Consider the following 72089-nt stretch of genomic DNA (forward strand, 5'->3'; position numbering starts at 1 on the left):
GGAAATCCATGTATGAGAAAGTTCTTACTTTAATTTTGAGACAAAGCTGGTTATGAATGAGTAAATCAATCACCACATGGTAAAGTGGATGGAAGAAAAATGATGTAATACCAGATGGAAATCATCAGAATCAGGATTAATTGAGGACTAGGACAGAGACACTTACATAAGCCACATTAGGAGCTTTAAGAGAGATGGGTCCTTCAGTGAGTCACGCTGGTTCCTGTTGGTGGGACAAGAGTGTGTTACGCAGCTAATGCTCTAAGGGGCCATTCCTCCTCCTGGAGGGCGAGTCAGTCTTATACTAGCATCAAAGGCAAAAGTGAAAGATATCAGCCCTTTTTAAAATGATTTCTTGATTTGATTTCTCTTGTGAACTAGGTCCAACAAAACAAAAAGCAAGTTCCTCTCCCCTTCCCCCACAACATCTTCACAGCAGCGGGGCTAATATTTTGCCTGATTAGCCCAAGACTGGGCATAATATTTTAAAACCATATGAATGGATTATCAGAAAAAGTATCAAGAAAGAAATAAAGAAGAAGCTAAATTAGCATCTTGGCCTCTGGGAGCCTTTGATTAACATGCTTGTGTCCATGGTTAAAGCAATTATTCTGCCACGTCTCCTTGGCCTTCAGGGCTTGGTGCGCATGGTAAAAGGCAAGGCAGAACACCAGCATTTCCTGGCAAGAAATGGGGCAGACAAGGGTTTGAAAGTAGAAAGAGAGAAGAAATCTAATCCCTCAAGCAGAGCTTGAACTTGTGAAGAGTGAAAGGGATGCTGGGGAAAAGAGCAGCTTGTCCCTCTCCATCTCCAGAGAGCCTGAGCACTGGCTGGGGGTCTGAACAGGCACTCGGAGGCTTCTCCCCCCAGCACTCTCAGGTCACTTATGTAACTCGAGAGTTTTCAGATTCCAAAGTGCCTGATTTCTATATTGTTGCCAGCATGACTCAAGCTCTTCACTGACTTTAATGGGCATTTTAAGCACCTTAATTTATTTCCAACCATCAAAATTGTTTTCAAACCTCTTGTGTTGCTCAGAGATTACTCCCCCACTTCAAATTTGCTTCAGACTGAAGGACAGAGAAGTAACATTGGTTGACTTGAGTCTGATGCTCCGAGGGAGTGAGTCTGTGATGTGGTTGTGAAGCATCTGTTTGCGGCTGTGATGGGAATACTTTGGTTTATTTGTCTGGAAGTTGGAAAGGCAGAGAGGGCTCAAACAAAGGTTTGTGGTCAAACTTAGCAAATTATTCTGAAATCAAGTAAATGGAGCCTTGTACTTGCAAATTGGACCCCATGCACACAGTTCAGTTTTAATGGGGTGATTTTTTCAGCTGATTCTGCTGTGCTCTGTAAGTTAACTCTAATTTCTATACTTAGGTTTCTCATTTTTTTTTTTTTGCCTACATTTCTTGACTGCTTCATCTCTTTATTCACTCACTTATCCACCCATCCACCCATCCATCCATCGATCATCCATCCATCTAGTTACTTAGTGAATTTATTGAGCTCCTATTTTGAACCAGGCATTGCCTAAGTGCTGGGTGTATTGGGTATGCTGGCATGGAGCTGGCAGATTCTTGCAGCCATCTCCAGTTTGTGCTTCCTCTCTCCTTTTCTTTCACGTACCTGCCCCTTTCTTGGCTTACTTCTGTACCGTTCCCGGTAAGACTTGGTTCCTAGTATCAGGTTAACAATCCCTTTCTAGTTCCCACAATCACCTTGACATTTATAACTGCTACATCCCAATCCACCAAGAGCCATTTTTTTTAAAGAGTGGTGACAGGATAGAGCTCACTAGTGGAGACAGGTGTGGGGACATTGGGGAAGTAGCAGGTGACAGAACATAGTTTCATATTGGAGATGGGTACTAGGAGTCCTGAAGATGATTGATGATTTATCTTCATAAGATCTCATGGACTATCACCAGCTGGAAAGAGCCTAACAGGTTATCTCATCCAGTTTCCGGGGAGTCAGAAATCTTCTCTACTACATCTGTATCAGATCAAGATCCAGCCTCCTTTTTAATGTTTCCAGAGACAGAAAGTCATTCAACAACACACTTATGGGTTCCTCTAACTATGATCAAGTGCTCCCATGTATTCTCACTGATATCTGTTTTTTTTATAACCTCAACACATTGGTCCTTGTTTTAGCTCCCTATGGAAACAGGGAGAATGTCCAATTTCTTTTCCATGTATTAATGTGGATATTTTCATTTGTAAAAAACCCCAACCAAAACTTAACTAGCCTAAGAAAACAATTGAATGAGAAGGATGCAGAGTTTTCCTATGGAACCCAAGGACAGAAATGCACAAATGCATCAGGCTTCAGGAATGATCTGGAGTAAGAGACTCAAGAACATCACGGTCCATGTCTCTCATATGTGCTTTAACCTGTGCTGCTCTCTTTCTCTGTCCCATAATTTCTGGGGAGTACAGTGACTGCTCTAGTTGGATCGAGTCCCACCCCTGAACAAATATCTGTTTGCTGGTTGTGTCATGTAGGAATATGGCCATTCCTGCTGCAACCATATGGAAAAAGGGGAGAAAGGGGGCCAATTTCTAGAAAGACAGCATGGGATAGGTAATTCTGTGTATTCTACAAACACCATATAAATAGCCTAATGCAGAAATATTAGCAAATATTTCTCCTAAGTCTTATCACCAGGCTATAGACCTCTAGTTTCTCCATCCTTTTCTCAGATGACTCAGTTTCTATGAAGACACTTTCTTATTTATTTAATTTTCTTTACTCTTAGAAATTTTATCCTGAAAATGTGGCTTTTAGAACTAATTACAAGAGATCAATACAGAGCCAAGGAGCTCATCAAAAGTGGAGTCCTCCTGGGAGATCCCTTCTTAGAACTTACCATTTCACCTGACATGGAAGTTTCCATTATTGGTAAGAGTTCTGAGTCCAAAGAAAAATTTTTTGTATAGAGAATTCAAGATGAAAGACTGAATAATGACATTGGCCAAGGACAATCTGAATCCAAAGCAAAGTGAAATCCTATTAATAATATATCTGGAAAAGTTTGCCCTGGGTACATTGGTCTATTACTTATATTGCAAGCTTTTAGAAACAAATTGTATCCTTTAGTAGTTAAAATTCATGAGCTACAAATGGCAAATGCATACAGCAAATATTTTATATTTATATACTATTTATTTCATATGTAGTAATATTTAAATGGTACTTTAAAAATTAGGTTTTGTGATCAGCTTAAGTTTCATTATTTCCTTAAATAACAAAATCATCTTCATCATTACATTATTTAATTTAGTTTCATAAATTATTGATTAAGAACCAACTGAAGGCAAGTAGAAAAGATATTGTGCTAGCCTCTGGGGTTGTGGAAGTGAATATGGGCTACTCCAAAAATCAGAAAACAACAAATACAAATAAAGGGCAATATGGAGGCATGGTGAGCTGTTTTGGGGTTAGATAGACTTTCTCTTCAATCCAGTCTCTGCCAATTATCTTCTATGTTATCTTAATAGGCTAAATATACTCTTTAAGTCTTACTTTTTTTCCTTTCTCGATTAGGAAGAATAATATTTACCTGACAGGTTTATCTGAGAATTCAATATCATAAAGGTATACAAAATACTTTCATTTTTTTAAAATCCCACAAACGTTTAGAAGCTTTTAATGTGTCAGAGGATTCAGAGAAAGGAGCCCTCAGTCATCATGCAATGTCATAATGTTGCAACAAAAGACTAGATTTAAGAGTATTGACTTTTTTTTTTAAATAGAAGCCATTGACAAGTTTCAAGCAATATCCTACACTTTCAAATGTCCATTTTTTTGAGAAATAACTGGCCATAATATAATAAATGGATTCAAGGAGACAGGCCCCAGGACCAGAGACTAGTTTGTAGCTATTGCAGAAGTCATAGGCAAGGGGGGAGGAACAAAGACAGTGAAGCAGGAGTAAAGAGGAGGGTCTAGGTTAAGGGTTTATTAAGCAGGTGACTTCTTGCTGGACTGCATGTAGAAAAGGGGGAAGGAAGAGAGGTGACCAGCATGACTCTGAGACTTAGGAGTCAAGGGACACAAGAAAGTAAGTAGGTTTTGGGTCAAGGATAATGCATTATTTTTCTGGACATGCTGAATTTTAGGTGCCCATAGGCATCTAGGTGGAGATTTTCAAATACTTACTTGGATCTTGAAGAGAAGAGCTAAAAAGAGAAGGCTAAGCCAGAGACACGGCTTTAGGCTACGTGAATTGAGTAAGCGATCCTCTCCATTGCAGTGCATCAGGATCCACTCCCAGGGGCTGCAGTGAGTAGAAGGCAGGCAGATGGAACACTGGACACCTGTAACCAGGACCATGAGGTGGCAGGTACTGCCTTTTACTAGTATGGATATAACCAGAAGTTTTCTTATTTACCAGAAAACCCCTCAACCAACCATTGCTATCTAGGACTGAACAATTGGCAGCAGATTGTGCTGAGGTGATAGACATGGAGACCAATTAGCCAAAAAGTGGTCACATTGGGTCCGATTGATATCAGCAGTTGGGGAAAATGTCTCTGCTCCAAAAAATGTCAGAGAGACACCACAACATGAACAAAATTGTGGTTTAAAAATTTATTGTTGAGAGACATAGAAATTTCATTAAAAAAATTCCAGGAAAGCAAAAGCTTCTGGGAATGGGTGAGTCACAGGAAGGAATACTTCATCTTCTGGCCAAAGGTTGACTAATGATGAAAGTCATCTTTGCCTCCTCTCTACTGGTCTCTCACATCCAGTCAGCTGCCAAGTGTTAGTATTTGACCTCATAGATGATTTTCATCTCTCTCTCTTCCTCTTAATTCCTTGCTCTGGCATGAATTATCTTAATTTGGGCTTTCACACTAGCTTCCTTTCTCCCTGCCAAACCATTCTGCACAGCGTGCCACATTTATCTTCTTAAATCACTGGATGCGGTCCAGGTTGGCATTTGAGTTCCTCAACAGTACCCCCCTAATGTGGCTTTCCTACTTTGTCCATTCAACAAACATTACAAGTACAATTGAGAAGCTAGGACTTTTCTAAACACATCTTTATTCTTTTCTTTCTGCAGTTTTGCTCTGTTTCTTCTGACATGTCCTTTCTCCATATTCTGCCTTATCCACCCACCTCCCCCACTGAGCTCTTAACTATCTTCAACAACCAGCTTAAATACCTTTTTTCATAGAATGCATAACCATATCACATTAGTTGAAAAATCATCTTTTTAAAATAAACGAATGTTACCCAAATCTATACATATAAAAGCCAAGCGACCAGAACGACCAAACGACAGAATGACTGGAATGATGGAACAACTGGAACGACCGGTCGCTATGACTGTGGTGGCCAACTGGCCTGATTGGGGCCCCGATCAGCACCCCACAATCTCCCACCGCCCTGTCCCCCTGCCGGCCCCATCCTTAATCACCCCTATCCCATCAGGGTGGGCCGGCTAGACCCCACCCATGCACGAATTTGTGCACTGGGCCTCTAGTACATTTAATAAAAAAATTATTTTATGGTTCACAAGGCTTTGTCTCTTATCTTTTTTAAATTGTTGACTCTATTACAAATGTCCCCCTTCCGCCTTCCCCATTTCCCTCCCTCCATCCTGCCCTCACCCCTCCTAGGCCTTCATTGCACTATTGTCTATATCCATGGGCTATGCATATATGCATATATATTTTTTTCCGGTCTCCCCATCTTGCCCCACTCTGAGATCTGTCAGTCTGTTCCATTTATCCATGCATCTGGTCCACCCTTTTAAAAAGAAACCAATTCCACCCCAATACATTTAATAAAAAATTTAAAAAAGAGGCATAAAAGAAAATTAATGCATAATAAATATGTATTTTAATATATAAAAAATAAAGAAACATTATTATACAGACTTTACCATATGCTATCTTTAGTGATTTATGTAAAGTATTTTCTCTACTCAAATATAAGTTCTTTTAGAATGGGCAAATGTTATTTTGTTTTATTTTTGTATCCTTTATAGTGCCTTCCACACAGTAGGCACTTATTAAATGACTGTTGAGTAAATAACTGAGGCTATAGGTCATGAACCTTCCTTGCTTTAAATTTACCCATTTTAGCTTTCCTCAGAGCCATTCCATCTTCTCCCAGAAACAGTTATAGTTTGGCCAGGGGATTATTCTGACAAATGTTCTGTTACAGATGAGTCTGAACCGTTGTTTAAGTAACTTATTGAGAGGTTATTAAGCCTGAGACACTGTGACAAGCTCTGAGGTCACAGACCTCAACAAGAAGTGGTGGTCCTAGCCTCTGAGCGGTTCTGGATTAAAAGTGCTATGATTAAGGCAGGTTTGGAATGCTACGGGAATCCTGAGGAGGGAGCGCTGATCCTGCCTGGGGAGGGTGGGAAAGCATCAGTACATCACTTTGCATAACATTTCATTCATTTGTCCACGCAGCTGTTCCCTTGCCATTCGGTCAACAGAATGTATTGAGTATCCAACCCCATGTTTGCACACTCTGCCAGTAGCTGAAATACATTACTTTTACACAGTTAATAAACATTTCCACGTGATTCAAGAATCCGGAGCTTATTGTGTCAGGCATTATTTTAAGCACTTTATAGACAATATCTCATGTAATCCTCATGACAATTTTATGGAATTAGTAGTATTTTGTGTCCATTTAACAGGTTGAAAATACCATCCTCAGCTCAAGGTGCATAAGTTAAGCTTGCAACTGAGGTACATGACCTTGACAGGAATCAAACCTGGAATCCTTTCAGTCCACAGGCTGACACTATATCCATTGAGCCAAACCGGCTATGGTAGTTAATTGCTTATACTGGCAGGACTGGAACTTAACTGTTATTCTGATTCCATAACTCATTTTCTTGCCCCTCATATTACATATTCAAAATAATTTTGGAAGCCGATAAATTTGGAAAAAATTATGGAAAAATCATACCGATCGTTTGAATTTAAATGTTTTAAATTTGATTAAAGCAAGCCTAAATAGATAGCTACTCTTTTTAAAAAAAAATAAAAAATAGCTTCAATGTAGTAAAAAAAAAAAAAAAAAGCATTTCAGGTACTATTTAAAATACAAAACAATCAGTAAACTAAACCCTCTCTACAGAATTGTAGGTTTGTGCCAATAAGATTTGTATAAACATGGGAGGAGAGAAGCATCTTCTATTGTCAATCTGGAAAGGGTCACCATTTATTGTATGTAAATAGCCCTCCTCCCGAGGTGAGCTTTTGGTGGGAAGGAGGCCTTCAGTTACTAACACCAAGTCTCTCTGATTTGAGTTCCTGACCTCAGAATCCCTCTTTTGTCCTCTGAGGATCAATTTCCCAAACAGGGGCTTGGTTCTCAACACTGTGGATTTTTGAAAATTTGATTGTACTATTTTATCAGATGTGGGTTCATCAGGTCATGCCATTTGTTACTCTGTTGTTCTTCAAGGTTTTGATTTTTATCAGTTCCCTCTGGGGAGATCCAGAGCTTGAATTTTCTGTATCTCTTAAATCACAATGTAAACGTGTTTATTTACACCAAGAAAGAGAGCTATAAGTGGTCCAAAATATCCATATTGGCTTTCATTGTTTTGTCTTCATAAGAGGTAAGCTCGCTTTACAAATAAACTTAGAAATCAGCAAGTTAATTTGGTAAGTTACTGAACCGTGTATGGTAAAAAGAACTATATATTTAGATAAGTTTAGAAAGTCAGTCTGCAAGGTGTATACCAAATTGTTAACAGTGGTTACAGCTGCAGGCAGGGTTATAAGTAAGAGGACTTCCACTCTCCCTATGTTGGATTTTTTAAAAGATCCGATATCATCGTAAAACAGAAACAAAAACTATTTCAATACAGATCCTTCCATTTTGAAAAAAAAAAATCCCTGTTGAGTTTAATCAGAACAAAGGGAGCTAGATGATCTTAAGCGAGTGTCATCCCACACTGGCCTATTGGTTCGGCACCTTCCAAATGAACCAGGTTAATTGTTTTATGCAGCCAGAATACTATTTCCTTGGTTATATTTGGTGATTCTTTGATATATGGATGCACACCAACTCTCCTTTTTGAATACTCTTTATTGGTTACCAAAAGTTTAATTCTTAAGAGCATTAATTGGCTATCTTAAAAAAGACAAGAGATAGCAAGTGTTGGCGAGGATGTGGAGCAAAGGGAACCCTTGTGCACTGTTCGAGGGAATGTAACTTGGTGTGGCCACTATGGAAAACGGTAGGGAGTTTCATCAAAAAATTAAAACTACAACTGTTATATGATCTGGTAATCCCACTTCTGGGCATATATCTAAAGGAAATAAAACAGGATATTGAAGATATATCTATACTCCCATACTAATTGCAGCATTATTCACAATAGCCAAGATGTAATAACAACCTCAGTGTTTGTTAACACAGACCTTGAGGGCATTGTGCTAAGTGAAATAAACCAGACAGAGAAAGACAAATCCTGCATGATATCACTTACATGTAGAACTTGAAAAAAAATAAAACTCATAGAAATAGAGTAGAAAATTGGTTGCCAGGGACTGGGGATGGGGATTGGGGTAGGGAAAATAGGGAAATGTTGGTAAAAGGGTACATACTTTCAGGTATAAGATGAATAAGATCTGAAGATCTAATGTATAACATGGTGACTATAGTTGATAACACTTTATTGGATAATTGAAATTTGCTAAGACAGTAGAATGTAAATGTTCTTACAAAAAATATGAGATGATGGCTGTGTTAATTAACTAGGTGGGGGAAATCCTTTCACAACATGTACATAATCAAATCATAATGTATGCTTTAAATATCTTATAATTTTATGTCAGTTGTACCCTAATAAACTTAAAAAATAAAAAATAATCAGCTAAACCTTAAGTTTTATTATACGGGTCTTTGGGGGTGCTTGGGTTTCACGGGAAGGGAAGATATCGTTGACGATAGCTGTGGCAAAGAAAAGCATCAGAAAGTGTCCCATGCCCATCCATTCCTAAATATATCATATCGTCTGACCCCGGAATTAAAAAAGAATTCAACATTTAAAATGCAAATATAATCAGAAATGCAAAGAATATAACCGGATTAAAAACGCACGGGAATGCAAATATAAATTATGCAATTTATCTTTTGGACCTTTCTTGCCTGCAGAGACTTGTGCTGCCATACTTTCATCTTGTTGAGTTTGCAGATGAAAAGATAATCCCTGATACCGGGTAAATTATATTGTGGAAACCTCTTCTAAAGCTTCACAGGGGGACAAAAATATAGCTGGGCCTCTTACACCATCCACCGGTATTAAAGGAAATGGGGGAAAACCCCACAGTTTTACCGACCCAGGTCTTTCAGCTGATGGAGTTAGCAATGGACCCCTCCACACATTTCTCTTTGGATTGCTCACTGAACCATTTTAAAGACGGGCAGCAGTTGTCCTTCAGAAGTATGCCATCAGCTGTCTCCTTCTTCAGAGCAATCGCTCTCTCTCACCAGCTCCCCACTGCCTGCGACCGGAAAGTCTAAGATATTAAGGTCTGAAAACTGAGGTTTTGAATGGAGAGAAAATCACCTCAATTTTAACTCGAGTGGAGGACTTTGGCTTTTTAACGTTTTTCTCTAAGCATCTGTGCGAGAAACGTGGTTAAATTTGAGGTTACTTTTGCTTTAGTTCTTTCAGTAAATGAAATAAGAAGACTAAGCTTAAAATGCTGTAAGGTTGATATGAATATGAATGCATATTTTGGAAGTGTAATCATTTTTTATTGGATGTCTTGTACCACCAACACGAAAATAATGATACCATATTATGCATTTGTGTTGATTGCTGTGTTTGGGAATTAAGTCACTAAGTTTCATTTTACCATCCTTTGTGGAAAGCCGACTCAAATCCCGCTCTCATTTAAGGGGCCTTCTCCTCCTCCAATCACTCTCGTCCTCAGTGAACTCCCTAAACTGGGATGTTATTTTTATCCTTCCCACAAAATCTGTCATGTATTTTCCCAGATCACACAATTCCGGGGCGCGGCCCCATGTTTACCCTCGTCCCAGCGCCCAGCACAGTCTTGCAGGCTCCTTGAAGGAACGAGTGTGTTGATTTGCATTTCATCGGAGTGCGTATGTGAGTGTTTCTGTCTTCCTAGGACTATGAGGTCCTAGCTGTCAAGGGTTATGTTGTGTTCTTGCTTAATTCCCAGAGCACCTCACAGAGTGCAGGCTGGGCACACAGGGGCATCGAGGTGATATTTGTTGACAAGATTCTCCCAAGTTCAGTTATGTTTGAGTCAGAACTGAAACCACCTCTAAAGATGTCAGGTTTAGTGCCTTACAATGATACAGCAAGAATACCTTTAGCTGAGGACTGTATGGTATTCATACTTATTTGTCGAGCGCCTCACATGGTACCCTGCACCCAGGAGGTAAATTGAGGCTATGGACTGAACTCTTAATTTTAAGTATTATTTAGTACTGCCCAGTTATGTTGACAAAGTCTCCACATGCTTTCAACCCAAATGAAATATCACACAGTTAATGTACAAAGAAAAACTGGAATAATTGAGTAGTTGAGTAAAAATAACAATCCATGCTCAAAAGATATCCTATTTGAACCCTGGGCTCTTTAAGGCCTTTTCAATACACCGAGGGCGTCACTGGGGAGATACCCAACAGATTATGGAATCTGAAGTCCGATGACCTTGCTTCTAGCCCTCGCTTCTCCATGCGTGTGTCCATTTCCATTCATTTAATTTCTCTTTGCCTCAAATTCCAAAAATCTGATTTGGTAATAATAGCAGTATTGGCCTCACAGGACTGTTGTGAGGATTCCAAAAGATAATCATGCAAGGAAAATACTTAGCCCAGTACTAGGTAGAGGGAGTGACTAATAAAGGAAGTTGTTCTATCGTTGTTATTGTTATTTGTTGAGCAGCTGTGGTTGGTATGCTAGGAGCTGTGGGGAAGCTGCAGGGAACAAGGCGTGGCTTCAGGAGTTCATTGATACTCCTACCAGTCACTTAAAAAAAAATGACCATTTAGTGAGCACTTACGCAATTAGACACTATGTAAAATATTGAATCCATTATCTCAGTACTTAGAACAACCCTGTTATAAGTGTGGAAATTGAGTCTTAGGAAGGCCAAGTAGGTACTTGGTGAGTCAAGAGTCAAACATAGCTCTCCCGGTTGGATCCTGCAATTTCTGCTGTCTCCAGGGAAACATGTCCAAAAGTGATGTAAGGAGGGAACAACAACCGTATTGTTCCGGAAGTAGGGCTCTTCTGGAAGGGGGATCTTTTCAGGGTAGGGGTGACTGTGGAAAACTCCAGGAGGAAAGTGACATTGGAGGACCGAACTTTAAGAGAGAGACGTAGGGGAGTTTTAGTTTGAGCTATATGAGCTCGCCATTCTTGTAGGTCAAAGAAGTCAAAAGTCATTAATTTCATATCGTTCAACCTAGAGTAATTTCTGGCCGTGGTAATGACCTGGGCAAAGTTTTCAAAATGGGGAGTTTCAAGCTTCTCCCAGGCTCCCTGTTTCCAAATGAGGGGTCTTGGATGTTAGAGAGAAAGGACAGAATCAATTTGTGAACAGATTAGGGTGCAGGGATTCTGGGAAAAGCAGAAGTTATCTTTAATGGGAGGAAGTTCAGGAATAAATTACTAATGCTATGGCTGTTAACGTGTAGGAATTTTAAATAGTTTTTTTTAACATCTTTTTATTTTTAGGCAATATATATATATATATATATATATATATATGATATAAACAAATGATCTAATTAAAGTTGAAAGGAACACTAAGTGGAATGAAGATGATCCCATAGAGTTATTTACATTTTCTGTGAAACATTAGAGGAGTTATTTGAAAGCATAGCATCTCTTTATTCAAGAAGGGACATATATCAGACACAAATAACATTGAAAACATCCTTCTGCTTCAAATTCACCATGAATGGCGTGTCCTTGACACAAAAGCCTAAGCATTTTACTCTATGTTATAAGGATGCTTTTGCAGTTTTCTGATTGAAAAATAGAGACCAAAGTGGACATGTAAGGGCTATAAATATCTTTGTTTCTGCAATGATCGTATACGCTCTGCTGCCTGGAGCGATGACTTACCTGGAAAGCTCACACAGCTGCACTGCGCTTTGTCCTAACAGATGTGGCCTCCAGCGCAGGGACAGTTCTTCAGAAGGAAGCGAGGGTGGCCTTGTTCACAGGGTCCCAAGGGCAGGGCTCTCTCCACTGCACCCATGCGGTCTCCCGGGCTCCCTTCAGCCTTCCCAGAGAAGCTGTGTTTCATTCCTAGAGACTTCTGGAGATGAGGCCGGGACACTGGTATCTATGGATATTGTTATGTACTTGGCAATAAACCAGGCCCTTTACATACTTTATTTCATTGACCCTCTCAACGACCTTATGATCATTCTTATTACTATTGTTATATTATCATTGTTATTGTTTCTACAGATGTAAAAACTGAGCTGAGGGGAAAGAAAGAGGCCTAAAGTCACACCGTTTACCCTGAGCCCTGGTGTCCCTACCTCCACAGCTCATTGTCTCTGCTTCTCACATCACCCTGTAGTGAGACACCTGCCTCGCCTTGATTCACCCATGGGGATATTTCCGTTTGTTTGTTTGTATTTGTTAACCCTTCACCCAAGGATATTTTCTCATTGATTTTTAGAGAGAGTGGAAAGGAAGGGGAGAGAGAGACACATCGATTGATTGCCTCCTGCATGCGCAACCGACCGGGGTCGGGGATTGAGCCTGCAACTCGTACCTGTTCTTGACCGGAATTGAACCTGACACCCTTCAGTCCTTGGGCTGACGCTCTATCCACGGAGCCAAACTGGCTAGGGCACCCATTGTGATAGTTGACGTTTTGCTACCAGCATCATCCCCATAGATCAGCGGTTCTCACCTGGGGGTGCTTTTGCCATCAGAGGACACTGGCAATGCCTGGAGGCCTTTTTGGTGTCACAGTGGGGGTAGGTGCTCTGGCATCTAAGGAGTTGACACCAGGAACACTGCTGTGCACCCCCCACAAGGGATAGTGCAGCTCACACAGTCAGGAGGGCCGAGGTCGAGGAGGCCCGTCCCCAACCCTATGTGCTTCCCTTCACTCATCCCCATGTTTCCTTGTTCTGGAAACTTTTGTCTAGCTTCTGACTAAACATTGTTATTTCTAGACAATTAGAAAAACTGAATAATGAATGTGATCTCTCCATGATCAAACTTTCCTTGGTATCTATTTGTAGAGGTGATTAGCTAGACACTGCACAGTGTGTTCAATCTTGTTCTGTTGGGAGTGTCTCGCCTCTCGGGCAGTCCTCTTTCCTAAGCCAGAAGAGAAACCAGCAGGAATGTAACACTGCCAAACGTGTGTGCATCATTCTCAGAGGTTAATGGGGCAGGGAACCATTTCTCAGGTGAGGAAACGGGGGCCACGGGGAAGGCAGTGCCGTCTCCCTTTGGGGGAGCTGAAGAAAGTCATCACCTCCTCCCTGCTGAAGGCAGCATGGCCTTGTGGAGGATGCTGGACTGCAGGGCCGGGCCGACAGCAGGAAAGATTTGCTCTGTGTGCTGTACAAGGCACACACTAAACAGATACCTACGTAGCTATTTCTTTCACAGTTGTTTTTGGTTTAACTGAGGAATAATCCTGCAAATGATCTACACTTCTCCTTGTACTTTGCTTTGCCCATGTAAACACAGCTACAAGCAACAGAATCCTTAATTGTTATACATTCTTTAAACAAAAACTCATTATTTATTCGCTACTCCTTGCAAAACAGCGTTAGTTGGGACGTGCCATCATAGTCCTTCTAAGAAGAAAATCTCTATACATTTTCACAAAGCCCAAGGCAAATTAGTCTGTGGAAAGGCAAGCTACGCAAAAGGAATTCTTAGCTGGCAAATTTTCTCAATGTGGCTTTAATGTCAACCCAGTCCCGGGCCTTACCTGGTTGCATTACCTATGTGTTGCCACAAGAGGGCGTGTGAGGAACACGATCCTCCTTGGAACTGAGGTTCTAGAAACCATGTCCTTTATTTGCAGAGCAGCAGGCGTTTCCTGTGTTCCGAGCAGATGAAAAAGACCCTTTTAGACAATCACTTACACATCTTCCTAACACGCTGTCTACACAGAAGAAGGAGAAAGGGGGAGGTTCTGTGACATTTTCTTTCCTGGGTTTCCAGACCATGTCGGGAGAGGTTCAGCCAAACCAGCGCCCGCGGGCATTGTGCCCGGTTTGACTTAGCTGACCTCTCCCTGTGCCGAAATGGCCAAAGCTACTGCGGGACTTGGAGTTGGAGTAGAATCAATCACTCCAAGCTTGAGGCATTTTTCCCCACAGTAAGTCATTCCTCTCAAAAAGGAACTTGATGATTTAGTTTGCCTTTGGCATATTCAAAAGAAGAGGAATCATCATTCTCCTTTTTTTTTTATTTTTCCAAAATAGATGAGCAGAGGAAGTCAGAGCCTTAGGTTCCCTCCCCCCTCCCCCACGCTGTTTATGTGTTACTGTCACAGGTGGGGTCCCCCAGAATGAGGAGCGCTCAGATGCTTCCACGGATCCCAGCAAATCAGGGTGCTCTGGGGAAGAGGACACGGATCATATATGGGGGCCCGGTTCGGCATGGGCTCTCACACTTGTTCTCGCACAGACTTCAGGGCCCACTATGAGATTCTGATTAGGAGGTCTGAGATGGGCATGGGAATCTACATTTCTAGCAAGTTCTTAGGTGAGGTCCAGCTATTTGTAAAGGCCAGTAAACAGTTACACAGGTCATTGAGGTTTTGTAGTGTATTCCACATCATAAAAGGCTGGTGCCTTGCTGAAGCGGGTGTAGTTGAGAGAGAGCATGTTATGTACATTGATGTGCGTGAATTAATAATTTTATAAAAACTCATCATAGAAACTCAGTATTTAAAGAGCTCCCATAATGGATAACTTTTAAAAAAATATATTTTTATTGATTTCAGAGAGAGGAAGGGAAAGGGAGAGAGAGATAGAAACATCAGTTGGCTGCCTTCAGCACACCCTCTGCTGGGGATTGAGCCCACAACCAGGGCATGTGCTCTGACTGGGAATCGAATCATGGCCTCCTGGTTCATAGGTCGATGCTCAACCACTGAGCAACACTGGCTGGGCAATGGATAACTTTTAAAGTGATTACATATCCCTTAATTTATTTGCTAGGCAAATCTGTTTTGTTTTTTTTTCTTCTTCTTCTTCATATACAGAGTGTGACCAAAGTAGGTTTACAGTTGTGGGTAAGTGAAACAGAGTTTATTCTTGTATTATTTATTAATTACTAGAAGCCCGATGCATGAAGATTCGTGCAAGAATGGGCCTTCCTTTCCCTGGCTGCCAGCACTGCCTTTCTGCTCCGGCCCTGGAGCCGCCTCTTTCCGCTCTGGCCCTGTCTTCCCATGCTGCCCAGAGGCCCTGAGTGGCTGGGGCTGTGTGGAACACCTGCATCGTCCCCATGGCGATGATGCAAGCATCCTGCCCTGCCCCCGGCTGCTTGGCACCTGTGTATGCAAATTAACCCACCATCTTTGTTGGGTTAATTTGCATACACACTCCTGATTGGCTGGTGGGCGTCGCAAAGTTACGGCCAATTTTCATCTTTCTCTTTTATTAGTGTAGATTGTATTTTCCACACCAACAATTGTAAACCTACTTTTGCCCCACCCTGTATTTATACACACATGAGCACTCTTGTGGATCCATTTGACTAAGTTTAATGGGAAGCTTTCCCAGAGAATAACTGGTAGTTACTAAAAGTAGCATGAAATAAGAAAATGAGGTGATTTCTTTTTTAATCTCAAGAAGAAAAATATAGGGGCCTGTTGGATTCACTTTCTGGAAGGTAAAAAAACAACAACCTGATTTTGTTTTTGAGAGGTTAAATATTTTTAAAATGTTCTAATTACCATAATCTTTATACCTAAGCTGACAATTTTGTAAGTAACCAGAAAAATAGACTAGCTCCACAGTGACCAAAATCTAAAATGTGTGGAATTATACAACTGAAGCTGAAATTTCCTCACAGGCCTCACTAGTGAGAACAGATCCTGGGAGCATACTGTGGCATGCTGCCATGGGAATGGGGAGTGGCAGTCTTCTCCCATGGATGGGATTGATGTCTCTGGTCTAGAAGTTTCTGTTTTTAGGGCCCACAGTGCTCAGCTGCACAAGAAATATAGTTTTTTTATAACCTCGGTTCATCTTTGAGCCAAACTAATCTCTTCCCACTATTGTGACTTACTTGTTTCAGGATTTGAGGACCACAAAGCCCAGTAAGTTCTTCCTCTTCGGAACCTGCCACCCAAGGACTTTTCTGATGCTCAAACAATTCGCTGCTATTTACAACATCAGAAGTGTCCTCCAAATAATGTCCCCCTCTTAACTTCAATAGTGCCATTTTTATTTTTCATCTGACTCGATAGTTAACAGAGACAGGAGAAAGAGAAAGAAAACCTCCTTTATTGTAGATTCTTTCATTTTTCTGTTTTGCAGGGGTTATTTACTAAAATATGGTCTTCGATATGTTCTTACATTTATATTTTCACATTTTTTTTTTACAACTGAAATGTCTCCACTTATTCTCTTGAAAGCTGTTCAATAATTCCATAGAAAACATTATTGAAAAGTATTTTAATTCTTTGACAGATTTCTTCTGTCGTTAAATGTACTCTACTTACTTTGGTTTATAAACTCTTGATAGAATATACATGCTTCTCAAAAAAAAAAAAGGTATGCTCAGCATTAAAAACATGTAGTGGAGCATCGAGGGGGTTTGTTTTCCACGGATTTGAGTGGACAATGACTCGGTCATATCCCCAAGTCGTAGGTCTTATGTATGTTAGTAAGGGTACATTTAGTGTCAGTAAGGGAACTCACACTGGCTTACCAATGAGGAAGCTTCTTATCCTCTGTAATCGGAAGCTCAGGGACAGGGCAGGATCCAGGGAAGAAGAGAGGCTGCTGTCCAACCTGTGAGCATCTCTGGGTTCTGCCTTCCTCTCTGTATTGGCTGCACGCTGAGGCAATGCCCAGGGGACAAAGAAAGGGCTGTCTCTCCCTGTGCTTCCATTTGGGACCAAGAGACACTTCCCCCAGACCCATCAAACAGCTTTCCTTCACTGGGATTCACTAGGCTGAGGTCACATGCCCATCCCTAAACCAGCCATTGGCAAGGGACTCTGAATGCCATGGCTGAGGTAGGCTAATTATTTAAGGGGCTTTGACCCTGTCTCCAGGTTCCTCATTTCACCTGCCCCCAGTCAGGCTAATCATTTGGGGTGGCCACATTTACCACGATGATACATCAAAACTGCAGAGTAACAACATGGTATTCCCAGGCGACTATTCATTTCACGCTCTAATGTCAGATACATTAAAGATTCAATGGCATTCGTGAGCAGCCTACACGGGTACCAAGCAAAGTTCACCCGGGAGGAGGGGAGGTGAAGCTTCTTTGGTACATTATCAACTCCTAGGGTTACTCTATCAGACGCACTTAATAATGCATGCCCATTGTCTAGAGAGGAAAGCGCTCCGGCGATGATTGCAACCCTCCTTTGCATTTAATTCAGTATGAGTCAGAGCATCTCATTAAGCAGTCTCTGGATTACTGATATGAAACTTTATTAGCAATGAACTACTGTAAGGTAATTATTTGTAAGAGGGTTTCTCCACATAAGTCCCTAAAACATTGAGCAGATTTTATTTCTCATGAAACCGGTTCCTCCCCCATCTTTCTCATAACCTACTTACTTATTTGCCTGAGCCACAAACACGGACATTATCCTTGATTTGTCCCTATTTTTTATCCTGCAGTTCTAATTCATCATTGAGATCAAATGTTCTACTCCAATGAACCAGAATTCCTCCACTTCCCTCCAACTGCAGTCTACCTCCCTACTGTTCACTCTTGGATGGGCTGCCTGATGTCTTGCCTCTTTCTCAGGGTTCCATCTATATTCCTGCTCAACTCTCCAACCCATTCCTTTTTAAAAAAATATTTTTATTGATTTCAGAGAGGAAGGGAGAGGGAGAGAGAGATAGAAACATCAATGATGAGAGAGAATCATTGATCGGCTGCCTCCTGCATGCCCCCTACTGGGGGTTGAGCCCACAACCCTGGGCATGTGCCCTTGACCAGAATCGAACCTGGGATCCTTCAGTCTGCAGGCCAACAGCTCTATCCACTGAGCCAAACCAGCTAGGGCCTCCAACCCATTCTTAAAATAGCGTCCAGCACAACCTTATAAAATCTAAATTGCACATCACTTCTTAAAATATTTTAATGGCTTCCTGTTGCATTAAGAATGACATCCATACTCTTGGCCATGACTTAGAGTGGCCTGCGAGTTGTTGCCCTGTCTGCCACTGCAGTCTCATCTGGTTCCATCCTGCCTGGGCTCCAGCCACACTGGGTGACACCTGCTACTTGAACACAGTTAAACTGGTCCCAGCATGAGGTCTTCACTCACTCTGTTCCCTCTGCTCTGACCATCCTTTCCTCTGCTCTTTCTTTGTATGGCAGGCTCCTGGGCTGGTTCCACCCTAGACCTGACTTTTTCATGGCGGCTTTCTCTGCCCACCCTAGTTATACACGTCCCTTCCCTTGGAGGAGCAGGGAGGTTGTCATTTTAACCTGTTCATTGCCCTCATAAGGCTCTTCTCAGTTTCCAATATGTGCTTCTTGGTTTGTTTTCCTATTTCTTACCTGTATTCCTCATCAGACCTGAGACTCCTTGAGGAAGGGTCTAGGTTGATTCCATTCAGCCCTGTGCACCATTCCTAAGAACAGGCCTGGCTCCCAGGAGGTTCTCTACAGACAGGAGTGAAATGAACAGATTCCCCATATCATGGTGATTCCTTTGAGTACAGGCAATGTGCCTGTACTCCTACCACCTAGCTGAGTACCCACCACATAATATGCCCGAGTACATGTTTATTATTGAATGACTGGGTATCTTTTATTAGAGCAACAAACCTTAGCCATTGACTGTAGGATCAGGAAATGAGAGAATGGAGTTCTCATTATTTGGAGACATTCTACTGCATCATTAGCAGGGTCTGTGATATTTTCAGGTAAGTTTAGTATCATTCTTACAAAAACAGTACATCATTATTTCTTTAATGAGACAAGATAACACTTGAAGAGCCAGGAAGTCAGAAGAAAATAATCACAGCAAAGGGAGTGGGAGAATCATCTCCTCCAAACTTAACTTGATCACATAAAACATCCTAACCTCCTGGGAGGTTGAAAACAGCCAAAGGTAAACCTCTTCGGTGACGTGTAATCAAAGATAGGCCTTGTCTCTGTGAGGGTCCCACGTTAGACCATCCCATGGCTGGTGAAACCTTGTTATCCATACTGATAAATGCTAGCACTTATGTAGACTTACTATCTGGCAAGCACTCTTCTAGTGCATTAACCCAAGACTTCTACAGTCTGGCCAGATAGGTTCTATTCTTATGCTTATCTTTCTGAATCGGAGAGAGGTTTACCAGAGAGCACACAGCTAGCAAGTGGCAGAGCTGGATTTCAAACACAGGCCTGTCATTTACACAAAGCGAAAGGCTCCCTTAGAGTCACCGCAACCAAGACACCGAAGATGAATGTGAATTTGAATTATGAATGTTAATGATCACTGCCTTTCATGCTGGTCATTGGGTCTCACAGAAAGTATTTTTTAGGCCAGCACAATATAATGCATAAATATATGAGTGTACAAAATGTAAAATAAAATGATTATTCGTATTATAAACATTATTGTGTTGGTCCTTAGAATAGAATACTAGTGGTGCTATTTGATAGCTGGTTACTGTTTGATTAATAAAGCGGGGAGAGGGGAGGGGAAAGTTTCCTTTAGGGAAGCTGGCCCAGGCTGAGGATGCCTGGGTCTACGGTGCCTCTCCTAGCTCAGACTCTTTAGCAAACTAAGGGCACTGGGTCAGATTACATCTAAGTCTAGCCAACGTGAGCCTTGAATGATTTTATACAAAGTTACCAATGTGGTGACAGAAAAATTTTAGCTCTAGGTTTGTAGGAAGCCATTTTAATTCTATCAGTTCTAACACCATAATATTTCTGGCTGAAACAATTACCTTTAGTCTATTTTAATTTAATTTAATAATTTAATTTTTTATTTATTTTATTTTTTATTGTTTAAAATATTACATATACTAGTATATATATATATATATATATATATATATATATATCTCCTTTTTTACCCCCATTGACCTTCCCCTAGCCTCCCCTACCCGCTGTCGCATGCCCTCATCCCACCCCCCCAGTGTCTTGTGTCCATTGGTGTGCTTATATGCATGCATACAAGTCCTTTGGTTGATCTATTTCCCTCCATCCCCAATCCTCCCCAGCCTTCCCGGTGTAATTTGACAGTCTGTTCGGTGCTTTACTGCCTCTGTATCTACCTGCCTTTAGTCTTAACTTCCATAAAATTCATTCATTATGCTGCTACCAGAGATATTTTTTTTTTTTTTGGAAATAAAATCCCTGGCTGCATCATTCCTCTGTGCAGGAATCCGCAGTAGCCGCCCTCTCACAAATGCAAGATGCCCATGATCAGAGTGGGTCCTGTGTTCCACTTCGAACTCTGTGCCCTTCTGCACCAAACCATGTACAGTTGTTGGAACATTGTGAGCTATTTCACGTTTCCATGCACTTGCTCTGACTGTTCCCTCGGCCTGGAAAGCTACCCCTCTCTCTGTCCCTGTTGGATGGTGGACACTTCCAAGACTTAGGAAAATGTCAGCTTCTCTGCATGAGCCTTTCCTTTCTGGTTCACCCTCACGCTGCCCCATGTAGAACTCACTGCTCCTTCTGTGGTGGCTCCGTGCCCCAGACCAAGAGATGCTTTAACACTTACTGTCTACCCACTCTCCCTGACATCATTGACAGTAAAGAATGTTACATCCCTCTTTGCATCTCTTGTGTTTAGCACAGTGCTTGAGATATAGCTTATAAATATGAACAGAAGAATACAAAGGTGACGAGAATGAATGAGAAAGCATCAGTTGTCTCAAAAGCACACCTTGCTTTTAAATTATCAGGTTTTCGGCTGAATGCATTCAGAGATGGGGATGGACAAGAAAAAGAATGTGTGTGAAGAGTGGAATACATTTTGTAGGGAGATGGTCTTTAATTCCATTGGCATATTGTTTTCAGCTGCTGCTGCTCCTATTATTTCTTCTGGCTCTTGTAAATAACAAATTTAGAATTTTCTGGTATCTGATATGGTATCAATGCACCAAAATGTCTTTTGAAATATGCTTATTTCATTTGGACAGAAAAACCAGAAATGCTGGATAGCAGTGCCTATGCTGCATTGGGAAATCATTTGAGAGAATAATGGCTCAGAATTCAATACTTATTTTAGGCTGCCTTTTCAAATTCAAGGGACCAGACACTTATATGATTTTGTAATATCACAGCAAATGGACCAAAACACAGATTCCTATGTGTGAAAGATTTTATACACATGCTTACATTTTTGATTAATTTATTCATGATCCTGCTAACATTCATTGAACACCTTCTTCTGCTGAGCACTACACTAGATGCTTTGCAATAAAAAAGGTGGATTGGAGGACAGCACTGTGATTTTTTCTGGACAAAGTCCCTGATGCTTGGAGACGTTTACATTTAATGTGGGCACACGATTCCCCAACCCGGGCTGTCCAGGAGCCCCGTCTTCTGCTGGATGTCTTGCCCTCTCCATCATATTTACACAAGACCTCTGTTCGTTTCCCAGATACGTCATACGTATATGCTCCCACCTTTGGGCCTCCAAATAGGTCTTTTCTCTGCTTGAATCCCTCTTATCCCTCTTCTCAGAGAACTCCCCTGACCTTTCAGGACGTAGCTTGTGTCAGTTCCTCTGGGAAGAGTTTTCTGATCGCGAGACCAGGTCAGCTCCCAGGTTGTAGCCGTGCTTCGTAGGCCTTACTGCCACCACAGTGAGTTACCAGTGCATGCAGCTATTTCCTATCTGGTCTTCCCTTTGGAATGTAAAGTATATGAGGGGACCATCTGTGTGTCTCTTCCCCTCATGTACCTCTAGAGTCCAGCACTGTGCTGGTGATATGCCATGGCCTTTAAAAAACATTTGCTGAATGAATAAGTGAAATAATAATGGCAAATTTGCTAGAACGGACTACTTCCTCCTTCCCATTTTGCAGCTCATACCCCACTCTTCCTTATTCACACAGAAATTCTTGGTGATGTAATGACACTCACTGAGACTTAGGGAGCATTTCCTTTTCTGGAAGAGCTTTGTTACCATGTGAGCTTCGTGCATAGGCCCTGTGGCTGCTGGTGACACTCAGGCCCCCTCCGCCTGTGCTGGGTCCTTCTCGGGTAAAAGGAATGGAAAGAAGGGATTAACTAACTGATCACCCTTCCCCATCCAACATAATCTTGGAGAAATAGCAAAAAAATCGGCTTTGGGCATAAAGATAACAATCTCTTTTCCGGCATGGAAGACAGAATCAAGTTGCTCATTTATGGGTAAAATAAGGCTTTCAAAATAGCCAATCTAGCAAAGGCAGTGAGAACCAGGAGCAGAGATGAAAACATGTAACAATTCATTTTAGAGAAATGTCCTATAAACTGATCACGTAGTTGGAGCTTTAAAAGGCCCCAGATACAATCATGTTCTGTAGAGGCCCCGAAATTGACTCCGGCGCTGAAGAGATCCTAAGCAATATTACCCAGGGAGGAAGAGGAATGGGGCATCCATCACAGTGTCATGTTCTGCCTTGTCGCAAATTACAAAGTCTGATGCGGTCCAGAGTTGAGGAGCGGTGTCCTTATTTTGTGTCTGACTATCCTACACGGGTTATCAGGGTCTCCTGGGCAAACCCTCCTTGGTCTTGGTTTTAAAGAGCCCCATCTGTTTTGATTATCTCAGCATCCCTTCCTCCTGGCCACAGAGATAAATGGCCTGTGAGATCTCTCTCTTCTTGGATGCTTCCCCTTACATTCTATGAGGGTGGCTCTAAATAGGGGGCTGCCCTAAAATGCCTGCAATTCTCTTCTTAGAAGGTGTTTGGTGAGTCCCACCAAGCACATGAGCAGAGCAGAGCCTCTCCTTCCTCCATGGAGATGTGCAAACGCAGTAGGACATATTTCAGCGGAAGCCTTTTCTGTTTACATGACTTTCGGAAATCTTATTATAATAAACACCAGGGACACTGTATTTTGTGATTCTAATAAAAATCAGAATTGCACCCATTCTTGTGAGCTGTTTCCTTGCATTCCCTAAAGACTCCAAGGGTCCATGTTTTTTTTAGGTCGGGATTTCCCACGCCTTTGCAAACTAAGGCCTTTCGGTGTATCGCTACTGACAGCATCAGTGTCAGCTAGGGAAACGGGAAATTGCTGGCCACCACCCCAGCCCTATTGAATCATAGACTCTGGTAGAGGGGCCCTGTAGTATGTGTTCTAACAGGTTCGTATAGGTAAGCTTGTCTGAAGTTTACCTTTGTGTTGATTAAAACTTTTAAAAAATGGGCTTCCTAATCAAATTAATAGTTAAAAAAAAAAGATTATGAGGCAATGGTTTAACTTTCCCAGAGCAAAAACTGAATAGCGCTATTTAAAGCAGCATTATTTACATATTAATAACAAATGGCTAACCATACGTGGTTTTGTTAAATGGGATAATATGTGTAAAATACTCAGAATAGTGCCTGACAGACATATAAGAAATGTTGCACAATTGTTTGAAAGTATTATTATTTGGTCCCACACAATATTCATTCATTAATTATGATTTTCCCTCATCTCCTAGAGAGTATTTTAAGAGTCTTAACACAGATACAAGTGAAACAATAGTTAATAAATTTGAGAGACAGTAAAAATAATCACATTAAAAGTGAACTTTCAAGGTATGCCATAGAATACTCGTGACTCTTCTAATTAGAATTTTTTCATGTAACTTGTATTCCTGTGTATACCTAAGGTAAACAAGACTGGCTAAGGTTTCCTTTTTCTCAGTGGGGGGTATTTCTCTGCCTGGCCTACAAAACCCTCTCCTGCTGCCCTCTATTCTTTCTTTCCAAGACCCCAGGTGGGAGGTTGCTACCTAAGGTGATTGCAATATGTCAGAGCCCTGGCAGTTTGGGACCCTAAATGCACAAAGATGACCTTCCTTCCATCCTACACACTGCCAGTCAGATTTGACTAGAGTTAGACAAGGACTTTATTGCAGTAAGCCAAAGAGCAGTTGAGTTCCTTTGAATAAAATAGGATGTATTTGAATTCTGTACATGCAGGATGGGCCAAAAGTAGATTACAGTTGTGAGTATGTGAAACACAGAGTTTATTCTTGTATTATGGTTTAATTATTGTATTATTTTTCATATGAACAACTGTAGATCTGCTTTTGCCCACCTGGTATTTAACTCTGTAGCATGAGTTTAACAGGAGGATTAATGCCAGTTTTACCCACGTACATTTCAGTGACCAGGGTCAAAGATGAGTACATAAAGATATAAGTATGAAAAGTCCCATGCTTCTCTGGGGCATCATACATATCCAACTTGCCTCCTTATATAAGAGAGGAAAGCAGCTACCTGCTCTCTGACGAAATAAAGGGCTGTGTTACAACTGGTGTGGTGGTTAAATGAATGGGCTCTGTATTCAAATAGAGATGCATTCAAGTTTCATGGTGTACTAGCTGTGTAAGTTCGGGAAGCCACGGCACATTTCCAAGGCTCAGTTGCGTCAGTAGTATATGGGGATAACATTGTAAAGATAAATGAGGCAAATGTGTTGGGAAGACCTTATCCAAATGCTCACCTCCAGTCAATGCTAACTACTATATTGTGTATCCATTAGAAAACAAATAGGAGAGAAATAGATGAATACCCTGATCCAGAGGCCCTCCCTGGGTTGGAGAGCCTCTATCTCATGCCAGAATCTTATTGCAAGACAGAGATTCTGAGCCTGGCATGCAAGGGATGCATTTGTAGGAGAAAGAGGAAGGGAAACTCTGCCTCTTCATATACGGTCACTTGCATAATATTTCCTTCTTGAGTTCTTGAATCCCCAACGAGAACTGAGTGTATGCTTGGGAAGAAGACTCATGAATTAATATTTTTCCCAATAGAGAAGCTCAGAGAAACTTTGAAGTGTTTATTAAAGAGTTGATAATGAGGAGAAAACTTTTCGAAAATCATATTAAAAAGTACCTCCCAAACTGCTTCAATAATTTAACCTTGAAATCACAAGACTCTACTGAAATAGAAAGAACACATTTTTCTCTCCCCTCACCATCCCTGGTGGATCACATGTGTGCTGACAGCAATGATGGCCTCTTTCTAGGAGTCGGTGACACAGTGATACTCTTTTTGTGACCAATCGAATAATTACTGAAGTTGAAATTTATAATCCCGATTTCGACTATTCCATAATGACATCAATTTAAGCTTAATCTTTTGACAAAAATAAGGTTTAATATGCCTCTTCTTCTAGAGGGGGTGAAATAAGGAAAGACTTTATTATACAAGATAATTAAAATTCTTCCTGAGGTTAAAAGTGATTTTAAAAGACTCACAACATGAGATAATTAGACCTTATTAGACACTTTATCTGCTTCACTGAAGTCACTTTTTCCAGGATGATAAAATGTGCCTTTGTCTTTTTTTAGAAAGCTGGATACCAAATTTTGGGGGAAAAATGATCTTTCCTCCTCCTCTAAGACTCAGCACGTGACTGTGTGAATGGATTTGGGAAAATAATTTAATGACAGGGTTACAGTTTCCAAAAGCTAGACCTTTATAAAATGTGATGGTTTTCAAGTGCGTATTCATTTTTCTAGTGGAATTACATTTTACCCTCTATTTTTAGTTAGTTAACAGAAAATGATATGAATTTGTGTTTGCTGATCCCCCCACCCCGCCACCTCTTACATTGGCAGGCAGCATAATAACAGATTAGTTTGGGGATGTTTAACAAAATCCTTTTGTTACTTGACAGACTCGTTTATGCTTTTTGTGTGCCATAACAGGTGAGGCAAAGCATGCCAGTGTTTGTGTTTTTAATGTCTAATGAACATATAATGTGGGTTATTACAATAACCATGCAGTAGTGGATGCTATTTTTTAGATGAAAAGCAGCTCAGACATTTAAAACACACGATGTTTTTGTCAGAGGAAGCAGGTCCCCCAGGAGCATGGGAGTTTTGCCAGGGTTCTAAACTGGATCCCTCCATGAGGCCTGATACTGCCTTTCTGTTCTGCTTGGAGACCCAGTGACAGGGATGCTGGGACTGCCACGCTCTGCTAATGGCTTTTTGGGCTTCCAATGGGTTTTCACAATGCTCGATGCAACTAACTATAAGTGATTCAAATGCTGCTTGTTTGTGCCCGTACATTTATATCCAACTTGTTCATATCTGTTGATCAGTGGTTGGAAAGAAATTGTTCTACTTTCTCTTAAAGAAAACATTTCTGTTCTGTTGACAATGACTTACCATATAGATTTTATCAAATCATTCTTGCCTTCAAAGTGACCCTTGCCTTTGGGGGAAAGGCAAAGGTTTAGCTAGATCAGTGTATCAAGGGCCAAGTAAAATACAGAGATCTTTTTGATGGAAGGCTAAGTACATAGAATTGGTAAGTAAGTGTCTATTTCAAGGTAAAATATCCAGATGGGAAGTCGTAGGCTTTGATGGATAAATGGCTTCTGTCATACTTTCGCAGGCTCTATTGTAAATGATGTAAATTGTTGCTTTAAAGAGAAATTTAAACAGTAAAATAAAAATAGGATTAAGCCAAATGGTGAGCATCAAAAATATCCATTAAAAAAGGTTTTCAACATTTTCACATAAGTATACTGCTGCTTTTCAGGGTACAAGTGCTACGTACCATTTTTGTCTTCATTAAGCTAATACCTCCTATTAGGAAGAGTAGACACCTTTAGGGTCCTATTAATGAACAAATGTTAACAAAAAGGTGCACAAAACATGAACATACAGCTTAACCCATTATTGCAAAGCAAATGAGCACACGGCAGCTGCCAGGTAAAGAAACTGAATGCTGGCAGCACAGCTGGGCTTGGTGTATTGATTTGGAATCAGGTACATTTGTTACATCTTTAGTAATTCTAATAACCAATGAATCATTTACATTTTCTATACACACTTATGTCATCTATGAGAAATGAAAATTTGGCTTCTTTCTAATCCTTTTCTTTTTCATTTTTCTTGTGCCTTACTGCACTGCCTAACACCTCCGGCTTAACGTTGAATAGAAATAACAAGGGCGTCCTTGTCCTTCCACAATCTCAGAAAGAAATGTTGAATGTTTCACCATTAAATAGAATGGTTGACTTTTTTGGTCGTTTGCTAATATTTATCTTGACAGGATGTTGAGTTTTATTAGATGCCTTTTCTGCCTCTGCAAATCATCATAATACTCAGTAAATGCATTGAATTACATTGATTGATTTTCTAATGTTAAAACAACTTTGAGTTCTTGGGCAAATCAAAATTGGTCATATTGTATTGTTTCTATATATATAGCTGGATCCAATTTGCTTTTCTTTCATTTAGAATATTTGAATCTCTGTTTATAAGTGAGACTGGCTTGTCATTTTTCTTTCTTGTCCAGTTTTGGGACCACGGTTATCTCGGCTTCAAAATCGTTTGAATAGCATATCCTCTTTTTCTAATCTCTGGAAGATTTCTTGTAAGACAGTAGATATTTTTTTTCTCAGATATTTACAACAACTTGCTGGTGAAGCCATCTAGGCCTGGATTTTTCTTTATGGAAATATTTAAAATCTATTAATTGTATGTCAGCTTTCCAAGTTGTGTATTTCTAAGGAGTTGTGAATTTCATCTAAAATTTCAAAAATTTTGGTAGAAGATTGTTTTCCCCCTCCTGTTGCCATTTTTAGTGTCTGCAGTATTGCCCTCCCGCCTCTTCATCTTTCCTGATATTCATCATTTGTGCTTTCTCTTTTTTTCCCATGATCAATTTCTCAAGGTGTTTATAAACTGGGATTTTTTTTTGTCCTTCTCATGTATATTTGTGTTCTGTTACAATAATTTATAGTCATGCCTTTATTATTTCCTTCTTTTTATTTTCTTTGGGTTTAATTTACTTTTCTTTAAAAAAAAACATTTTTATTGATTTTTAGAGAGAGAGAGGAAGGGAGAGGGAGAGAGAGAAAAAACATCAATGTGAGAGCATAACATTGATCAGCTGCTTTCTGCATGTCCCCTACCGAGGATGGGGCCTGCAACCTGGGCATGTGCCCTGACTGCGAATAGAACCTGTAACCTTTTTGGGTGCATGGGTTGATGCTCAACCACTGAGCCACACCAGCTGGGCTAGCTTTCCCCTTTAGAGGAGGGAGAACTTATTGACTCTCCAGGGGGAAATAAGTAAGAAGTTGATTATTGATACTTATGATTGTAGGCACCGATATACTATTGCATAGAGTAATAAAATAACAAGATTTACCACTAATTGATATACATGTGCTCATAAGAATCAGCAATACTATAAATGGCAATGAAGGTGACATCAGACATTGGCAAGAGAAATGCACATAATAGACATGGTTGGAGAGAATCATTGTCACTCAAGAGGTTCCCTACAAAAGAAAGTTAATAAACCTGATTTTAGAAACACAGTTGGGAACAGCTGGTTGAGGGTAAATGGAGAAGGAAACAGATGTGATATCACCAGCGAGGATGGCTGGGCAGTTAGAGGAGGGGAATGTACATCTTCATATAGATTATAAAACAGGTGCAGGGATGTGATCTGGTTGTGATGGGAAAGTTGAAGCATCCAGACATCTGCTGAAAGCCTTATTCTGCTGAAAGTAGGGCTTTGAGAATCTCTTCAATTGCCTTGATGAGACTTTGTTTTCGAAGAAGATAGACATTGTAACATGTAGAACTTTGGAGCTAATTATTATCAGGAAGGAAGAACTTAGTGGTGATGTAGAAGTAATAGAAGACATCTCAGATTTCATCAGAAAAAAATAAGGCTATTCCCAGAGTAATCAAACATATAGATTAGTGTTGAAGAAATCTAAAATAAAACCAGAGGCAAGTGTGGTCCATAGGCAGGTGTTTATAGAGGAGAATGTGGCTTAAGATAAGTAGAAAGTCCCCCTGGGAATTCTGAAAATAAAATAAAATTCACAATAAAAAGGAGAAGTATATAAAGAAACCAGTGTAAGCTGCCTAATAGGCCCTTTGCTGAGCTATAATTTTATAGGGAATCCACTGGTGTTAAAAGGAGACTCACATAACAAAAACTATAGAGGATGATGGAAAAACTAAAAATCCAACTACTATAGGATATATGAATATGAGTATAAATGCTAAAGAAACTGAAAGTACTGTAGCTGGGCTGGGCCTGTGTGTGGGGTGGTGGTCTCAAGCTGGCCCTATTTAACATCATTCCCAGATATAGGTGAAAGGGAACCTCCTACCAATACACTATTCACTAGATGTCTAGGTTCTCCCCCCTATCCCTTTGTTTGGGTTTGTAAATATGCTGGAGATTTGCAGGGGGGGTAATTTGGACACGGCCACAAAATATCAGGTCATAGATATGGTAGTTTCTCTCCCAATGGTAACATCTTAAAAATTATAGGACAGTGATATCAGAACCAGGATATTGACATTGATACAGTCCATCAATCTTAATTCCAATTTATTCAATTTTGCTTGTACTAATGTGTGTATGTGTTTAGTTATATATTATTATACTACACTAGAGGCCCGGTGCATGAAAATTCATGCACTGGAGGGAGGGGGTCCCTCAGCCTGGCCTGCCCCCTCTCACAGTCTGGGAGCTCTCTGGGGTGGGAGGCAACCCAGCGATCAGGGGAAGGTGATGCCCCCATCACACCTCTGCTGCTATCACTGCCAGCAAAGCAAGCCTCGGCCGGCCCTGGTTACCTGAGCCTCGGGCAGCCCTGGGCAGCTGGGCAGCCGACATCCGAGGCTTGCCTGTGCCTCAGGCCTGCTCTGGGTGGCTGGGGGGCTCAGGGCGGGTCCGGCTGCACCTCGTGCCTGCCACCTCCCGGCGGGGCTGAAAGGACTGGGGGACCCTGGCGGGGCTGAGGGGACTACTGGGTGCCGCCATCTTGTGACTATGGGTGCCACCATATTTGTCACAGCGTGACAGTCAATTTGCATATTCCCTCTTTATTAGATAGGATGTGTATGTTCATGGAGCTACCACAACAGTTCCATCACCACAGAAATGTCCTCACATTGACCTTTATAACCGGACCCATTTCCCTCTAGTATGTCCTGCCCAATTCCTGGCAACATTTAATCTGTTCTCTATTTCTAAAATCTTACCTTTTCTTTTTCCCCCTTCACAAATGTTATTCAAATGAAATCCTTTAGTATATAATCTTTTGGGATTGGCTCTTTTACCCCAGTAGTTTGGTATGTCTTAAGGAATAAGAAAAAAAAAAAAGATATAATCTCTATTTTATGGAAGAAATAAATGCACATTCAATTGGCATGTTTTCTTTACTGGAAGTGGTATTCAAAGTGGAGGGCCTAGAGTGGACCATATGCTGCCAAATATGTATGACCAGTTCCAATCTTTATTTTAAGCTCCAAACCCAAATTTACACTTCCTTCTGGGAAGTTCCACATGGATCACTGAAGAAAGCTCAAATGTAACATGTTCAAAATCAAATGTGTCACATGTCATTCTTTCCCCCTCCACAAAAGTATCCTCTGTTCCACCTGTACTTACTGCCTTAACTACAGGCACTTTAATCCCTAAAATCACCAGTCTTATCTTCATGTCATAATCAGCATTTCTCACCCCTGCTGTCCATTCACTGCACCTCAGGATCTCATTGTCATTAGCACCTTAATTATTTTCCTACTGTAAATACCTCTGGGTTATGCTTCTCTCCATTCCCATTGCCCCTTTCTTAGTAGGATCCTCAACATCTCTCCTCTAAATTATTGCTAAGCATCTTAGCTGCTCTCTTTCACTCTCTCTTCCTTAAATCTCTCATCAACCTCATCATTTTTCTAAAGCAATTATCATATTTGTTTCATATTGATCACACTCATCCCATTTATTTGGAGCACATTTTTCTTTTTCTTCTTTTTTTAAAATTTCAGCCTTTTTATAAATACTTACTCTTTTATTTCCGCTGTTCATACCCAGTTTTGAGCTTTCCTAGGAAGGATGATCCCACATCTCTGAGGTATTAAGTGAACCCTCATAAAGTGCAACAAAGGAAGTTGATTTAGTTTGAAAAAGGCTTGAACTTTATAGTTTCTAAATCTTTATCAGATTTTAATCACTTAAATAGTGGTTGTTCATTTGGAATAGTTGATTAAAGAGTTTAAATTAAGTGGACTACCTCCTGAAGACATTCAGCTCTCTCTAGTTTTTGTTTATTTGCAAACTGTGTGGTCTAATTTTTCCTATCTAATTGTGCTCATTGAAAAATCTATTCAATTTTTAAAAAGTAACCTACTTCACCCTATGTTATAGATCCATTATTTATTCTTTAGCAAGTAATCCTCTACTTCCTCCTATGGTATAAGCCCATTAGTTAAACTGAACCCATGTTATAGGTCAACTGATTAAGTAGGCCTGTCTTCTAAATTCTATTTGTTTCTTTACTAGTTTCAAGCCGGTGTTCTTTGGGCCAGTATTCTCCATGATAAACATCTGGGTTTTAGGTTTCACTCATCCAATACTGACAATTTTCACCCACAATTTGACATGTAATTTTGTGAATAAAAGTATTTAAGGTTGCCTGGCTGGTGTGGCTCAGTGGTTGAATGTTGACCCAAGAACCAAAAGGTCATTGGTTCAATTCCTGTTCAGTGCACCTGCCTGGGTTGTGGGCTCAATCCCTGGAGGGGGTCCTGCAGGAGGCAGCCAATCGATGTATCTCTCTCATTGATGTTTTTCTCTCTCTCCCTCTCCCTTCCTCTCTCTCTAAAAAAATCAATAAAAAACTTATATTTTAAAAAAGTATTTAAGATTTTAAAGTATTTTATTGGCCTTTGACCCAGGGGCAGTTCCCAATTATGAACTCAGCTCCAGGTGGACAAACGTTTACTTAAAGGAGCACAGTATAATATTTTGTCTTACTGCTGTACATTCTCTGTCACAAGCACTCAGACCTGCCATGGCAGCACAAAGCAGCATAAATAAAACATAATCAAATGGGTGTGGCTAGGTTCCAATAAAAACTTTGTTTAAGCTTCTGGAATGTGGACTGTAGTTTTTTAACCCCTGCACTAAGCCATGTGAAATCGATCTAAACTCCTCATTACTGAGGTTCACAAAGGAACTACATTCTGAGACCTCCTCACAAATGAGTCAGTCGGTGCCATGCTCCCACGTGGTGATAGGCCCATTGAAACTATGCTTGTGTGCAATGGGCATATGTTTTCCTATTTGTTCTCTGGGATTGTGATGAATGAAAGCTGCCCCGGATGAAATAGATCCATGCTATTTAGAATAAAAAAGATAAACATTCTTCTTTATATCACTGCTGTGGGTTTTCTGTCTCATGTTAGGTTTCAGACAATTGATTTTGCTATCAAATTGTCCTACAGGATGAATATGCATGATTTAAATATCTCAAATCCCAAGTGATCACTTTTGGCAGATGTCCTCCAGCATTTAATTGGCTTATATCCAATGACCTTTTATCAAGTGATTTATGTTCACAGAGGTATAGTTTTAACCAGCCCGTCTTTAAGAGATCTCTAAGAAATTACATTTTTGAAAGGTAGGCATTCTGTGAATGTTATATATTATGAGAGGTCCTATGCTGTTTGAAAAGTTTCCAAAACACTGATTTAAGATATTCCCTATAATATAAAGTTCTTGGATCATTATTGCCCACTTGTCCTTGTAGTAGGACAGACCTGGAACTGTTTCCTCCGGAAACCATGGCTTTTCCCCTCAGGTGTTATTTTGGCTCATTTCCTTCTGAAATAGATAGTCTTATATTCAAGAACATGTCCTGATTGAATTCTTTTATTTTCTTAGGACCCCAGGAGAACAGGAGGATGAAATTCTTTCTTCCAGGTAATTGATCAGTAACACATATGGAGTCTGTCCTTTCTCAATGTCAGATAATTTGAAATTGAGTTTTCTGCTTTGAAATCCGGAGAGTTAAAATCAGAAAATTACAATTCATGGAACATTTCTGGATTGATATCCATATTTTCTCTGTGTATCAATTTTAAAAATGTTTTTTAGTGGTAAAGGGTAGCAGAATATGCCACCCCAAAAGATGCCTCTGGCCTAAGGATGATTTTGGGCTGATTATTTTTGAGAAACAGCAGATACAGGAGACACTCTGAAAAAAGAGCAGAAGTTTCCATTTTGTAAGGGATATTTACACTTATAAAGGAAATCATCTGTAAATGTGTCTTCCTCTCTGTCACAGGACAAGAAGGGTGACTCTAAATCATGGGAAAGTCTTATCAATGGAAGAGGCACCTACTTATTTCTGCATAACAAATCTTATCCTTGTTTTCTGTGCTGTCCTTGGTGACTTCCCATAATTGGCTTCTCCTCTTCCTTCAACATCTTTTTTGGTTTATATCTGAAGACTAGAGGCCCATTGCACGAAGATTCATGCAATAGGCCTTCCATCCCCTGGCTGCTGGCACCAGTTTTCCTCCAGCACCCGGGACCCAGGCCTTCGCTCGGGCCACAGTGGAGAAGCCAAGCCTCCTCAGTCTTCAGTCTTCAGTCTTCACTCCCTGCCTGCGAATGCAAATTAACCCGCCATATTTGTTTGGTTAATTTGCATACTCACTCCTGATTGGCTGGTGGTCATCATGGAGATATGGTCAATTTGAATATTCCTCTTTTATTAGTGTAGATAGTGTTTAAGGTAATGACTTGGGAGATCTTTGGGGAGTTATTCATTTTCCCTGAGCATCACCCTTGTATATATAAGGTACGTATGTTAACAAAACTACTGTTTGTTTTTTTTTCTTGTATTCTGCCTAGTATCACAGGGGGTCTCAGCCAAGAACTCAGAAGGGTATAGGGGAAATTATTTTTTCTTCCCTACAGAGGCCTGGTATTCCATAGAGACTGCCATATTGCAGAGAGAAAAAAAGGTGCAAAGCACATGTTGGTAAGTGGGCTCTCTGGGCCCTCCAGCCAGGAGTCAACCAGATCAGTTCCATGTACAGTTTCACTTGAACCAAGTTTCTACTGCCAGAAGGTTGAGAATGATTGCCTAGAGACATTTTAATCCTTGGAATTTAGCTGTCAGAGAGCTGTGTAACAGACCGCAATCTAGAAACTTTTCATAAAACTGCTCTTACAGAACTATGTTTGGTGTCATTGCTTTGGCTTTTTTGTTGAGCTTTATTAAAGAAACAGTCCAATGAAGCTTATTAATACATGTTTGGTAAGGCTATCACTTAGGACATTGCCTTCCATTTCATATACACTGTCCTTCTATAAATATGCATTAAAGAATTTCCTTCTTGAATCAGAAACTTGGACACTCCTATGAAATTGATTTTCTTTAATTTTATAAATATTATGAATTCCACAATTATTATTGTTAGCCATTTGGAAGGTCCTGAATTTGAACCTTTCTCCTGGAAACTAATTAGATGCAGTTTGGCATACTTTTTTATATGTGACTTTGTCTAAATTTCTTTTATTTATTAACTAGAGGCCCGATGCACGAAGATTCGTGCAAGAATGGGCCTTCCTTCCCCTGGCTGCCAGCACCACCTTCACTCTGGACAGAGCCACTTTTCCTCTCCGGCCTGGAGACACCTTTCCACATTCCCATGCTGCCCAGAGGCCTGGTGCCTGTGTATGCAAATTAACCTGCCATCCTTGTTGGGTTAATTTGCATACTCACTCCTGATTGGCTAGTGGGCATTGCAAAGGTACAGTCAATTTGCATCTTACTCTTTTATTAGTGTAGATTGTGTGCCTCCATGTCCTTATTTACTTTTATCTGCATGATTCTATGTATTTCTCTCAATTTATTTAAATCCAATTTGGATAAAATGAGTTTGTCAAATATATTCTCTGTTACCAGGTATACAAATCCCCTTTAAACAAAGGAGAAACTTATTCTGTTATTTAACGAAAAATCCAGGGATAGAATTGGTTTCAAATTTTGCTTGATCAAGGGTTCAAGTAAATGCCACAGAATATGGTTTCTTTCTCTCCATCGCTTCTTTGTTGGCTTTATTTTCAGAAAAATTATCACCTTGTTTGGCAATAACAATAGGTCTATAAAAGGTATAACTTGGATGGTTGGCGTATTAGTCAGAATTCTCCAGAGAAACAGATGCAGTAAATTAGCTAGAATGATAAGAGGTAGGCAAATCCCAAGATCTGCAGAGTATGCAGGCAAGGGAGCTGATGGTTTAGTTACCATCCAAATGCCAGCAAGCTTTAGAATCAGGAAGAGCTGATATTTCAGTTTGAGTCTGAAGACAGGAAAAAAATCAATATCCCAATTCAAAGGCTGCCAGAAAGAAAGAATTCTTTCTTACTAGGGGAGAGTCAATAATTTTCTTCTATTCAGGTCTTCCACTGATTGGAAGACCTGATTGGAAGGCCCACCCACATGAGGGAGAGCAATCTGCTTTACTCAGTTTACCAATTCAAATGTTAATTTCATCTGGAATATCCTCACAGACACAGCCAAATATTGTTTGATCAAATATCTGAGCACCGAAAGCCCAGTCAGGTTGACACAATAAAATCTTGAAAGCATCTATAATTAAATCTCATTTGGTGTGAGTCACTTGATTTTGGTAATGTGTTCATGACTGGCCAATATTTGAGGCTGGGAACGGAAGGTACTGTTTCCTAGGCCTAGATTACATAATCTATTCTGGTCATGGGGATGATGTCAGCAACGTGAGAGGAGAAATAAAGGCTGAGGGTGCAGAGGGATGGTTTTCTGAAATCCAAAGCAGAATACACTTAACACCAAAAAATAAGTGATTGTTGGAGCAAAACAAGAAAACAAATGTACATTTATTGAAATGTAACTAAAAAATGTAATGACATGGAGTTGTTTTTTCAGTACTCTAAAAATGAAAGCATTCAATTATCTTTTATGGTCTCTGGAATGGTAATTTGCACAGGGTGACCATAAAATAATGGGACTGTATTTTTTTTTAAATAAAAAAACTTATATAGTCAAATGAGAATACATTCCAGGTTATTACTTTGGGGACTTACAACATAATGAAAATAACTATCACTAATTGAATGTCTGCTCTTCCAGGAATTTAGGAATGTAGCTAAGAGAAAACAACATTATTTTATTTATTTATTTATTTATTTATTTATTTATTTATTTATTTTTAAAACTACATTATTTTAAATGCTAACCACCAAAGTCTTCTCCAAATCAGTCTCTTTAGGCATAACAAGAATGTCCTTGGGTATAAGAATAAAAGGTAACTCCACTGATTTAAAAAACACAACAAACATGCATACAAAACTCCAGAAATTTTGGTGGTTGGGAGTGGAGAAGGAGATATAAGGAACATGTTGGGAGTGATAGGGAGTAACTCTAGTAGGAAAGTTGGTTGGTAATAGGAAATAACCCACAACATTTCTAATATTCATTTTTAAGTCTGTTAATGTTAATATTCTGTTAATGTCTCCTAGGCACAAATGCCTTGTGTGGTGGTAGGTCAGAGAAATCAGAGGAAAGGGGCTGTGCTTCCTATAGGGTGGCAGTGTGAGAAAAGAGGAAGGTACAGGAGGCAAAATGTGAAAGTGATCAAAGTTTTAGCAGCAACAAGAAGTTAGAAGGAAATTTGACCATGTAATGTAAGCCTAAATTGGCACAGCTAGTATTCCATCTCAGATCTGATTCTAAAGCCCATGTTCTTAATTTACTTTATGCTACACTACTTAGCCTTATTTCATCTAATTTTCAACTGTTTTATGAGCTTACCATTTAGATTTGACTTTAGTTACTTGATATTTATAATGGGATATAGAATTGCCAGTGAATGGAGGAAACAGTATATTTGCACGATTGCACTGTCTTCCTAAAGGAGAATCAACACAGAAAGCCAATTGAAGTCTAATAGGCAGGAGTGATGTCAGTGTCACCGCAACTTGTTTTTGTCTCTCTCCTCAACTTATCCTTCATTTTGTTTCCCCCTCACCAACAAAAACTTGTCATCTGTCCATGGAAAAAGTGCCTCTGAGGGAGCTGTGGGATCCAGTACCATATGCCAAGGAATCCGAGAGGAATCTTGTCCACCATGGGTAATAGGCAGACAGATTTCAGCCCCAGCTGGGGATACTGCAGTGGCCTGTGAACCAGCTGTGGCCCCTGTTGTCCATGGTCTGCTTGTTCCTGGAGAACACTGACTTAGACAATCACTCACAGATGAGAGACTCTTAGTGGAAGTCTAGATTTCCAGCACTCTACTGGAAATATCTCTCTCTCTCTATCTCTATCTCAATCTCTATCTCTATCTCTATCTCTATCATCTCTATCTATCTCTATATCATCTATCATCTATCTATGTATCTATACATATATGAGTTTGGAGTCATTGAAGTGAGTAAGAAGAATAGTTTGACTCTATCTGTGTTCCTTCTCCTCCCTCCCAAGGTGGCACAGCTCAGAGCCAAGAAAGATCTTCCTCAGCTCATTATGTCTCTTATGGCAGAAAGGGATAGAGTGTGTGAGCACTCGGCTTCCCCAGCTGGGTGGGATGCTGCCAAATGGCCTCATTTCTCAATTACCTCATCCAAAGTACTGAATTGTGAGCTACACGGGAGGTCAAGAAGAGGTGAGGTGAGTGGCAGATGGAACTCTTGGAGGACATGAAATGACAAGGAGCCAACCCATGAGCCATTGGGAACACTTCACCTGTGGATTCTCCCAAGTGGCACCTGGGTAACCCTATTGAACTGCACATCTCACCCAACCCTCTCCTGCCTCTGTGGCCAGGCAAAGGAGTACGGAGAAAAAGTAATGAAAAAGAGTAAAGAAAGTCCATGTGATCTATGAGGTACCACAAAAAGGACAAGACAGAATTTGTATGTTATCAGTTTACAAAGAGTTGCAAAATAGCTTAAAGAAAATGAATGGCTAGACTTTGATAACCCAGAAGGATGCACTGTATCTGTATGTAGATATGCATAGTTTCCATTTAAACACTTTTTTAAAAAATTATAGACCTGAAGTACTTAAAGGTTTGGCTGAAGCTCTCTCTCTTAGGAAGGGCATGCTGGGCACACTGTTTGTATTACTCCAATCTATGCTTTTATGGCTGACCATCCATCCTCCCATCTACACATTTTAAACAGGTTAATACGCCAAATCAGTTTTTTTTCCTTCTTGCTAAATCAGATTTTAATCAAGTCACCCAGGCCTCATGAGTCATTTTGTCTTTGCTATATGGCTTATAATTTTGGTCTAATCTCTCTCAACATCCTAATCTATTTGGTTCTTAGGTTTGAATGACAAGGGCTAGTCTGAACCTATTTCTTTCTCGAGTTCTGCATAATGAGTAGTGAGAATTTAGAGAGGGAGGGATACCAACCCTAACTCAAAATTTTTATCTAAATGCATTCAGATAGTACCTATTTGGAAAGAGAGGGTTAATGTGTTTCCCTTATAGTTTAAGGTCAAATAATAATCTTAGTTTCCTTATTTTCAAGCTCTTTCATCATTCAAGTAATATCAATAGGAGTCTCAGTTCATGGTCCATTGTTAATGGTGTGATTTGGTTAGGGATGTTTGTGAGGGTCATTGATAGTTATGGAGCTTCGAGATAAAGGAGGTGCAATGGTCCCAAGGGCTGGTGCAGTATGTGACATACTTCCTGACATGGTCCCTGTGAGCAAGATGTTGAAAGGGTCTGCACTGAAGTCCTCTTGATGACTTTGGTACACAGGAAAGATTTTGAAAATAGTGAATTGAGGCTATTGGACCTGAATCTTCAAGGACACTGGTGAAGTGTAGGCATGAAATCCTACAGATCATGAGAAAAACATTGAAGTAACAATGAGAGATTTGCATGTCCTAGGTAAGATTAGGATTAGCCGAAACCGGTTTGGCTCAGTGGATAAGAGCGTTGGCCTGCGGACTGAAAGGTCCCGGGTTCGATTCCGGTCAAGGGCATGTACCTTGGTTGCGGGCACATCCCCAGGAGGAGGTGTGCAGGAGGCAACTGATCGATGTTTCTCTCTCATCAATGTTTCTAGCTCTCTATCCTTCTCCCTTCCTCTCTGTAAAAAATTCAATAAAATATATTTAAAAAAAAAGATTAGGATTAGATGAGCCTTTGGGAAATGAAGAGAAGGGGACTGAATTCATCTCATGAATTTGGGGGATTTAGGATGGTGAATTAGATCAATTTGCATATTAGCCTTTTATTACATAGGATATACACTGAGTGGCCAGATTATTATGTGGCCAGATTATTATGTGGCCAGTACACACACACACACACACACACACACACACACACACACACAACGAGAGGCCAGATTATTATGATCTCTGAACACATAATAATCTGGCCACTCAGTGTATATCCTATATAATAAAAGGCTAATATGCAAATTGTCCCCTCAACCAGGAGTTCGACCAGCAGGTAGGCCGGCCAACACACAGTATATACTGTATATTTATATGTAAAACTCAGCCACATTACTTTAATGCTTTATATCATTTTATACATTATTGTTTCTTTATTCATAGCATACTAGATTCTATTTATGATGGTCTGCCTTAAAAATGGATTAACACATCATTGTGTTTGTCATAAATTCTTCCTTTGTCAAAAGGTTCCTTTGTGTAAATAACATCTATCTTATTATAATGTAGTTTTAAAAGGTATTATAAGTAAAAAGAAACGATTTCTCAAATCCCTCTTATCATTTTAAAACAAAGCTTGAAACATAAGCCATTGACCTGCTCTTGTAAAGACTGCCTTGGGGAATCGGGGCACCTGATTCATAGAATTGACTACAATAGCTTATCCAATGCCATTGTGTCCTGTCAGACATCTACTTTAGGGACTTCTCAGAAAGCACACGGCAGATTCAATTGTTTAAAACCAGGCTCAGTGAGTTTCTCAGATGCCTTTGTGGGATTGTGTGTGCCCTACATCAAATCTTGTGTAATATGTTATCAATGTCCAATAAGACTTTATCATGAAATTACATAGTTTTCTGGGTACTTATAGTCTTCTGTGACAGAGAAGTCCCAAACTGGGGTATCAAAGAACAATGCTTTACATAGTCTCTTTGCAGATTCATCTTGTACAGTAAAATAAGTTGCTTTGAGATTTTTCAACTAAAATAAATATATTAAATTTATATTTCTTGTTCTTTAACAAAGTCTTGAAGTGTTTGTTTGGTGGCTCAATGATTGCTATCAAGGTCACAAAGTCTTTCTCTTCTTTTAATCTACTATTCTTACCCATTGACATAACTGTAGGCATCACAACCTTATACCAATATTACAAGCAGTAAGGAAGGGACAGGGTCTAATATTTTGTCCTATGAGGCTTTGCCATTTTATTCAGAAATGGAAGCTCTCTGGTGACTTTTCCTTAAAGCTCATTAGCCGGAATTGAGTCATGAGTCTACCCCCAACCCATTGACTAATTTAGATGAATCATGGAGCAGAGAAGAAGCCATCCTTTGTAAGAGTGTAAACTCTCTCTTGCCTTTAGAATAAAAAGTCCAGGGTCCTACTAGCAGGGATAGGCAATGAACAATGTGTGCCATACAGCCGATGTAGGCATGTGAGGAGGAGGTCAAGGGCAAAACAAGGCTGAAGGAAGACGTGAAAGAGTACAGGTAATGCACATGGTTGAGAGATAATTTAGGGTCATTGAGTGGGACCAGAGAGCTGGAAGGGAAAGATTAGATTGATAAGGGCAAAGTCCTGTGTGTCTATATTAGGCTGTGGTGGTTGGCATCAAGAAAAGGAAGTAATTCAATCTTTTGAAAGAGGAAATGATAACACCTTGTGAGGAAATCAATAAAAGGATTAAGAAAGGGTGACAGAGAAGTGAAAGATGTCTCCAAGGGGACTAGAAGATAATTGCAGTCACTAACAGCCTGTGGTCAATGAGATGGGGAGTTGATTTGGAGGAAAGGAATGAATCTAGGCTTAAAACTCAATAAGACATGGCATCATTCATTGAGGACTCCCCATGTGAAAGCACTGTCAGGCAGAGTCTCAGAATATGGGAAGAAGAGTGAATAGTTACGCTTTTCCCATTGGAGAAGAGATTAATCAGTCAATGCCTAGTGTTTAAGAAAATTTTTATCATCTGCTTGTGGCCTAAGAAGGGTAGGCTTTAGGTGGGGGCAATAGTGGCCATGTGGTCTCTTAATATCATGGGATCTGAGGGGATCTGCAAAGGACGTTAGAGTAAAGGAAAACAAAAAAGTCTATTTTTAAGGATCTAGTCTTTGGTGATACATATCTTTTTATGCCTATTTTAAAATAAAAATATACGATGGAGGAGACATACTGAAATATGAAGTAACTAACAACTTGGCATAACTGGGAGTCAGGGAAGTAGGTGAGAATTGGAAAGACCATGAATAGAAGGTAGTGAGAACTTCCCAGCCATGCTGAGGGCAGCCCCACATTCAGGCCCCATTGTGCCCTTCTCACATCTCAATTATGTGCTTCAACTATCTGAATTCAGCAAATTCACCAAATAATTTGCAGCTTTATACTATATAATATAGGTCCTGCTAAGGGAGAAGGTGCTTGAACAATTTAAAAGAAAAAAAATCTTGATGAAAACAGGTATTTTTAAAGACATAAGGGAAAAAAAACCACACCAAAACAAAACCCTGATATTGTAATCGGATTTAGTGAAATGAAACTGGAACCTCAGGGGAAAACTGGAGATGAGCTTGGGATAAAATCAGAAATAGCATTTTTTCTATTGGTGTGATAAATTTGGTAAACAGCCTCCCTGCATCATTGTGAGGAAAATCTACACAGAAAGAAATCTGTTTTGATTTCAGACATTTTTTAGAAGGTTATTTTAATTTAATTAATGAGAAATCATAGGTTAATTGCCTCCAGCTTTAATGTGAGGGTATTATGCATGCAGGCATATTTTATTTATATCTCGACTGTTTGATGTACACAATCAATTCAAAAAGGGATAATGAAGAGGTGTTCTGTCCTGTGTGGAATAATAATCAGGGACTCTGGTACAGAATATTTTTTTATTAATTGTGCAGCTCAGTAAACATGTTTGACATAATACTGAGAGGCATTTGTCAATTTTTACCAATATTATTTTCTCCAATCATTCCTTTTGCTTTTTTCCCAGAATCTTTTTTATACTGACTCCATTTTTCTAAGCTAACCTTCCCTCCCCACCCCCTCTAAAGCCCTAACAGTTTATTTAGAGACTTAGGCCACCTGCTAAGTTTGTTGTATTATGAAATTCAGGAAATCCTATTGGACATCTGGCTGCCGTTTCAAAAAAGTTCACCTATGTTGTTAGGGAAATGAGAGTCTGTTTTTTTTTTTTATATAGGTAAGTAGAGACCCTGTCAGGCGATAATGCAGGATAAATAACATGAGTGGAATCTCTATGTTATTTTGGCTATTATTGTATAATTTGCTAGGCACTTTTACTCATGATCTCTACTAGCTCCCTGGACAATGTTATTTTCTTTACTAAGGATTTAGGCCTGATGTCTCAGGTCCCTTCCTCCCCATGGAATACAACCCTGGATTCCTCCTTGTCTGAAGTTCAGACCATGTTTCCAGAATTGTTTGCTCAGTTTTATTTTATAACTATTCTGCTGTGTGTGGAGCATCAGCCAATTCAACAGAATATTTTCTTCCGCTTTGGGAAGTTATGTCAACTCCTTGAAGGTTCTCTTGCCTCCGAGTACATATTTATTGATAGATTTGTATTTATTTGCACCTCATTTTTTTTTTTTTGGTGGGCAATAGCATGTTCACAAGTTTTTAGGATTTTTTTTTTAATATCTGTACAGCCAGGAGCAAATTTAAGGAGATGAGATATGTAGCCCCAAATGTGCATGTCTTGGCCCCTCTTGCTGCTTTGATACTTACCTTTAATGACAACCGTTTTTTGCTTTTTCCCAATCCCCAATTCCATCACCTCGCTTGAGTCTTTTCCTATAGCTACTTTTCCTACAGTTCTCTTCTCCAAGCTTTCCATAAGGGCCTCTTAGCAGGTCCAGTATGCCTTGGTTACGCCCATTGCTTCTAATTGCCACGTGACGCAGAACTCTGCTGCACCACCAATGCCCAGGAATGATTCTTCGGCCACAAGAAAGTCATACATATGAGATTTATAGAGAACCATATTGTTCTAAAAATCAAATATGAATTTTACAGCTTTTTCTCCTGATGTCCAGTTCAAAGAGAGCCGAGGTGAAAGTGACTATTATAATAACATTCAAATGTTGTCACCATCTGCTGCCCGTTTGGTGGCCTATGTTATATGAGCAGGTGGTCCTTGTGTATCTTTGAGGGGCCAGCTGTCCACGTCACAAAAGCCACTGTCACATTTAGTGTTAATTGGCATCTTGGTTGTAATGATCTGTGAGAAGCCAAAGCTTGAATAGACCTTAGTATATTATTCCTCTTTGTCCCAAGAGCTCTGGGTCAAGGCTGACAAATATTTCTCTTGCTGTCCTCTTTTCCTAATTTCCTATACAAAAGTCTAAAAGGGTCCAGAAAAAACACTACCTGCCATTTAATTTATAGAAAATCAAATATGCATATTGTTATACTAGCTCTTCTTAGCTGAGGTAAGGGATCCACAAAGGAACTTCAATGAACTTCATCGAAATTAGCAAAGGTCATTTGCCTATTTTGAATGCTCTGAAGATGATTTACCTACCCTCTAATTTAAATATTAAGATTTTAGAAATAAAAGTAATCTTTCCTTTTTCTGTTTAATTTTTTTATTTTTGGGGGGAGGCAAATCTAATCTATAGGTAGTGGTTACCAGGAGAACTCAGGGGAAGAGAGACTCATACTCTATGATGAATCATGTAAAATTATGATATTTTGACCTGCACAACTGTCAATTTCATATGGTTTAATGTAATTCTGATTTTCTGTTTTTAGGGTTTTCTCAAAATACCTATTTTCTAAAGTGAAATAATCCTATATCATAAGTTCTTAGCCACCGGGTTGGTGTTTAAAATGTTTACTCAGACGGACTTGAGTGATGACTGCCCCATTGCATTAAGGCTGGTCTTAGGATACTACAGATACACTTTAAACTAAAATGTCATACCTCTGAATTCATTACTTGCAAAGGTAAGGAGTCTTACTTGTATGATTTTAGTTAGAATGATAGGCCCTATTCAAAGTCATGCGCACACATAAATGTTGATATTTAGAGTCAACTTTCAAAAACAAACATTAATCTTTTAATTGAATACCCATCACGCAGAGAAAAAGAAAACATACTCAAGATGTTAAAGAATGTTCCAGACACAATGAAAAAAAATTGTGCTTCACAGTCAATAAATTGGTTTGAAGTGTTTGCATCCCAATAACCCACAGGTAGCCTCACAATGTAGCCCTTGATTATTAATTGTTTTAGATATTTTTTGTTTCATATTGACATTTTTTGTGTCTCTATCTGTATTTTCAGATACTTGGAGTGAGGTATTAGTATTTCACTTATTTTGATTCCTCCAAGAACCTAGCTCTGTGCCTGGTAAATAGAAGAAAGCTATAAATACTGAACATTTAGTAAATGTTCACTGAGCAAAAAGTAAAAGAGAGGACAGAGGACTCTGTAAACAAAGTAAATTTTCTAGGTCATATTTTTTAAATTGGAAACGAGTAAAACAAGCCATTTGCACATCAAATATCTTTAAGATATTGATCTCTGTATAAACGGGTTAGCGTTTGGCATAAATTGAACCATTGTAAGAGAAGGAAAAGTGAGACTGCCATCTTTTATGCATTCCATTAATTCTGAGACCTTCTGAGTCAGAACTAACTGCACTAACAAATTATGTAAGCTGGATTGGTCACATTACTCAAGTCTATTCTTTTTATTTGAAGAATATTTGTCACATAGATGTTTAAATGGAAGCAGGGCTGCATATAACTATGACACGGTACTTTGTCAAACAGAGGAGAAAGTTAATCAGGTTGGTGAGTAATCATACACCTCCTTGCCTATCCCATCTTACAGGCTCACAAGAAGGAGACTTGAGAAAAATAGGTCATTATTTTACCTTGGTAAAATAGAGTGAAATCTTAGTCATTAGTTCATGCATGATATTTTACCTCTTTCTGACAATTAGGCAGTCTTTATTATAAAGAAGTGGTTCTATTTAGAGTCTGTCAAATAATCCTGGAAAGAAAAATAAAGGACAATATTTCAATATGAAACTGAATGAATCACAACTGGCATGAGTTAAAAAACTAATTTAAAATCAAGTTTTGAGTTGCCTTATTTGAGTCATCAGTTTAGGGAACTTCTTGAAAAGACAGATTACTGCTCTGGAGGGATGTAAAAGAGGAGCACAGAATGTGGGATTTTGACTTTTCTCATTAGTTCCTTTCCTCAAGAAGCCCAAGCCCTCAGGCTGCAGAGTGTCTCATTGTAGTAGCTGGAGGGACATGTTGCCTGTGCTTTCCCTCTAGTCAAAGGGCCCATTAAGGAGGTGGGGACATAACCAGGACAGCCAGGAAGGGAAGCTTTAGGAAGAGAGTTGTGTTAGCAAGCTTAGACTGCAGTACTAACGCAGCAGCAAATGGAAGCTCTGGGAAGGAGATGGTGGAAAACATGACCTCAACTTGCAGAAGAAAAATGAAAATAGTAGAAAAACGTCTTGAGCTCTTAAAATTTTGAAAAGTTAAACAATGGAAGGAAAATAAAACACTAGTTAGGAGCTCTAGGAAAAATTAAAAGCTCTACAAGAAATAAAATCTAATCATATGCTATTTAACTATAGAGTAAACAATTTTATGGTAATAAGTAAGCACTGCTTTAAAATTCCAATGTTTAGGATAAGCCTTTTAAAATAAAATATGGATTAGATAGTTAGGGTTGAAAACAGAATGTAAACGTTATCACCATGGCAATGTAAAACATTGATAACAGTGTTTGGAGGACCAAAGGTGAAGAGAGAGCTAAGAGAAGAGCAGAGATAGGAATGTTCTCATAATACAGTGTGAAAAGTCAAGAGATACTGTATCAATTGGTGGAATAAGAAATAAAGAAGAAAATAGATTATTTACAGTTGTGAATACAACAAATGGAAAACCTAAAAAAAAAAAATAGTGATGTAACTATTTTCAGTGGATGGTGGGAGGAGGTGGGGACTGATGTAAGTGAGCTAAACCCTGGTCCATTGCAGCAGGGAGTGGATGGTTAATGTGTGCAATTCTTGAATCTGTAAATAGGTATATAAACATACTGTTTGTCAACATAGACTTAATCATGGGAAGAAAATACTAAACATGGCTTCCTCAGTGGATCCATCATAGGTGGATAGATGTTAGATACAGTACCATTTCTTTTCAGTATATGTTCTATATGAGATGATTTTAAATAACATCCATATATATAAAAGCCTAAGCGACCTTTATGACTGAATGACTGGAACGACCAGAACAACCGGAACAACCAGTTGACCAGTCACTATGATGCACACTGACCACCAGGGGGCAGATGCTCAGCGCAGGAGCTGGCCCCTGGTGGTCAGTGTGCTCTCACAGCCAACCTCCCACAACCAGCCAACCTCCCCCAGTTTCCCCCCTCCCCCCTATCCGGCAGGCCCCAGCAGGCCCAGCCCCAATCAGGACTGGGCAAAATGGCCCTGATAGGCCCTGATCACTGGCCAGGCTTAGGGATCCCACCTGGGCATGAATTTCATGCACTGGGCCTGTAGTTTATGTATAATTCTAATCAGCATTTTGCAAATGAGATTACCATTCCCTAATGAGACAACCATTGTACCCTTTCTCACATCTGTGTATAGATTTAAGTTGTCCAAACTGGTCAGGGTCAGTTCAGCGCCATTTTTCCCTGGAAAATCTTTCTGTAGAGTTAGACCTGCATAAATTCTCCTTTCTCTCCATTCAGTTTTAAGAGGTCAGCAGTTTCAGGAGGGGGACTTACAAATACTATTTAATAATAAATAATGTGTTTGTATGACAAATTCAAAAGGCACAAAAGGAAATATAACAAAGTCTGCATACTTTTCATTTTCCTCATTTACTCAATGTTAATCTTTTTGTTTTTCTTTTGAAGCCTTCCAGATATACTTAACTCACATAGAAGCTAATATGCATGTGCATACACTTATAAATTTATGAAAAGCTGTTCAATTACAAATTTTGAGGTAGTTTGAACTTATAGTTTACTTCTTTAGAGGAAAAAAATAATATGTTCCCCTGGAATTAGAAACTCCAGTTTGCTTTATATTAATTCACCAAGAATGTCTGCATATCAAAATTCCAATAACCTAAATATATACCACTTAGTGAATTCATTAATGAGTATGTTTATATGAAGTATGCAAAGATAACAGAGTTTGCTACCACTACACTTTCCCACTGACCTCCTGTAGGAGGAGAAAATGTTTCCTTTCTTTCCTTCTAGGTTCTTTGATGGCTCTAATAACTAAATTGACATAAGACAGATTGACAGGGGGAAAATCAAATTAAAATTTTAATGTACAGGAACCTCAAAAATATGAGGTTCAAATAAGTGACCAAAAACAAGTAGCTTTTATATCTTTCAGACAAAGCAACAGTAAATTTGTGAAGCATTGACAAGACAAAGAAGTTTGGGCTTGGGGTAGTAAACTAGTTCCAAGAGATGGCAGAGAGGTACCAAATGGGACAGGGAAAGGATGCTGAAGATAAACTTCAGCCCTAGTCGGTTTGGCTCAGTGGATAGAGAGTCAGCCTGCAGACTGAAGGGTCCCAGGTTGGATTCCGGTCAAGGGCACATGTCCTGGTTGTGGGCTCAATCCCCAGTAGGGGGCATGCAGGAGGCAGCCAATCAATGTTTCTCGCTCATCATTGATGTTTCTCTCTCTCTCCCTCTCCCTTCCTCTCTGAAATCAATAAAAATATATTTAAAAAAGATAAACTTCATATTTAAATACCTTGTGTTCTCTATCTCTAAGGGAAAGTAGAACATGGCTCCATTGTGAGGGGGATAATTGCTCCTTCACCAGGGGACAGAGTGCAGAACATACACCAGGCTTTTCAGAATAAAGTGTTGATGTTCCCTGTGCTTTTTATTTTTAAATGGTGCACTCCTCAAGACCTTGACCTTTCTCCACATGTAACCTCATATTACTGAGAGGCTTTTTAATGCCACCGTTCCAAGGACTTGTTTAGGTTTTCTGCAGGAAGTGATGCTTCTCATTTTCTTGAAGAAAAAGAATGAAATCTTGCTAATTCATAATTCACAGCCTAGGCCATTTGCTAAGAGTTTGGATGCTATAAACAAGGGCTTATCTTGGCTTTCCAGCTTATATTTAGAAGAAAGCCTTTAAAGCGTTTTGCAAACAGTACCTGGGCCTAAGGAGCAGTATAAATCGAGTCACTCATGGCAGGCCATTGCCTTGTCCTGAGGATAAATCCTGCATTGTGTGCCGAGTAAACATTTATATTACACAATTGCAAGCATTTACTAGTAACTGGCCGAAGTGCTTTCTGATTTCAAAAGATGGCTATTCATTAGACTTCTATCTCATTATGAAGCCCCTCTGAGAAACATAATCAGGGTTGAGGTTACAATAGAGCTTCCGGACCAAGCCCTTTGCTATGCCTGGTGCAGAGGGGGGAAGCTGAGGTGCGATTTCGGACAGGCTCCTTTGCCGGAAACCAAACATTGAGACATTGGAAGTTAAATGTGAAAAGGGAATCCGGAATGCTTTGGTCAACCTTAATCGCTCTGAATGGTCAGAGCTAGTCACTCATTGTTTAGTTGAGACATTGGTAGTTAAAGCAACTCTCACCTGTTAATCATATGTAAATTTTTGCTGATTGTCTATTATTGGAATTTCCTTCCTAAAGGATATGGGTGTATCTCAGAACCCCAATAAAAGGGATGGCAAAGGCCAGAGCAGTGAGTAGTCCTCCCACTAGAGGTGGGCTCTCGCCTGGCCCCCCATTTACCCAAATTGATTCTTTTCTAGCTTCTTTTCATTTTGATTGCGGCCTTCTCCAGAAACCGGACCTGAACGGGAACCCTGAATCATGCAGGACGTGACAAGGGATTCCACACTCCTTTCCCTGGGCTCCAGGCGTGGCGTGAGTGGCCATGGCTGGGATATGGCTGCAGAGGCCTTGTGCCCAATCGTCTTCTTCACTCTGGTATCGCTGAGCCTCTCCGAGTCTTTCCTTCTCACTTCTGTCCCCTCTGGCGTCTGAGTCAGTACTGAGGCCTTGGCCATCCTGTCTCCCACGGCCAGGGTATGTGGGGGCTTCCCCTTCACGTTGCTCTATTACCCTCAGTCTGCCGTAACGATTGAGGGACACTGAGCCTCCTGAAGTCCTGGGAATGGTGGGTCACAGTATCAGGCACTGATCGAAACTGCATGTTTTACCTTGGCATTTTTTACTTTGCTCCAAGGCTAATGTCATTTATGGACCTGGCACTGTTACAGAAAACTGGAGAAGAACCAAGCAACACTTAGATGGAGTTACATTTATTATGCGCGGGTCCAGAGGAAGATGTCTCTCAAATTCTGGGCCCCCACATGGAGGAACTTTCCCTATTTATGTTTTTACCTTCTTTGTCTTCCAAATATGGGGTCTTTCCGACCCCTTTTGCAAGTTCTTAAAGAGCCCCTATGTGCTGGGGCCTTGAGACCTCAACCAAAGGCTCGGCCTGGTGCCAGCACTGATAATTTTGTCCGGGGAAGGTTTAATGGCCTCTCTGAAGTGGGAGTAGTCTTAATTTCCTTATTATTTAAGCAATCAAGCATTTATAGAAGCCAAATATCAGGGTTAAAATTTCAAACAGCAGTTTTTATATAAGATGGATGCTTCAGCACAATGCAGCCACTCAAATGTTAAATAATAAAGTAACAAACAGAAGAGAAAATCCATTTAGAAGCAAAACCATATCCGTTTGTGAGACCATTTTTATAAGACCCCTCCTTAATAATCTCCTCTCCTATCCACATGACCCCTTTTTGCAATTAGTATATACATTTTCACCATTATGAGGACAAGGGTTTCTTTTTTTAAATTTTGTCTCCTGCCCTTAACATGTAGCCCAACGGACAAAAAATTCCCAGTAAATGTCTGTTCAAAGAATAAGTGAAAACTGCCCTGGCATACTTATTTTCTGAATTAGGAAGTCTGACGGTTGGGCACTGTCATGTGCTAGAAGTTTCTTGACACTCCCTGTAGGATGGTTGAGAAAGTTAACAAAATGCAGTCTGGAGAAGCCCGTCAGTCAATCCTAACAACTCACATTGTCACTATTTCTTGGGGACATACCATGGGCATCACTTGGCCCAGGCACTATATATATTATTTCATTTAGGCCTGACAACAGCCTCAGGAAGGGTCTTCTCCCTATTTCACAGAGGGTAAAACTGAGACCTAAAGAATAATAGCCTAAAGGTTATGTAATTGTTAAGGGACAGATTTAGAATTCAAACGTGGGGACCTAGAAGTGGAAAGAACTCATTCTTCCTTTGAGGCCTGCATGAGTTTTTAAGAGCAGCCAAAGGCTTTTCTCCCTGAAGGCCAAGGAAGGGGGAGCTGAGGATGGGAGGAGATGGGTGGGGGGCTCACAGTGACCTCCGATGAATTGCGGTCCTGGGTTTTACAGTTGTGCCTCTCATTGTCTCTTCCTAGCTGATAGTTTGTGGCTTTCAAGATATCACTTAAGGAGCACATTTGAGAAATGACTTGTGGGTGATAATCTGGAGACTGTAATGTAATTACGGCTCACGGCAGGGCTGCCCTAGGAGTGACGAGGGCCTGCATTGAAGCCGATAGTGAAGAGGACTTGAACGCCCCACCAGCTGCACATCCCTGGCATCCTCCCAAGTCTCCTGCTGGGATATTCTCCATGATTTCTAAGACCACCTGGAGTTATTAGTCCCTTGAGGACCCCATAAGACCCACTATTACCCTTTCCTTTGCTCCCCAGGTGCCTTAACTAGATCCTCATTCATTGTGAGGTTGGAAACACATGCGTGTGCAGGTCTCGTCGTAGGCAGCAATAAATGCTATTACTCCGGACACCTAAATGGAAATGACACGGGAAAGCACTTACTTAAGTCAGTAAATCTAGTGTCTGTGTGATCAGGAACCAGAAATGGGCTGCTCTACCTTTTGGCTAACTCAAATTCTGTATCATCCCGTAATTAGAACCTGGTGTTCGTGGTTTGTCTTATTATGATAAATACTGTCAATAGTTTTAAGATTTTAATTAGCTTTTCTCTCTTTTTTTTTAAAGCATATTTTATTGATTTTTTTTTTACAGAGAGGGATAGAGAGTTAGAAACATCGATGAGAGAGAAATATTGATGAGAGAGAGAAACATCAATCAGCTGCCTCCTGCACACCCCCTATACTGGGGATGTACCCGCAACCAAGGTACATGCCCTTGATTGGAATCGAACCTGGGACCCTTCAGTCCACAGTCCGATGCTCTATCCACTGAGCCAAACCAGTCAGGGCTAGCTTTTCTCTTCTGATTTGAGTTTTGAAGCAAGTTTGTTCCTGAAGGGACGAGTGAGGTTTCAAAGAAGAAATGAGGCCTTCAGTCACGGGTGTTCTTCTAAATGTATCGTTCCCAATACCGGATGTCAGAAATAATTTTGAAAGTGCTTTTGTCATAAAGGTCTATTTCTGAAAAATAAATGCACTGATGGGAAAGATATAAACTTATGTGGAAAGAATTTTATAATGAATGTACAAAACTTCTCACCGAGGACACATACATAACATAACTGGCCAAAAAGATGGACATTTTCAGTGATTTCACACGAGCAATGTCTAACTTACTATTTCCATAGATACTTTAAATTTTGATTAACATGAATTCAGTATAGAAACAAATAACTGTACTTAAAAACATCAAAAGCTGACTATTTATATCTACCAATTTGTCTGTATATTTATACCAGTTTTAACTGAAAGTTCAAGAAAACAGTTGTACAAATATCATAATTTCCATCTAACAAAAAATGTTGGCAAGCCCATAAAAATCAGGGTTTGGGTCCCAGCAAGGAAGATAAATGAGAGAACATCTGAATTAGGTATAACCTTGAATTTTAGGGTCTGTGGTCTTTTGGTTTAAATGCAAGTGCTTTTAGTAATCTTTTCAGTCTGATCTCAAATCTAATGAAAATCCATGGACACTTCCTCTGAAAATGTCCATTGAGACATAATAATATTTGGATAAAAAACAACTTTTCGGGGGTGTGTCAGGGATTTCCTACAGTCCACCAATGACCCCTTCCTTTCACCTTTTCCTGGGGTCCTTGGGTCAATATGAAAAACTTCTTTAAGTGTTATCACAGATGCCATTCCTTAAAATATTGGCTGAACTTTATTGCTTGGAATTTCACAAGGCCTGGGGATGAAAATAAACCTTCCATTAATACTCTGATGATAACAGGGTCCATATTCAGAGAAATGTACAACTGGATGAATAGAAATGCATGTTGGATTAGGGCTACAGTAATAGCTAAGATGTAATGCTTACAGATGCTTTTTGTGAATTACAGGTCTTTTTTAAAAAATTTTAATTATCATCACAACCTCATCAGGAAGGGAAGTTCTGAGAAGATTATCAAGCTGTCCATGACTTTACAGCCTGAGAAGGGAGAAGCTCAGATTTGGGTCCAAGGAGTCTGACCCCAGAAGCTATGTTCACTCTGTCATCATAGACCTCTCTAGGCTATGTTTTGATCCACAAATAATGCATTTACTTAAAAAATTTTTTTTTATTGATTTCAGGGAGGAAGGGAGAGGGAGATGGAAACATCAATGATGAGAGAGAATCGGCTGCCTCCTGAGCCCGCAACCCGAGCATGGGCCCTTGACTGGAACCAAACCTGGGACCCTTCAGTCCACAGGCCGAGGCTCTATCCACTGAGCCAAACCAGCTAGGGCAGTGATACATTTTCTAAATCATCTGCTATAGATGGTTGGAATTTGGCCCTTGCGTTCCAAGCAAGTGTTACATGTAAATAAAATTGAAAATTCAGTCATCTGAAATTTTAAAATATCAAGATGTTTGGCTGCATATCTGATAAAATGACCAGATTTATTAGATTCCTATGAGGTGTTGGGCTTTGAGTGGCACAGTGACATTATGTAAAGGGTATAGAATTCCCAGGTCAACCAATTTGTGGACCAGGTGGTGTTCTCTTTAACAGCCTCCATATGCTCCTCTATCTTTGCATAAATAGCACTAGGATGGCATTATGAAATTTAAAAATGACAGATAATTTTAACAGAACACTAACAGGTTTTTAAGTTCAGAATGATGTCCCTTAGTAAAAAATAAATGTTTTATAAGCATTTCTAGACTCAGGGCTAGAACCTGAGAGCAAAGTCCTCATTTTAGCACTGGGGGTGGGGGTGCAGGGGTCGATATATGAAGCAGTTTTCCTACCTCACAACCCTGTGAGCTCATCACCAAGAACTTATTATCTGCAAGGTCCTTAGAAGGGCAAGCTATTTGTAAACTCCTTTCGACTTAGTCCGCGTAATACAGAAAAAGTCCTTTTCCCATGGCTAAACGATACTTGAGAAAAGAAAAAAAAAGCGTGGTGATGCTAGATATATCTAGTCGAAATAAAAATGACTTCCTTATTTCTGCATAAGCAAAATATAACACTTACAGGGGAAAAGGAATTTATGAATAGAAAAAGAATCAGGTCCCAGTGCATTTCCCCATTCCCTGCTGGAAGTTATAACTCAAGCACTGTGTTTCTACCTCTTTTATAATCCCTGTCATTCTTCCTGTACTTAGATAGCAGTTCATCAGCCCCTGCTATATTCTTAGCTTTTTTCTTTAGGGTGCTTATTCTGTCTTTATTTATCTTTGAACACACTTCCCGTGCCCTGCCCCTTTCCCTGCACCGGTTTCTGCTCCACTTGATATTTTGCACTCAGAGATGTGCCATGTATATGTATGAGATTCAGTTGAGTGGTCCAATACCAACTCAGGAAATTTCTGACCCATTTATACACATTATTTAAAACCTCCCCTTTCCCACTGAGGTCGGTACCTCTAGATTACTGCTCTGGTTTGCCCCGTAAGCACTCAGTATCAATCCCATGTTAATTTCATTTAAGCTGAAGCTATTGCCTCTTTTTAATTCAGTGTCTGTCCTTAACGACCACTGTCACTGTGTTCTCTCTCAGGTTATTCCTGTTAACACACCCATTTTGGTGGTCTTGTCTGTTGATCTCCAAATTTTGCTTAAGTAGGCGTTAACGGAACTAAGGATGTGTTTATTCCTCTAATGAGCATAGAGAGTGATGAGGAACTAAGTCATAAGAAGAATCTCACAATTAGGGTATCTCCTTTCAAACCAACTTGGCTTCCAAGCCCTAGTTTTTTATAAAGTTTGTTTTGTCGGCCCCCTTTCCTTCTCCATTCTCTCTTCTATTTCCTTCCCTTTTTCTCTCCCTCATTTAGAAAGCCATTCCAAATCCTCAAGTTGTGGTTGATTTTATTGTTATTTATTTATTTTTTTCTTTTTATTAAAATTTTTTTAAATTTTATTTTATTGTTTGAAGTATTACAAATAGTAGTACATATGTCTCCCTTTTTTTCCCCATTGACCTCCCCCAGGTCCACCTTACCTCCCAGCACATGCCCTCACCCCCTTACCCCCCCACCCAGTGTCTTGCGTCCATTGGTTATACTTATATGCATGCATACAAGTCCTTCGGTTGATTTCTTACTCCCCCAACCCTCTCCTGCCTTCCTGCTGTAGTTTGACAGTCTATTCGATGCTTCTTTGCCTCTGTATCTATTTTTGTTCATCAGTTTATAATGTTCTTTATATTCCACAAATGAGTGAGATCATGTGATATTTTTCTTTCACTGACTGGCTTATTTCACTTAGCATAATGCTCTCCAGTTTCATCCATGCTGTTGCAAATGGTAAGAATTCCTTCTTTTTTTACCACAGCATAGTATTCCATTGTGTAGAGATGTACCACAGTTTTCTAATCCACTCATCTGCTGATGGGCATTTAGGCTGTTTCCAAATCTTAGCTATTGTAAATGGTGCTGCTATGCATATATCCTTTTTGATTGGTGTTTCTGTTTTCTTAAACGTAAGATAGGAAACCATAAAAATCTTAGAAGAAGACATAAGCACCAAAATAGCAGACATTGGTCATAGCAATATCTTTACCGATACAGCTCCCAGGGCAATGGAAACTAAGGAAAAAATAAACAAATGGGACTACAACAAAATAAAAAGCTCCTGCACAGCAAAAGAAACCATCAACAAAACAACAAGAAAGCCCACTGCATGAGAGAACATATTTGCCAATGTTATCTCCGATAAGGGTTTAATCTCCAGAATTTACGGGGAACTCATACAACTTAACAAAAGGAAGATAAACACTCCAATCAAAAAATGGGCAAATGACCTAAACAGACACTTTTCAAAATAGGACATTCGGAAAGCCAAGAGACATATGAAAACACTAGGGGCCCAATGCACCAATTCATGCACCTTGAAAGGAACTGTGGGCCGTGAGGTAGGCACAGGAGGGGGTCTTGGCCCATCCTCTGCGCCCCCACCTGGCCCCTCCTGCTGTGGCCCCCAGTCCCCTGTCTGCCAGCAGCCCTGCTCCACTCCCCCATGCTGACGGCGCTGGCCCTACTCGCACCCCCTGATGGCACGGAGCAATTGGGGCCGGCACCAGCAGTGGGTGCGAGCAGAGCTGGCGTTGTCAGCGGGTGTGAGAGGCGATTGCTGGCCCCGATCGCCCCTCAGGAGCAGGGGGAGGTGGAGAAGCCCTCAAGAGCAATTGGGGCCTGCAGCTGCCGCTCACATCCGCTGATGGTGCCGAGTGATCGGGACCGGTGCTAGGCACCAGCAGCAGGTGTGAGTGGCGGCTTCAGCGCCAGCTATAGGTATGAGCACCAGGTGGGACTGTGGCACACAGGAGCAAAGAATTTTCAGTAATTACCAGAGGCTCAACCTGATGACAGCAACCAACACCCTGCCTTGGTCTGGTGCCCCTGCTCATCTGCTCCACCATCCTGCCGTGGCCAATGCCTGCCATGTTCCGCACACGCCCCCTGATGGTCAGTGCATGTCATAGTGACTGGTTGTTTGGTTGTTCCGGTTGTTCCACGTTCGGTCTATTTGCATATTAGCCTTTTATTATATAGGATGCTCAAAATCACTAATCATCCGAGAGATGCAAATCAAAACAACAATGTGGTACCATCTCACACCTGTCAGAATAGCGATCATCAACAAATCAACAAATGACAAGTGCTGGAGAGGATGTGGAGAAAAAGGAACCCTCCTTCACTGCTGGTGGGAATGCAGACTGGTGCAGCCACTGTGGAAAACAGTATGGTGTTTCCTCAAAAAATTAATAATGGAACTGCCATTTGACCCAGTAATACCACTTCTAGGAATATATTTCAAGTTGTGGTTGATTTTAGAGTCTTTTTGATTTACATTTTGAAGTGCTAAAGGGTATAGCAATCAAATCCTTTTTTTTTAAGTTTTAAAATGTTTACATTAATTTGTTACTTTCATATTATTTTTATGTTAAAATAGTCCTAGATAGCTCCAAAATAGAATGCAAAATTCACATGAAACTTTAAAGACATTTTCTTCTAGGTTAACTTTAGACTACATATCCAGAAAGACTGGAGGCAAAGCATACCCTTCACTGTCTGTCCCTTCCCCCCTTCCCCTCTCCCCCCCGCCCCCCGTCCCTCCTTTCTTTTATTTTTTTACTGCTGTTAGGGATATTTCTGTGACATTCTTGAGAAGCATTTGAAATCTCACTACTAAGACCAGCTTTTCTTTGCAATCTTACCGTCTTTGTCTTATATTTTTTCAGGCTTTTAGTGGAATCCCACAATTCCCTATTCAAAGCCCAGCTGGTCTGGGAGGTGAGGTTGGGGTGAGGGTGGGTGGGCAGGTCTAGGGCTGTGCAAGAGCACCATTATAAGAGCTTTTGTTAAATTTTAGCATCCCCCCACCCCCCACCCCCATTTCTCCATGTATGTAATCAAGTTGGTGCCTTGAAGTTGTCATAGTGGGGATTATTTGCACTGTAGAAAATGCCAAGGGCTACATATCAGTCTTTTTTTTTTTTTTAAACCGGCTGTTATGTATGTACTGGCACAGCCTGTATATCTGATGCCTGGAGTAGGTGTCTTTTTTATGTTTTGTATGTTACTGCTGCAGCTTCACCAGCTATTATGCTTTAGTCTCTGGGGACCAGGGAAGCAATCAAACTTGCCCTGGGTCTCACAAAGGGCTTGGTTATTAATCAAGTGGTCATTTGGCCTAGCTCTTTGTTCAGTCCATTGCTTATAAGTCTGGAAGTGTTAACTCCTGACAGAACCCTAGATAAGGGAGCTGAAGCCCAGAGTGACTAATGACTTACAAGGTCACAATTCTAATTAGAAGCAAAGCTGGGACAAGAATTCAGGTTTCTTGAATTCCAGGTAGATTTGGTTACTGTTATAAAATTCTGACTTCCATAACTTAAAAAAAAAAAATCCCAATTCATAAATGTCCCATTGTAATGAGCTCCAGAAAACATTGTAGGCTACAGAAGAAAATACTGGGTCTAATAATATTAATTCATATTAATCTTTTTTTCACATCTAAAGAATAGGACACTTGAAGAGAAATAGAAAATGTATTGGTAAAAATAACCCAAAGCTCTAAACAAATTAGTATATATTAAGAGACACACACTTTTAGACAATTTAACATCTTTATCCGTCAACATTTCAAGGAGTGTCTGGCTCTTGCTCTCATAACTTGAACCCTAAAGGACACATTTTTTTTTCCTCGTGATTTCAATGGTCTCTCCCAAATCACTTGATAAAGGAAAGTGCAAGGTCTTTAGCAAGAAACCGGAAGACAGAGGGCAGCATGGAACCAGAGAGCGAGCTGCCCTTCAGGAGACCTGTGCAACCTGCCCTCAGAAGAGGTAGCCAAGAAGATGGAGAGAGGAGGGCGATGTGCCCTCGTCCTCTCCCCCCACCTCTCCACAAAGAAACGCAGCACCACGTCCTCATCGTTTAAGGAGAAAGGGGGTGGGGGTGGGGGTGGGGGTCTTGGAGACAAAGCCGATGCAGGACAAGTGAGTGCTCTGCTAGTTCCAAGTCAAGGCGCAGACTGGGCAGGGCCATCGCGCAGAGCTCAGGAGGAATTATTTTTAGAGGCTGCAAACAAGGGATCCTGCCTGGCAGGAAGGTTTTTCCTTCGCAGGCCCTCCCAGCCCCGGTCATTGGAGAGGTCTGGCGGCCCGAGGAGGGGCTCGTGGCTCCTGATGAATGCCTCCCTGGCACACGGGCGGCGGGCGGGATTTTCCGAGTGCTGCTGAATAAACACCACCGGGCCGGGGAAGGTGAGAACCCGCAGCCTCAGCAGAAAGGGAGAGCGAGCCTATAAATATGCCAGCGAGTCAATAGCGGTGATTTCATTCCGCCTTCGCAGGACTGCTGATGAGGTCTGACAGGCCTGCTCCACTCCGCGGCTGCCTCGCAGTGGTGATGAGGGCCTGGAGGGCAGCGGGAGCGGCTGCAGGCGGCCTGTCACCTCGGCGGCGGCCTCGGGAGGGCCCTCCCCGGAGGAAGGCGACAATAGACCAGCGAGGACATCCTAGGCTGGCCGTCCTGCTTCCTGCGGGAAGCGGCTTTGTTCTCCTCCACTCCTACTCTCTCTCTCTCTCTCTCTCTCTCTCTCTCTCTCTCTTCTCTGCACTCTCCCTCCCTCTACTTCTATCCCTTTGCTATTTCTAGAAAGAACCCTTTCTCTCTGCCAGAGCATTTGTAACAAAGGGAATATAGGAGACCCAGATGCCCAAGCATGTGGGGCCCGAACCAGCCTGATGAGGGCAGAAATGAAGAAGTCCAGGGAGAGAAGGTCTGCAGACTGTTCAGAGGGGTGGGGTGGGGGTGGGGGGGGGGGTGTCTTTCTAGGGAAATCACCCATAAAACAATGCAGGAGCTGAAATGAAGCTATTTTCCTGCAACCAGGTTCCCTTGGACTGCAGGAAATAACAAATCGATCCCCGCAGGCACCTCCTAGTTACCCCATTGTTCATGCTCTTTCCTCAGGGGGCAGACACCTCTCTTTCCTTTCTGCTCCCAGACATCCATTTGCCCCTGGAAATGACATCCCCTTTTCCAAGGGGGACAGAACCCTGCCCTGCAGCCTCTGGCCTCAGCGGGCTGAGGGGTGACAAATGGAATGGGAGCCCCTCCACCCCGGATTGCTCAGCCGTCTCACCCCTGGTTCTGATTGCGGCATTATCGATCTGCCTGTGGACTGTCTAGAGAAATGAAAAGGCCGAATGATTGTGACATAAATTTAGTAGTCCTCCTTCCGCACCTTCCTCTCTCTCTCTGCGCTCAGTGCAACGCTACAGCTATTTATTTGGTCTTTGCAATTTTCAGGGAAGCCAGGAGGTCAAGAAGGGGTTTGAAGGCAAGCTGTCTTATTTTTCCCTGGATGGCCTACCTTCGTAGCTGCATCCATCTCAGGCCTATACATCATTGTCCCGTTTTTATGAACAAGTACTATAATTTTGGTTAGAGACCATCATTCTTTCAGCCATTTTGCAAATACAAAGAGATAAGCAAGTAGACAAGTATTACCTATTTTGCTTAAAGCAAAGTTTGTTTCCAGAATCAGAACCTTTTTTGGGTATACGATGTTCATTTTTCTTGGCTTGCTGAATTATACCAGTTTTCTAAGTTTCACAGAGTAATGTGGTCCTATTAAATGTTCTGTTTGCTTGCTTGTTGGCATACCAGATTTTGGTGTGTGGTTACAGAGTTTATATGTAACAATGCTACGAAAGCTAAAACTTCAAAAACACTGAAAAATGCATGATTTCATGAGTCCAGGCCTGATTTCTGCCCCAATTAATGTTGAGTTGATTTAGAACAGTTTTTTTTTTTAATAACTTGCGGTGTTTTTCTTTTTCTTTTTTCATATTTAAATACGCAATTCAGAAGAATATGCACTGATAAGGAAAGTACTTGCCATTGTTTGGCTGGGATTTGTTTAGTTTAGTCTCACTGCCTCTAGGTGATGGGCTTCCCCTGGGAAGTGTCAATGCCATTCATTCTTTTACCTCCTACCAGGCCCAGTGTGGTGTTTGTGCATAATAGTGTAGAATAACTGTTATTTGAGTAAAATCTAAAGCCTATTTAAGTATTGCATCTTCAGTAAAAACAACATGTAGGAGTTGTGGAGCAGGGAGGAAACTCCTAAGAATGTGCTTAGCCCAATGATAAATTTCATTTCATTTTTTTTTTTTACCAGCAGTTCCTTTTTATTTATTAGTATTTAGGAGAGAAAACATATGAAATCACAAAACAGGCAAAATCAAGCTAGGAAATGAAAAGACTCCTTTACTAAAACGAATGAATAAGGATACTCATCAGGCAAATCACAAAAGAATCAGCATTAAAAAAAAATTTCTTTATTGTTTAAAGTATGAACAAAAATAGAGCCAGAGACACAGAAGCATCGAACAGTCTGTCAATCTTCAGAGGGAAGGCAGGGGAGTGTGGGGGTGGGAGGTAAGAGATCAACCAAAGGACTTGTACGCATGCATATAAGCATAACCAATGGACACAGACACTAGGGGGGTGAGGGCATGTGCTGGGGGGTGGGGGTGGCTGAGGAAAGGTCAATGGGGAAAAAAGGAGACATGTAATACTATATGTAATACTCTAAACAATAAAGAATCAGCATTTTTGAGTGTGGGAATGATGAGTGAGGAGGGAATACCTGGAATTTCTACTTCCCAAGCACAAAGACGAGCAAAAGGAAAGATAATGGATAAACCTTTGTCTTACAAGCTTTGGCAATGATACATATCCTACTCCCCAGAATATTTTTTTTCAGAACAAGAGAACACCCAGTGACCAAAAAGGCAGTAAAAATAATTTGCCACACTAAAAACAAACAAACAAACAAACAAACAATCCCACACTGATCAAGACAATAATTGCAAAACCAAAAATTAAGGCCTAAGAGGAAGACTGAAGAAATTGGACAATACTGAAGTGAAAATTTAAACTGCGGCCTTTGGTACTGGCTTCATGCTTAGTGTGGTTGGTCAAGACCATTGCCCGCAGAGGCATGGCCTTGGTGAACTCAGCTAAGTGCATGCAGTATTAATATATTTTAGTAAAGATTCGATGCTAGCATCTCTGTGTTCATGCCTCAGTAGTATTTCTCCTTCTGTTTCCACCCTGATCTGTTCCTGACCCATTGTGAGTGAACCCACTGCAAACTTGCTATATAATGAAGGGGATATTTGACAAATGCTCTATGCTTTAGTTTCCTTATCTTTAGCAATTTGATTATGATGTGCGTTGATGTAGTTTTATTTTTGTTTCTTAATATGGGTTCCATTCAGCTTCTTGCAACCAGGGCTTTGCAATTTTTATCAAGTTTGAAAAAAATTTGGCCATTATCTCTTCAAATATTTTTTTCTGTCTTCTGCTCTCTTTCCTCTCCTGTGAGAAATCCAATTACACATATATTAGGCCACTTGAAAGTTTCCAAAGCTCACTTGGTGCTCTGTCTATAATTTTGTCAGTTTCTTTTCTCTCTGTATTTCATTTGGGTTGTTTCTATTGGTAAGTTTTCAAATTCACTGTTTTGTTTTGTTTTTATTTCCTGCATTTTCAGTTAATCCCATCTAGCATATTTTTCAACTCAGTCATGGTAGTTTTAACCTTTAGACATTTGATTTGGATCTTTTTTTATTCTTCCATAGCTCCATTTTTGTAGCTTTTTGAACGTATGGAATACAAGTACTGTAGTAACTGGTTTCATGTCCTTGTCCTAATTCTAATGTGCCAATTCTGGGTCCCTTTAGGTTTTTCGCCTCATTATGAGTTGTGTTTTCTAACTTTTTTGCATGCCTGGTGATTTTTGAAGAATGTAAATGTTGTCTTTTTGGGCCCTAGTAGTTTTTTATTCCTACACATCTTCTTGAGTTTTGTGCTGATACAACTTTAAGTTATTTGGACACAGTTTGATCCCCTCCCCCCTTTTTTTCTTTAAATTTCTGATATTTATTTATTTATTTCCTCACCCAAGGATATTTTTCCATTGATTTTTTTAGAGAGTGGAAGAGAGAGAGAAAGACAGAGAGAAATATCGATGTGAGAGAAACACATCAATTGGTTGCGCCCTGACCAGGGCCTGGGCAGGGGAGGTGCCTGTAACCAAGGTACATGCCCTTGATCAGAACTGAACCTGCAACCCTTTGGTCTATAGTCTGATGCTCTATTCACTGAGCCAAATCGGCTAGTTTGATCCTTTTAAGTCTTACTTTTAAGCTTTGTTTGTTGAGCCCAGAGCTGTATTTTTCATTTAACTTTACCCCAGTATTGAGGCAAGACCCTTCTGAGTACTCTGCTCAATGCCTTGTGAATGATGAGAATTTCCAGTCTGGGGGCTTGTGGAGGATGCAGGCATTATTCTCTGCTGTGGGACTATCCCTTTTAATCCTCTCCAATGGTTCTTTCCTGGTCTAGAGTAATTTCCTCTCTCTCTCTCTCTCTCTCTCTCTCTCTCTCTCTCTCTCTCTCTCTCACACACACACACACACACACACACACACGACACAAACTGATCAGTACTCTGTTGAATACTTAAGGGGAACCTTATGCAAGTCACTGGAGTTCTCTCTGTGCAGCTCTCTCCTATCCTGTGCTCTGTTCTTGGAATTCTAACCACTTTTTTCTCTAGACTTTCATCTTCATATATCAACTTGGGGAGTCTGCTGGGCTCTGCCTGATTCCCTTTCCTGTTTCCATGGTCTGGAAATGTCTCTCAAGGAAGTAATCTTGAGCAATGGGAGAGCTCGTCTCATTAATTTCCAGTCTTCCAGAGATCACCATCCTTCTCTGCTTGATGTCTAGTGTTTCATGTACTTTCTACAGGACTTTTGGTGTTTTGGGTGAGAGGAATTTCTAGTAAATCTGGTCCTTGTTACACCTTCTTGCCAAGAATCACAAGTCCTTAATTTTCTTATCTTTAAAATAACACTTTAACTTTTGATGTGTTTTGTAAATGTATTTTCTTATCTTATTTTTAGCTTATCTCTTTGCAAAGATTTATAGAGATAAAAGTACAAACACCAGATAATAAAATGTTGAAAGTTAAGATGAAACCAAGGTGAATATTCCAAAAGTTTATCTTAATATTTAATTCAACCAAAAGTTGTCAAGTGCCTGCTTTGTGTCAAGCCCTGGGCAAGGTAGTGAACAAAGCCTGTCATTAACATTGGGTGCTGTTTACAGAGAGTATGCACCTTTTATCATGTCCCCAGGATGACATCAACCGATGGTTCAGCAGAGACATAACTGCCTCATAGATAGACCGAAATTCTTCCTGAGGGTTCTCACAAAAGGGAACCATGTGATGCAGTGAATGGTTCGCTCTTCATCTCTTACCTCCCCATTTACACCCATTTTGGCACTTTTTTACTCCTTGAGCTGCTTTATACTTTCCCGGGGTTCTGTCCTTTCACTCTCTGCTTTCTTCTGTCTGGGTTTCCTCTAGGAAGCCTTCCTTGATCTCCTCATCAAGGCTTGGTACCTGTCTTAAGAGATTCCAGAGTCCACAGGACCTAACTCTGGCATAGCTCTTGTGACATTCGGTTATAATGGTTTGTTTGTCGGTCTCCACTCCAAACTATAAGCTCCTTAACGGGAGGGATGATGACTTTAATTTTCTGTTCCCACAGCCTTGGATACGATGTCTGGCACATAATCAATGTCAACAATGTTGAAAAATGCATAGAATGCACGAGTTAATCCCAAAATAAATAGAAGAACCAGAATTAAAGGCCTAGTTCTCATAAATTCTCTCAATATTTGTTCACAGAATAATGTCAAAGCACAATTTAGGTGAGGCATATAGCAGTTCAGACACTCACTTAACTAATGGTCTGGCCAAAGATTATATATTTGAAATGTAGCACATTATTTTATTATACTACTTCCAATAATATACAATTAGTGAAATATTAATAACTGATAACATCAATAACATTAATAATTAATATTATAAATAATAACATGGAATATATTTTAATTTAAATATTAATTGAAATTTAACTTAAAATAATATGAAAATAAAATAATATCAAATAATAAATTGCATAGGGCTTATTAACGTAATCCTCACCTGAGGATATTTTCCCATTGGTTTTTAGACAGACTGAAGGGAGGGGAACAGACAGAGAGAAACATTGATGTGAGAGAGACACATTGATTGGTTGTCTTCTGCATGCACCTGGACCAGGGCCAGGGATTGAGCCTGCAATTTAGATACATGCCCTTGACTGGAATAGAATACATTCTATTCAGTCCACAGGCTGACACCAACACTTTAGCCACTGAGCCAACCTGGCTAGGGCTATATGTTTTTATAAAGTAATTTTTCATAATTATTTTGTTACTTATAAAATGGAATTAAACTTACTGGGACTTAATATTTGTGCCTCCTCACCCCTCGCCCCCCGTTGTCCCCAGTTTACATGTTGAAGCCTAAATCCCCAATGTGATGGAAGTGAAGCCTTTAGGATGTAATTAGAACATGAGGGTGGAGCCCTCATGAGTGGCTTTAGAACACTTACAAATAGAGACAATAGAGATGATTTCTCTATGAGAACCCAAAGAGAAGACAGCTTTTTGCAAACCAGGAAGAGTTTTGTCACCAGACACCAGATCTGCCAGGGTCTTCATCTCAGGTTTCCAGCCTCCAGAAGCAAGAGAAAGACATTTCTGTTGTTTAAACCACACAGTCTATGGTATCTATTATGGTGACCCAAACTAACTAAGACAATACTGACACAGCTTCTAATAGCAATAATAATTACCGTATTTTCCGGCGTATAAGACAACTGGGCGTATAAGATTTTCCTGGGTTAAAAAGTCGTCTTATATGCCGGAAAATACTGTATATATATATGTGTGTGTGTGTGTGTGTGTGTGTGTGTGTGTGTGTGTGTGTGTGTACCGTATTTTCTGGCGTATAAGACGACTTTTTAACCCAGGAAAATCTTATACGCCCAGTTGTCTTATACTCCAGAAAATACGGTATCTCCTTGATAAGCAGTTCCCTGAAGTAGCTTCTCCCTCACCAGTACCCATTCTTTCTAGTATCTAACTATGATACAGAAGTCATTAAGAGAATTGATAAACATTTTAAACCTTATAGAGCCCTGTGATCCTGGCTTTATCTTACATTCTGCCACACACGCAAGCTTATATTATCTGGTATGATGATAATTCTTCTGATGGGAAGATTTAGGGATTATTTTACTCAAATGACTAAGTTATTATTTCTTGGCATAATGTTTAAAGAAAACACTGTGGATGACAGAAAAAGACCAATTTTACCTTAAAATAGAGATGAAAGAAATTTTGGTTTGCTATGAAGGGAGCTGCATCTTTTTCTCTCCATATAATTAAAAGTAGTGGGAATGAAAGGGAAACACTACGACATCTTCTGGGTTGTATAATTGTTTCCTCTCCAATTTAGAGAAAGGAATGATGGGCCTCCCTGGGTGATGTAGGAAATTTGCCAAACGCTGGCATAGAATCCAGTGAGCTGGGCCAGGCCAGTGCCTGCTTCTCCTGTTCCCTCTGAATCAAATTATGGTGATGTTGCTGACATTCAATAAAACCTGAGCACAGGCCATGTGCCAAGGGCACTTAGGTAACAAGACATGACCTCCACATTCAAGGAGAGGAAGTTAGAATCACTGGGTCCCTGTCCCCACTGCCTTCAACAGTGCCATATCTTATGGGTCCATATTTTACCAGATTAATGAATAGATGCTGTTATAATATGGCAGTGCTATACTGGATGCTTGAAAAAATGAAGAAATTATGGAGCAATAATGATTAGTTCTGCCTTTGTTGGAAAGTGAGGTGAGGAGGTTTCCAAACAAGACTCCATGGAGAAGGGACATTTGAGTTGGGATTTGAAGCCTGAGCAGAATTAAAAAAAATATATAAAATTATATATATATAATTTTAAAAATATATGTTTTTATTGATTTCAGAGAAAGGAAGGAAAAGGGTGAGAGAGATAGAAACATGTCCTTCTGCATGTCACCTACTGGGGATTGAGCCCACAAGCTGGGCATGTGCCCTGACCGGGAATTGAACAAGTGACCTTCTGGTGCATGGGATGATGCTCAACCACCGGAGCAACACTAGCTGGGAAAGGGCTGAGCAGAATTTTTGCAGTTAAAGAAAGTAGAAAAGGGCCCTCAGTGGTTGTTGAGACTAGTGGTAGGTGGCTCTGCTAAGGGGCTAGTCTAGTAACCAAGGAAACAGAGGGTAAAGACCTGGCTGAAGGAAGTGTGAGTGTGATTGGAGAGAAAGGGAGATTGAGGATTTGTATGAGAAAACCAAATCACTGTCAGTTTGATGTTGACTAATATGCACAGTAGAGTCATAGAAAGTCAGAGAAGGGCTTCGAGGAGCTTGTATGAAGGATGGAGGGCACTGCATCACCTCCCAGCTTCCTTCTACTCCACCCATTTTTTTCCTCTCCCTACAGAACATATGCTCCCAGAGAGGGACTTGTTATTTTTGTTTGCTCTAGAGTCTTCAGTACCTAGGACAGTTCTTGGCACATTCAATTTTTGGAATGAATGATTCCGATTTTGCAAATGTCATCTTCAAAGATTATGGTGTTGCTTGGACTCTCTGTAGTTTGGTGAAATCTCACTGCCTTGCTGTCAGGGAGGGCTTCTATGTTCAAACTTTAATCAATTCTCTGTACTTCTCCATTCTGCTTATGCTGGTGTTTTGCAGCAAGTCCAGAGGCTGGGAGGGTATTGTGGGCCAGAGGAAAAGGTTGAAGAAGTGAGTAGTATGATTAGACTTTCTCAATGGGGCTTCCACATTGCTTTTTTTAAAAAAAATATATTTTATTGATTTTTTACAGAGAGGAAGAGAGAGGGATAGAGAGTTAGAAACATCGACGAGAGAGAAACATCGATCAGCTGCCTCCTGCACACCCCCCACTGGGGATGTGCCCGCAACCAAGGTACATGCCCCTGACCGGAATCGAACCTGGGACCCTTGAGTCCAAAGGCCGACGCTCTATTCTCTGAGCCAAACCGGTTTCGGCCCACATTGCTTTTGAATAGACATAGAAAGTCGGGACTGGAAGGGGCCTTTAATGATAATGACTCTAATTACTAATATTTATTGAGAGCCTAATACATGTTAGGAACTCTGTTTTGCATATTAATGGATTATTCATTTAACCTTCATAACAACTTTTTAATTTAATCTTTACAACAACCAATTATTATTTTTATTTCCAATGTAGAGATGAGAAAACTGATACTCAGAGGTGTTATACAACTTAAAAAAGCTAGGAAACCACCTGTTGGTTTCCAATGACAACTAAGAAGCCAGGCTGAACATGAGTTTTAAGCCATGATTATCCAGGGGCCAGTCCAGGAGATAGTGACCTGAGACAACTCTTTCTTCAGTGATACGCTCATTTTCAGGCTCTTGGTTGTACCTGCCTAGTTGCTTGCTGGACCCACAGATAATAGCAGATCTCGATGCATAGTCACATAATCAAATTCATTTGCTTGATGTCCTAAATTCATCAACCAAAAGGCAAGTTTTCAATAATAACTCTGAGTTAGAGATAGGTGGTTACTGATGAATCAGCCAACTCATGTCCCTCGGCATGTGAAAGTCAAGATCAGTGACACTCTGGGTTTTCAGGCACAAGCTCAAAATGTTGGTGCCAGATATCTGTGCTCCTAGCTGAGACCAAACTCATGTTTCCAGAGAGCAAAAGGTCAGAGCACTAAAATGAACGCATTAGAATTAAGCTGACTTCCATCATAAAGCTTCCTATAAATATTACACCCAGCTCTAAAAGACACTCAATGTTTGGTTTCTGAACCTATTAATATATAATGAGGCTACGATGTAATTAATATCATTTGTTGATTTTCCATGAAATCCGCTTTAGTAATAAGAATGCAAGGTAATTATTCAGAAAACCTTTTCAACAAATGTCCATTTTCATTGATTAAAAATCAAGCCAGTGCTTCATTTGAAATGATATTTACAAGTATGCTTTAAGGTGAAATGAATAATTACTAGGTTATTGAACTGCAAGTTATCTGCAAAGCATTTTTTATTTTTTTGCACTAAGGCTTGATCTCAAATAATAATAGAGGAAAAACCAGAGGGTTTTGAGAAGAATCGCTATGCTTTTGCTTTCAGGTATTTAACTTTCTTTATGTAGTGTTAAAGTCACAGTTTCCCTCTTCTGTTGGTTATGGAATCTCCAAAAAAGGAACTTTTGGGGCAGAGCACACCTTTTTGCTTGGGAGAGACTTGAAGCTGTTTATCAGACAGACAGTGACCTGAATGAAGTGTCTCTTTTCTTCAGTCTTGCTGCACCGAATGGTGGTTGTGCTGAGCCAACTCAAGCATATCTTCTCACTCTAAAATAGCCTTTTCTCCTGTATATTTCTCTTTCAATCTTTCACATTAAACAATAGGAAAGTAGTCTGTCATCTGAAATACAGAGTCATGCTGAAGGTAATGTGAATTCGGAGTCATTTGTTTTGCCAGGGACTAAAGCATGTGCACACAAACAGCCCCAACAATTTAGACTGCAGTATATTCATATTTACAAATAGACACGTTCATATAAATCAAGTCACCAAAAGTTTGCACTGCATGAATTTTAAAATAATGTTCTTCGTATGACTAACTCTTATATGAAGTGTTTCAAAAAAAATGACAAAAATCCATTTTCACTCACTCATTATCCTTTGTACCAAACACTCTTGTAGGTGCTTGGGACATGGCAACAAAAAAAGCTGCCCTGCCTAACTGGCATGGCTCAGTCGTTGAGTCCCAGTTGGGCATATGCCCCCGGAGTTGCCGGCTTGATCCCTAGTAAGGGGCATGCAGGAGGCAGCCAATCCATGATTCTCTCTCATAATTGATGTTTCTATCTCTCTCTCCTTCTCCTTCTTCCTTCTTCCCTGAAATCAACCATATATATATATATATATATATATATATATATTTTAATATATATTTTAAAAGCTACCCTAAGCCCATACCTTTTGGACCTGACATTTGGAGACTGACAATAATGAACAGACATGTGAAGTGTCGAGTGTGTCAGATGGTGATAGACACCATTCAGGAAGATGGAGCCAGGAAGTTGATCGGGGGAGCTGGCCAGGGAAAGTTTCAGTTTGCAATGAGGTCATCAGAAAACTGTTTCTGAAAAGCTGATAATTGAGCAAAGCCTTGAAGATCCTGACAGAGTGAGCCATGTGGGAATCTGGGAGAAGAGCATTCTAGACTCATGGAACAGAACATGCACAGGCCCTACTGTGGTGGCTGGCTGGCTGTGGAAGCATAAAAAGGAGGCTGGTGTAGCTGGCACAACATTCAAGAGAAGGCCACTAGGAGAGACAGCAGATTTAATTGGGGAGTTATAGAAGGAAATACCTAGTTACTGACAGCTCACATCCGCCACAACAGAGAAGTGTTACAACTTGAGGCTAGAAGGCTGTTGATCTGACGGGCAACTCATGTCCTTTCCACCTTTCTCTGTGGTCACTAGTAACTGAGCCATTTAATCAATAGTCACTGCAATCTAAATTGCATCTCTGGGTTCTGGGATTTGGTTAGAATTGATCCCCGGCCATGTCAACTAGGCCTACATGGATTGCTGATTTTTTTAAAGAGAGAAATCAATGGGAAAATTATGAGTTTTCTTCTAAATGAAGATATTTTTGTAATTGTCTTCATATGAACAATGGAAACAATAGACTAAATTTTTAAATGCCACATTCTTGATGCCTGGCACTCAGCATATTCTATCTCTCCCTTTGGCTTTTGTTGGGTTTTACTTAAGTGGCAGGAGAAAGCCAAGTACCATGTTTGGTTGAATGACTAGAGTAAGGTGTTGGGGTGGGAAAGAGGAAGGAAAATAGGATTGTTTGGCATTTACTTTGGCTAGGCACTGTACTAGGGCTTTGCATATTACCTCCTGTGGGCCTCACGACTCTCTTTGAGGTAGGTATTTGGAAAAAAAACAAAACAAAAGCACTCCAAACAGTCCTCTCTCTGTCTCTGACTCCATAACAGATCCAATGAAGGAGGATTTCATTAAACCATAAGGTGGAAAGGGTAAAGGTATCTAAGTCAAGATCCACATACTAGTATATTATTGGTTGCCTAGGAGGAAAACCAATTCAAAATATTTCCTCATCTCATCAGGGACAACACTGCCTTCAAGTTTCTTTAGAGATCGGAGCCATCATCTCTGTCCAATGTTAGGGAGCACTGTTTCTCAGGTTATTCATTGTAGTCTGCCCGAAATACAAATCTTGGAAATACCCAAGGACCCCACCAGTAAATGATCAAAAAGTTCGCAAGTAGTGTAGATAGAAATGTAGAAAATGTGAAGACCCTTAGTAATTCTATGGCATCAGAAAATTAAATTTCTGTAATAACAAATTACAATATAATGAGGTCACATTAGTGGGATAAGAAGCCCAGCTGCCTCAATGATTTAATCTCTCTCTCTCACATAAGCTTGTATCGAATTTTAATGAGTATTTTGATTGATAACATATTTAGTTCAAAATAGGTCTTTGAAGACAGCTGTAAGAGTATTAACATTTCAAAGATGCTATGATAGAAATCCATTTCATTAAGTAGCTGATAAGAAAAAAATTATTGTATAAACCGGCTAGTATCAGACATGCTGTTAAGACCTGTCTACTCCCATTGAGTAAAGTGACAGTGAAATATCTTTACTGGACTTTTTTTTTGACCACTTTAGAAACTCAGTTTTCTTTCATAAGAAAATGCCAAGTGACACCAATGAAACAGGTACAGTAAATGCACTAGATTCAAGACAAGAGAATTACAAGTAAGTTTCCCAAATATAAAATGGCTTTGGTGTCTTAGCGCTTGGTAAAATTGCAATGGCATTGAGGGATTAGGGATTATCTCAGTGGGGCCAAAACCTTATACCAGTGCTGTCCAATAGTAATGTAACATGAGCCACCAATGCAGGCTTTATATATAGATTTAAAATTCCTAGTGGCCAAATTAGAACAGTAAAAAGAAGCAGGGGGACTTAATACATGTTATTTAGCCCCAGCTATCTAAAATATTATCATTTGAACATGTGATATTCAAATGATATATTTTATACATTTTTTACACTGTCTTCAAACCATATTCTGGACCTTCTTCTGTATAATCCATATGACAACCCTTTTTAAGTTTTGCAAAAGGTCTTATTTCCTCTACCAGTCATCTCTGATACACTAAATAGCCAAGTTCTAATGACTATTCTTCTTTTGAGTCTTCCAACTTTCCTGGTCACTGTCCTCTGGACACCCTCCAGTTTAAACATATGGACTTCTAAAGTTTGATTCTCAGAATTGGTCTTAGAGTGCCATGGGACTGTCACCCCTCCTTGTTCGGAATGTATGCCTCTAGTAGTGCAACAAGCGGGTAGATAAAGCTGGTTGTTTACTAAATGGGACAGTAAACTCAGTTAGAGGGTTCAGTATGAAATGGCCAATGTTTTTCTGCCTGGAAATGCCTTGAAGCCAGAGGTGTATTTACTGTGAAGCTAATGAAACTTCAACGTCAAGGCCATCTTTTGCATGGCCCCTTAACGCCTCTGGGAAGGTCTCGGCAGTACACTCATATAGTCACAATTTTGTAAGTTTTACAAAAGTAAGGTATTTTACTATCTCTTTGATCCTGACATCACCTTTGCTTTCTTCTCCATG

Source organism: Eptesicus fuscus, chromosome 19 (genome assembly GCF_027574615.1).
Source record: "Eptesicus fuscus isolate TK198812 chromosome 19, DD_ASM_mEF_20220401, whole genome shotgun sequence".
Lineage (NCBI taxonomy): Eukaryota > Metazoa > Chordata > Mammalia > Chiroptera > Vespertilionidae > Eptesicus > Eptesicus fuscus.